The sequence below is a fragment of the Perognathus longimembris genome, chromosome 17, assembly GCF_023159225.1.
Source record: "Perognathus longimembris pacificus isolate PPM17 chromosome 17, ASM2315922v1, whole genome shotgun sequence".
NCBI classification, from domain to species: Eukaryota; Metazoa; Chordata; class Mammalia; order Rodentia; family Heteromyidae; genus Perognathus; species Perognathus longimembris.
The window spans coordinates 56117161-56184061 of NC_063177.1; the positions used below are offsets into that span (position 1 = coordinate 56117161).

Below are 66901 nucleotides of genomic sequence, written 5' to 3' on the forward strand. Positions count from 1 at the left end.
CGGAGCTCATTCAAGACTTAGCTGGTAGCAGCATCTCTCTGGCCTTCAGGCAGGAGATCCAGGATGTCCTAGCTCTTTTTTTTTGGGGGGGGGTGGAGGGTTGTGGGGCTTGAACTCAGGGCCTGGGTGCTGTCCCTGAGCCTCTTCGTGCTAGCGCTCTATCACCTGCCACAGTGCACCCCTTCCCGAGCGGCTAGGATTACTGGCGTGAGCCCCCAGCCCCTTGTTGCCCTCGCTCTTGGTTGGCAGTTCTGAGTTCTGTGGCCCAGAGGAGGGGGGGCAGTGGGAGGTGTGGGGTGCGACCCGGCCCGCACGGAGCCCGCAGGCCCAGGACGCGGTGGGGACGGCCCCGACCACCGGACAGCCAGCGGAAGCCGCTCTCGGCCAAGCCGGGGCAGGAGAGTCTGTGTCCTCACCCCCAAGCGGCACCACTGCCCTGTGTGGCTACCCGGGGTGGGGCCAGCCCTGGAGGGGTTCCAGGACTTTCTCCCGGAGCCCCGGAGCCCGCCACGCTGCTTGCTGGAGGCGGAGGCTCGCGGTGTGCACGCTGTACCTTGGCTTCTTGGGCATTCTGAGGTAGGGATGTTCAGGCCCCAGGCAGGGGTGGTCAAGCCTTACAAGCTACTCTTTTCTTGGCCGGGGGGGGGGTGACCATGAGAAAGTGGGCTCTTTTTTTGGAGGGGGGAGGTGTTGTACTGGGCTAAAACTCAGGGCCCAGGCATTGTTCTTTAGCTTTTTCTACCCAAGCTGGTGCTCTGCCACTTGAGCTGCAGCTCCGCTCTGCCCTTGGGCGGTTAAATGGAGATTAGAGTCTCCTGGACTTTCCTGGGAGGGGGGTTGGAGCTTCCGTCCTCAGATCTCAGCCTCCCGAGCAGCTAGGATGACAGGGTGAGCCCTCGGTGCGGGCCGGAGGGTGGCCTCTGAGAGGAGCACCAGGCCGCCCGCCCTCCACCGCGGCGAGGGGGAGAGTGCCCGTGGCGTGGCCCTCTGGCGTGGGGTCCTCCACCCAGGGCCTCTCTCCCTCCCGTTCTGGTGGTGGGAACGCGTTCCCGCCGAGCGCCCTCGTCCCGGGAGGCCCGGGGTGCGCTCCGAAGCCGGCGAGGAGCCTTGCGGGGGCCGGGCTGGCCGCCCACGGGCGCGCGCGGTGCCTGGGCCCCGGCTGCCAGAGGCCCTGATCAGACGTCAGCGCACACGGCCCGATTACTTCAATGACACGATCCGGGGTGGAAGGCAGGCCCGCGGAGGGCCCCGTCCTCCCCGTGGGCAGCGGGAGGGGAGCCACCGCGCCCGCCGCCGGGGCGGGGGTCTGCGGGCGCCGCGAGGCGGGGCCGGGGCCGCTGGGGGAGCGGACGTTCGGCGGGGTGGGCGGCCCGGCGCGGGGTGGCCCCGGGGGCGCAGGCCCGGACCCCGGGCTCAGGAAGCGGGGCCGCGCGGCCGGGGAGGCCCGCAGCTCTGCCGGGGGTGCGGGTGCGGCGGGCCGCCCGGGCCGCGCCGACGGAACTGCGGTCCCCGGAGTGGAGACTCGGGGCGGGCGGGGCGGGGGCGCGGGCGGCGACGCGGGGACCCTCAGCCCGGCGCCGGGGGTGGGGTGGGGGGCCAGGCGCCCGGGAGGCCCGGGTCGGGGGGCGCGGGGCGCGGGGCGCGGGGCGGCCGGGGCTGGGCGGGCGGACGCCGCGGGGCGCGGGGCGCGGGGCCGGGGCGCGGGGCCCCGCCGTCGGGGAGCCCGCCGGGCGCGGGGCGGCGCGGGGCGGCGGCGCGCGGGGTCCGGGCGGGGCGGCGGGGCGGCGCCGGGCGGCGGTGACGTGCGCGGGGGCCGGGCCGCGCGGCGAGCCGAGCGCTTAAAGTCGCCCCCGGCAGCCGGGAGGGCAGCGGCGGGCGCGGCGGGCGCGGCGGCAGGTAGGCGCGGCCCCGGGCTCTGAGCGGCTGGGGCCGGGGCTGCGGGGACCCCCCGCCCCCTCTCCCCCGGGCGCTCCGGGACGGGGGTCCCCGCGCTCGGGCACCCGGTCCTCGCGGAGGCGCGGGGCACCTGGCGCCGAGAGCCAGCGCTCTCCCCCCGTCCACGCGGGCGTCGGGGGCCGGGGGCGCGGGGCCGGGGGCGCCGGGAGGCCCGAGGGCGCGGGCGCGCGGCGGCCTGCGGGGGGGGGAGCCCGCCCAGGTGGAGGGCGCATGTGCGCCCGGCTGCCCTCCACCCAGCCCTGGAGCCCGCACCGCTCCGGGCCGGGCACACCACGGTGGGGCGCCCCGGCGAGCCCAGCCCCCCCCAGCTCTCCCCTGGGGACTTTCTTAGGCAGAGCGAGCTGGTGAAGCCCCCCCCCCCTTGCGGGGCGCTCGGGGGCCCCGGGACCCGGCGCGGGGAGAGGGGCGAGGGGCGGCCTGGGCCCGGGGACCTCTTTGTCCCAGACCCAGAGGGCGGCGTGGTGACCGGTCGGGCTCCGGGGTCGGAGGGCCCCACCGGGCCGGACGGCTGCGCCAACGAGCCCGGCTCCGGGGGTCCCTCCCGAGCCACGGCCGGGGGGCCGGTGTTCGTGGGGTGCGGGTTTCCCAGGGTCCCCAGCTTCACCGCACGGCGCCGCAGCGGGGCTCTGGGGGGTGCGGGTCTCCAGCAGGGCCGGGCGGCCCCACCGGCCTCTGAGGCAGGGCGGGGGGGGGGGCGGCGAGGTCCCCGAGCCCGGGGTCCGGCGCCGCGCGGAGGGGGTGCGGAGGGGCCGCCCCGAGGACTCGGGCTGTGGACAGAGGGGCGCAGAGGGCTCGGGGTGTGCGCCGAGGGTGAGCACAGGGGGGCCCCGCGGGCTCGGGGTGTGCGCCGAGGGTGAGCACAGGGGGGCCCCGCGGGCTCGGGGTGTGCGCCGAGGGTGAGCACAGGGGGGCCCCGAGGGCTCGGGGTGTGCGCCGAGGGTGAGCACAGGGGCGCCCCGAGGGCTCGGGGTGTGCGCCGAGGGTGAGCACAGGGGCGCCCCGAGGGCTCGGGGTGTGCGCCGAGGGGTGGTCGCCAGCCCTTGCCCCGGTCACGGGCCCCGCGCGGCCCGGGCTGGGCCGCCTGCTCAGTGGGGCGCAGAAGGCTGCCGTCCGGGAGGCGGAGGAGCGGTCGGTGCGGGGCCCGGGGTGGCCCTGCCCCTGGGAGGAGGCTGAGAGGAGCCGCGGGCGGGCGGGCACACGGAGCCCGGGGCGGCCCTTTCCGGGCGGCGGCACGGAATGAGCGGGGACCCGGGCTGGGGCGCCGGTGGCTCGCGAGCCGGGGCGGGGCGCGGGCGGGGACGGGCGGCCCCTGGGTCCGCGGCCACTTCGGCAGCCTGGGCCTCCCCGCCTCGGCCTCCGTCTGCGCGATGGGCGCGCGGCGGCGCCGGGAGCCCCAGGCCCCGCGCAGCCCGGGGCCCCGGGTCCCCGGGTCCCCGCCGAGGGCGGCGCGGCGCGGGCGCCTATTCCAGGCAATACGGCGCGGCTCCTCCCTCGGCGCGGTCACGTCCCCCACGTTCCCGGGCCTCGGGGGCGGAGCCTCTCCCGCCCGGCCCCGCCCTCCGGCCCCGCCCCGGCCCCGCCCCCTCCCCGCCAGGCTCCGGCCCCGCCCCCTCCCCGCCAGGCCCCGCCCCCTCCCCGCCAGGCCCCGCCCTCCGGCCCCGCCCCCTCCCCGCCAGGCCCCGGCCCTCCGGCCCCGCCCCCTCCCCGCCAGGCCCCGGCCCGCCCCCTCCCCACCAGGCCCCGCCCCTCCGGCCCCGCCCCGCCCCTCCCCGCCAGGCCCGGCCCCGCCGGCGGGCCCCTCCCCGCCTACCTGGCGGAAGAACGGCCCTGGGGTCCGCGGCCCCCCTCGGACGCCCTCGGGGCTCCGAGCCCCAGCCTCCCGCCCGCGCCCCACGCTGCTCCGTACCGGCTGCCTCCCGGCCCAGAGGGGGCGCTGAGCGGGGCCTCCAGGGCTCCAGAGCCGCCCTCCCAGCTTGGCTTCCCGGTGGGGCCCGGGGGGCGGCGCGGGGCGGGCGGGGCGGGGCGGGGCGGCGCGGGGCGGGCGGCGCGGAGGGGCGGGGCGGCGCGGGGCGGCGCGGAGGGGCGGGGCGGGGCGGGCGGGGCGGGGCGGGCGGCGCGGAGGGGCGGGGGCGGGGCGGGGCGGGCGGGGCGGGGCGGCGTGTCCGGCCCTCCCCCCCCGGGAAGGCGGGGCCGCACCGTGGGTGGCCCGGCACGCCCAGGCCTCGTGCGGGTTGGTGGCCCAGGCCGCGTGCCGGTGGGTGGCGAGGAGGTGCCGGCCCGGGCTGGTCCAGAGCCGGCCCTCAGTTGCCCCCGGGACACGCGCCCAGCCCGCCTGTGTGCCCCCTCGCGCCCCGGCCGCCCCAGCGTGTTTCCTTGGTCCTCGGAGGTCCGAAATGTGGTTGGCATGGATGCAGTTGCCTGCCCCCTGCCCGGCTCCTCTCCGTACCCACGGGCTCTGCCCCACTGGCCCGGGTCACCTGGGCCAGCCACAGCCATCTAGGGTCTGGGCCTTGGGGGGGCTGACAGGCCCAGTGGGAGGGCCTGGTTGCGTGAATGCCCGGCTAGCCTCCAGACCCCGATCTGAGGCCGAGGGGAGAGGCCGAGGGTCCGCAGCCCGACTGGGGAGAGCGCCTCCAAGGAGGGGCCGTTCTGAGCCCCCGCCCCTGGTAACTCCCAGAGGTGTGACCAAGGACTCTGGGGGCTGGAGCTGCTCCCAGGGCGCCCTCCCCCCCAGCTCCCAGATCAGCTTTCTGTGCCCCAGAGGCTGGGTTATTTCTGGTCTGGTTCACATGGGGGGGTAAATGTCACCGAAAGGCCAGCCTGCTGCGTGTGCCCACGGATAGGCTGTTGGAGGAGGGCCCAGTGGGTCCAGACAAGGCTGCCAGGGCTTCTCCTGGGAGCACAGCCTGCACCCAGCCTGTCCGCTCCGCGTGCGGGGCCTCCTCCTCAGGCCAACCAGGAAAATCCCCAGCCCTTTACTCTGGCTTAGAGAGCCAACCAGAGCCTTGCAGAGAACCCTCACTCGGAGGGCCCGGCCTGTGCCGCCGCAGTCCAGGGCTGGGGCTGGGGTGCCTCTGTCCCCTGGGCAAACGCTGGGATGGCTCATGAGGTGGGGGGGGGGCGAGCGGGCCTGGGTGTGCAGACGCGCTTTCCCCCTTAGTGCTTCTACACTCTGCCCTCCCTGACCTCAGCTGCTTTATCTTAAAGCACAGCTGGCCTGTGTCTGTAAAGACAATCCAGCTGTGCAGGAACCCAGCTCACCCCTATCCCCCAGCACCCTGGATCCTGGTTTGGGGGCCCCACACTTACAATTTATATTGAAATGCATTCCTAAAATGTACATTTAGTCAACTTCTTTTCCCGGACACAGGGGCTCAGCCTATTATAACCACAGCTACTTGGGAGGTAGGGTTTGGGAAGATTGTGGTTCAAATCCAGCCTAGGCAACACGTTGGAGGGGCTGGGCATGTGGCCTAGCGGTAGAGCGGTCGCCTAGCATGCATGAAGCCCTGGGTTCGATTCCTCAGCTCCACACACACTGAAAAAGCCAGAAGTGGAGCTGTGGCTCAAGGGGTAGAGTGCTAGCCTTGGGCAAAAAGCAGCTCAGGGACAGTGCCCAGGCCCTGAGTTCAAGCCCCAGGACTGGCCAAAACAAAAACAAAAAGTTTGAGAGATCTCCACGCCAATCCATAGCTGGGTGAGGCAGTGCGTGCTACCATCCCAGCCACAGAAGCGGAGCGGGGAGAATCACAGCCCACGCTTTCCCGGGCAAAGTAGAGTCTATTAAAACATAATTAAAGCAGAAAGGGCTGGGGCATGGCTGGAGTGGTAGGTACCTACCTAGCGAGCACAAGACCTTGAGTTCAAGCCCCAGTACCACACACATGCACGCACGCACAGATATGATCGTGGGGTCTGTTAAGCTCCATTCTACCGTGGGTAGGAGTCTTCCCGAGGAGTGTCTTGCCCATGGCTGGATTCTCCCTTCTTTGGCCCTGTCTTAGGTGTGTATGTGGGGGTGCCTCAGATTTGGCCAAGACCGTGGTCGGGAAGGGTCACCTTGAAGGTGGGCGGGCACTCGGGGAGCCCTGCAGAGTCCCCGAGGCTCTGCACGTCGGGGGCAGGGCTGGCCTCTGCCGCCCGCCCGCCGTCAGGGCTGTGGTAGCGGGAAGCCGCGCAGGGCGGGGGCCGGGGCTGAAGGAGTCCCTGCCCGCCCTCGCAGGGTGAGCTGCCAAGTGGGAAGGGCCGGCCCCAGCTCCCCTGGAGCTGCCCGCGGTGGGGGCCTGGGTGTCCACACCAGAGACACCGGCCAGCCTTACCACCAGGGCCTGCTTGTCTCCCCAGGGTGCTGGCAGAGGTGGAGCAGGCGGGACTGAGGCTGCAGGTCGGAGACCGACCCGACGCTCTGCTGCAGCTGTCTCCTTGGTGAGGGGCGGGGGGGGGGGGGCTGCTAGGCAGGCCTGGGGATGGGGGGGGGCGCTGCTTCTGGGGGGCGGGGGTCTGGCCCAGTTTGCTCTGCTTCCCATGAGCGGAAGGAATTAACAGAAAGGGAAGTCAGCCCCAGGCAGGTGGGGGGGGGGGTGGCGGGCAGCCTCTGCTTGTCTGGACGGCTAGGGACAGGGAGGAGGAGTTCTCCCTTAGCTCCCTGCCTTGGGAAGCCCGTTAGGGCCACCACGAGCAGCCCCTACCCGGGGGGACGAGAGGCCACCCACCCCTCTACCCACCACCCCAACGCTGCAGTCTTCGGCCCTCCCCGATTCCTGCACAGCCGGTGGACCTAGGGTGGACAGGAGCTGGCCCCCCCTCCCCCGGGGCGGGGCGGCGAGGGCACGCGAGGCTGGCCCACCCCGGCTGGGTAGAGAGAGGTCTGAGCCAGCCAGGCGCTCCGGCACGGCTGAGGGGCTGGAATTGCAGAATCGCTCCTCGGTAGCGCCTCTTCTTGTCAGGAGCGGATCTGAGCCCTGGACAAGTCCTAAAGGCCCTTTCCCGCCAGTGGGGGGGGGGGGGGGGAGGCAGGAGGCAGGGCGGGGGAGGCCAGCCAGGGGCCCGGGGGTCGGCCCCACACCCGGGGGAAGGAGAGCAGAAGGTCCTGGGCCGGCGCCAGCAGGCCGCCCTTGGCCGAGCCGTGGCGGCCGCAGGGGCTAGCCTGGGCTTCCCGGGGGCCTCGCCCGTCCGTCTGCGCCGTTCCCCCCCCCCCCGGGCGGCAGGGGGGAGGTCGACCCCGCACCGCTCTCTCTTCCAGGTGAGGCGAGCAGCCTTCCCGGCCATGGGCGGCGCCGTGGTGGACGAGGGCCCCTCGGGCGTCAAGGCCCCGGACGGGGGCTGGGGCTGGGCCGTGCTCTTCGGCTGCTTTGTCATCACGGGCTTCTCGTACGCCTTCCCCAAGGCGGTCAGCGTCTTCTTCAAGGAGCTCATGCACGAGTTTGGCATCGGCTACAGCGACACGGCCTGGATCTCGTCCATCCTGCTGGCCATGCTCTACGGCACAGGTGGGGCCGGCGGGGGGCTCTCCGGGGCTCCCCTGAGGGCGGGGCCGGGGCCGGCCGGTGGGTGGTGGCGGTACCCAGTCCCAGGAGGCAGAGCTCCCACGCGGGCCGAGACCCCGGGGTCCCCGCGGCCCGCGGGTGTGGGGAGGGGGCCCCGGCCGCGGCCCGGCCCCCCCTCACCGGCGCCTCCCGCAGGCCCGCTCTGCAGCGTGTGCGTGAACCGCTTCGGGTGCCGGCCCGTCATGCTGGTGGGGGGCCTCTTCGCCGCCCTGGGCATGGTGGCCGCCTCCTTCTGCAGAAGCATCCTGCAGGTCTACCTCACCACGGGCGTCGTCACCGGTGAGCGGGGGCCCGGGGGGCGGGGGGGCCCGGGGGGCGGGGGCCGGGCGGGCACCCCCGCGGGCGGGGTCACAGGCCGCTCTCCCTCCCGCAGGCTTGGGCCTGGCCCTCAACTTCCAGCCCTCCCTCATCATGCTCAACCGCTACTTCAGCGAGCGGCGGCCCCTGGCCAACGGGCTGGCGGCGGCGGGCAGCCCCGTGTTCCTGTGCGCCCTGTCGCCCCTGGGGCAGGTGCTGCAGGACCGCTACGGCTGGCGGGGCGGCTTCCTCATCCTGGGGGGCCTGCTGCTCAACTGCTGCGCGTGCGCGGCGCTCATGAGGCCGCTGGTGGCCGCGGCCCCGCCGGGCGGGGGCCCCCCGCGCCAGGCGCGGCGGCTGCTGGACCTGAGGGTCTTCCGGGACCGCGGCTTCGTCGTCTACGCGCTGGCGGCCTCCATCATGGTGCTGGGGCTCTTCGTGCCGCCCGTGTTTGTGGTGAGCTACGCCAAGGACCTGGGCGTGCCGGACACCAAGGCCGCCTTCCTGCTCACCATCCTGGGCTTCATCGACATCTTCGCCCGGCCCACGGCTGGCTTCATCACGGGCCTCCAGAAGGTGCGGCCCTACTCCGTGTACCTCTTCAGCTTCGCCATGTTCTTCAACGGCTTCACCGACCTGACGGGCTCCACGGCCGGCGACTACGGGGGCCTGGTGGTCTTCTGCATCTTCTTCGGCATCTCCTACGGCATGGTGGGCGCCCTGCAGTTTGAGGTGCTCATGGCCATCGTGGGCACCGAGAAGTTCTCCAGCGCCATCGGGCTCGTGCTGCTGCTGGAAGCCATGGCGGTGCTCATCGGGCCCCCGTCTGGCGGTGAGTGGGGGGGGGGAGCGTGGACAGCGGTGTCGGGAGGGGCACAAGCGCTACAGCCCTGTGTCGGGGCCGCAGTTCCTTAGAGTGGGCGCAGGGGCAGCTCATGAGGGGCAGAGCCACTGCTGTTGTTTCCAGTCCTTTTGTGTGTGTGTGGGGGGGGGGGGGGGGGCTGAGGGATTGAACCCTGGGCTTCCTGCGTGCTAGGCAGGCACTAACCCACATTCCCAGCTACCCTACCCCCCTTTTTAAGGCAAAGAAACCCTGTGAGATGAGTAATAGGGTAATGACTTGGCGGGAGGGGTGGCCCAGGGCGCCCCTTTCTTCTGGATGTCTCGGGGAGGGAGCCCGGCCCTGTCTGGGCTCCGTCACCAGCGGCAGCTGCGGGGGGCGGGGGGGGGGTGATGGCGGTGGCGGAGCACGCCCTGTGACTCTGCAGATGCCCAAAGCCACATCTATTTTTAGCCTCTGCAGAGAGAGGAAGCGGGGGGTGACGGGTGTCCCGGTGTCGTTGCAGGGAAGCTGCTGGACGCGACGCGCGTCTACAAGTACGTGTTCATCCTGGCGGGCGCCGAGGTGCTCGCCTCCTCCCTGGTGCTGCTGCTGGGCAACTTGTGCATGGGGAAGCGGCGTGAGGCCGCGCAGCCCGCCGCCGCCGCCGCCGAGAAGCCCCACAAGCCCCCCGTGGACGGGAGGGTGGACTCGCAGGAGGTGGAGCACTTCCTGAAGGCAGAGCCCGAGAAAAACGGGGAGGCGGTCCACACCCCAGAAACCAGCGTGTGAGGGGCCGGGCCGGGCCGGCGGGGCGCAGGGACGAGGTACAGAGACTGGCAACGCTCATATTTATTTCACCAACAGGACCAGCTGAGGCGGGGCCATCGGCTTGGCTCTGGCTGCCTGGTCAGCGGGTCAGAGTTTGGCGGGGGGAGGTGGCAGGGTGGGCACCGTGTCATTCCAAAGTGGATCTGCGGTGAAGCCAAGCCCCACGGTTACTAGCTGCCCGCGCCGGGGTTTCCCAGCCCGCCAGCCTCGTGCAGCCTGTGCCCCCGCCCCCACCCCTGCGGCCAAGGACCTAGAAACCCACGCTTTGGAGACAACACGACTTTAATCAGAGGGTGTGTCCGGGACAGGCTGGAGGGGGCACTGCCCAGGGCCTGACTCCACCACGCCCACCCTCCTGCTCCTGCCCCCGCCGGGGGGAGGAGCCTCAGGAGTGCATCCCGGGAGCTGCCTGCCTGCTGCGCTGGTCCCACTCCATTAACAAACAACCTGGTTACTAGAGCGGCTCTGGTCCTCGTCCATTCCCCCCCCCCCCGCCCGCCCCCACGCCGCGTGTCATAAAACCCTCCCTCCTGCTGACTCGAGGGCTCAGCAGCGAACCCGCTCACCAGGAGTGCCGAGGGGGGCGGGGGGCCCCGGGCGGCCGTGCTGGGCCTCCAGCTGGCCGGGACCGGCCAAGCCTGAGGGGACTGGGCTGAGTGCGACAGTTGGTTGTCTGTGGGCTTAAGACACAGACTTTCCTGCCTTCCCTTTATTCACCCCGGGGTTGGCCGGCAAGCGCGCGCTCTGGGGTCACACCTGCCGCGCGCTCCCCGTGCTGTGCTCGGGCGCGCCCCGGGCACCTCACACCCACCTGCCCTGGTGGCCCATGGTGGCCTGCGTGGCTGGGAGCCGGGTCAGAGGCCGCTGGGGCCGCCTCAGTAGGTGGTGCGTCGTGGGCGCTGGGGACGGCAGCGGGCACCTTGGCGGGCCGGGTGCAGCCGGAGCGATGCCACGTCCCTGCTCCTCTGCAAGGAAAAGGAGGCGAGAGCTCACGTCTCAGGCCGTCTCCCGCACGCGGGCCGCCCTGACCCTGCCACGTTCTTCGGGAGGCCGGGCGAGCCGTGGCTCTGGGAGTTCCCCCCCCGTCCGTCTCCCCGGCCGGTGGGCAATGCCGGCAGCCGTGGCCACGCAGCCTCACGGTGACACCCAAGGGTCACGCATGTCCCAGCAGACTGCCCTGGCACCCACCCGACACCAAGTGGGAGCAGCAGGGGCCCCCACGGGGCCTGCGCCCCGCCCACGGCCAGGCGTGGCAGGACGTGGCCCGCTGTCCTCACTTCCTGGAGGAACGGCAGCAGGTGCCCCGCCGGGCCCTGCTCCCCCGCCCTATCCTCCACTGGGCCTGGCTCGCCTGGAAATGGTGGTCCCCGGAGACGAGGCTTTGGGAGGCAAGACTGAACTGGATTCTTCACAGGGGGGCGGGGGGACCCCAACAGAACCTCGGGTGGGAGGGAGTCTCAACCTACGCTTTGGGTTGAAGACTTATCCCAACGGAAAGGTTCCTGACAGGGCGCGGGGAGGTGGAGGGGCTGCTGCTGGGGTCCGTGTTGGACGGACACGATTTCCAAGCCAGGAACCTGGCTGCCGCCCCACCCCCACCTGGAGCTTCCCCCCTCCATCCCTCATGCTTGACCGCCTCCGGGGGCCCGCCCGTGTACAGCAGGTTCTCGAGGGTCCACTTAGGTTTCACCTCCAGCACGTGCCCTAGCAGGCAGAGGGGGCTCCCACTGGGAAGGCTGGAGGGGCTGAAGGGCTGAGAGGGCGGGCACTGGTGTCTCACGCTCCTAACGAGTCCTAGTGACTCGGGAGGCTGACAACAGAGGGCTGCTGTTCAAAGGCCGCCCGGGGAAGGAGGGCACCAAGTGGAGTTGTGGGCTCCAGCCCTGAGCAAATAAACCTCAGGGACGACACCTACGTTCTCAGCTCAAGCCCCAGGCTGGGAAGATGGGGTCTGGGTTGGTCGGGAGCCGGCACTCGTGCACATGGCCAGGTCAGACCCTTCCTCTGTCAGGAGGTGGGCCGGCAGCCTGGGCCCCACCCTGCCCCGGGCCTCCCAGGGGCTTTGCCACAAGATCCCCCAGGGGACTCGGCCCCCACCTGGTGCCCGCCTCACAGAACCCCAACACCCGTGGTGAAAAAGAAAGGATGCCAACCTCCAAGTGAGCTCAACACTGAGAACTAGCTGATGAAATAAAAACCACACAGAAGGGGCAGGGGGGAAAGGTAGAAGTCATTATGAATTTATTATGTACACAATTGTTAAAGTACACAAATACAGTGGTAGTACAAACGCACAGCTCAGACTGGTCACCAAGACACAGGTTGATACACATTCTAACTACGTTTCCTGCAAGTGATGATGGGGATTAAATATTAGGCAAGAACCGTCACAGCCACGTCCTCAACAACTGGGGATGGGTCCACTGCCAGCACCATCTGCGGGTCCGGCCTGCGGGCCAGGCTGGCTGCAGTGGCGAGGACGCCTGCGCGTCATCTGCGATGGCCGCTGCGGGCGGCTCACCCCCGAGAGGAAGCCCCACCCCGGCCAAGGGTTTGCAACAAGAAGTGTTACAATGTCTCCAACCCTGAGCCCCCCCTGCATTTCCAGACCTGCACCCCCCAGTGTCCAGAGCAGTCATTCAGGATTAGGAAGCACCCCCCGGGCGCAGCGTCAGCCCGGGGAGCCAGGGGAGGTGGGAGGGGAGACACGGAAGCCTGGAAAGGCCCCCTCCCCAGAGCCCAGTTCACAGCGGAACTCTGCACAGGATGCCAGAAGGAAGGGAGACCATCCATGCCAGTCAGTGCTGCTCCCCACGTGGGCAGAGTGGAAGGGGGGGAAGAGCCTGAGCACTCTCACCGGTGGCAGGGCTGCCCAGCCCCCAGCTCGCCCCACCCGGGTGTCCAGCTGTAGACGTGTGTCACACCACTGGATTGGGGGTGGCGTGTGGAGGGGAGTCGGCTGCCGCGTGGCACTTCAAGGTGGATTCCCTTCAAATGCTGGTCTCTCTGGACAAACCACGGCGCCCAGGACAGCCTGCTCCTTGGCTTCGAGAGGTGACAACAGACCAGTGCAATCTGGCAGTGCTTTCAAAGGCATGGGAGGCAACAAACATCAACATAACCAGACACAGACCCCGACAGAACCCCCACGTTCTGGCTCGCCATCCTTCCTCAGAAGCCCAAACCACACACTCCACTTGGAACCTTGGACCTCCCCAGTGTCTTGCTGGGCCTCGCCGGCCTGTCAGGGTGAGCTCTCCAGAGTTCTCGACTCGTCTCGCCTCTGCTGGAAAGGCCGCCTGGCGTCTGCTGGGGACCTGCCCGCCGCACCCTCACTCAACCTGCTCTGGCCACGGCAGGGATTTCAGTGTACAGTGGGGAAGGGCAGTAAGCAAGATGCCGAAAGTGGGCGGATGGAGACCCACAAGACACACACACGCACATGACTTTTGATGAGAATTTCCTCTCCAAAGTAGACAGCACAACACTAGAAAACAAAAACAACACGGCCCGACAGACGGGGGGCCTCTTCCGCCGCCTCCGCCTCTCACAGAAGCTCCAAGCCAGCGCCGCTCTGAGCGTTCTTCAGGGTCAACCTTTCTTTTTCTTTTAAGACCGCGAACACAGACAAGAAGGAAACAATAAAAAGACAGATTTCTTTACACAGATTTAAGCCAGTAATTTTTAGCAAAATGATACAAAACTGTCTTAACCAAGTAGAAGACGGGGAGCTGCGGTGGGATCGGCAGGGAGCGCAGGTCGCCCCCACTGGGGGGAGCCGAGAGGCTCTTGACAGGAGTCGGGTTCTCTGCAATGGTCTCCCATACTCTGCTCTTCTTCCCAGACCCGTGAAAACTGAGCTCACGTGGGGGCGTGGGGGCGGCCCCTGGCGATGGCAGCTCGTGGAGCCTGTCCGTCTAGTTTGTGTTTTGATTCCCCATGGGCGTCGCTGGGTGAGTGGCCTGGAGAGCTCCCGGCGTGAACGTTTCGGGTCTAGACCGGGGGGCGTGTCACTAGTAAAGCCATTGGTAACAGAGTAGATCAGCCATGCATTGTCTGCCCTTCACAGCAAAAAGGAGAGTTCTCATCGGTGCACGACAGACTGAAGACCACTGGAAGCCACCCGACCGGGAATCTGTCGGAGCCAAAGCACAGGACAAGGTCAGCATGAGGCCAGAGGAGCGGGCCAGCCAGGTGCTTGGGCACAAATACCACAGGATGGCGCGTGGGGGAGGGGACAGGCCAGCGACGGCCCTGGCCGCGCCCAGCACCTCTACGGCCAGGACGCTATGCTGAGCAGACCCAGTGGCGGGAAGCTGGGGAAAGGTGGATGAGGCATGCAAGCAAGGAGACGGCAGAGCGACAGCTTGGCCTCCCCTCCCGGGAAGAACTCGGTGCTCCCTCCACAAAGCCACGCCTCCTCAGGGAAGACACGAAAAGCAGTTCTCCTCAATGCATTTCCAAGAGCACACCAAGTTAGGACGGCAGCAGGTCTCCCAGCGGCCACGCCTCCCCCTCCCACCAAGCTCAAGCTCCCTCTGGGGCGGAAGGAGCCACCGAGGGCCATGTGGCTGACGAGAAAGGAGCCTGGCGTGGACGCCAGCCATGCGCCGACAGCGGGGGCTAATACAGACGACAGCTGCGTGGACGAGATGGGCAAGGACCAAGTTGGGAAGAAACACAAAATGAGGACAGAGGTGAATGAAAGAGAGGAAGAGGGATGACTAAGAAAGCCAGATGGGCAGAGATCACCAGGAGCCTGAACGCAGCAAGAGCTCAAGAGCCCCAACACCAAGCGTGGCATCACTCAGCCGAGCATGGCAGACACACACCCCAGCACGACTGCCCAGACGAGGCGGCTCCACCAGAGCAGCCGGGAGCCAGGCCCAAGGGCAGCACTGGCAAGCAGACTGTGGTCACAGGGAGGCCAGAGGCATGGCGGGATGTTTCCTTGTCCAGAGACTTAAGGATGGCTCAACCCCCTCCAACTGAGCAGCCGATCCCAGCCGCTCCAGAACCCATACATCGAGAAGAACCGAGAAAGCAGAAAAGGCCTCTCTACACCTCCAACGCCTGGCATGCAAGCCCAGCCCACCTGCTGCAAGCCCCGTGGCCGGTGGGGAGTGGTCGCTCCCCCCACCCAGAGCCTGCTGCCTGCCGAGCCCCACCACGACCACACTCACCCAGTGCTGCCTTCCAACGGAGACGAGCAGCTACTTGCCGTGGTGTTCGAAAGGAATGCTATTCTGAGATGGGGAAAAGACAGCTGTTGGTAAGCGCGCCACTGGGCCCAGCCTGGGAGGCCCTGGCCCCCTGACCGCTCACATCTGGCCCGTGTCCAGGCTTGCCTTCGGCAGGTCCGTAGACACGGACGGGGCCGCAGTGGGGAGCCCAGGGAAGCGCGTCTCCACACGGTTCTCAAGACCGGCCTCAGACAAGTGGTTACGCCTGGGCCACCAGAACCAGGAAGGCAGAGCTTGGACTTGCCTCATCGCTCTTGCACTAAGAAAAGCCAGTGCCCACTGGATGGCAGGGCCGGGTAGGCCCTGCAAACTGGGTCACGACACCATGCAATTGGAGGGATGACCTCCTCACTAAGGGGAGCACAAGGCGCACACCTTCGTTCGGGGAGAGCCATCTAAACAAGTAACTGGTACCCATGCACACAAGCTAGATGCCCACCATCTTCCTTCTCCACCAAGGAAAAAGTCCCCGAACAGACTCGGTGGCCAGACATGTTCAGCTGATGGAGAGGAACCAATTCACACACAGACAGGACAGGCTGTGGGCACAGTGGAATCCCTGGAGGACTGGGCTGCTAACCTGAGCGCCTTTCAGGGAAGGGCCAGGTGGAAGCTGCTGTCTGCACGCAATGGCAGGAAAGAGGTGAGGTCCAGCAGGCAGGGTGTCCAGCGACCTGGATGACGCCGGGGTGTCACCACAGCAAGGGAGCGCAGCCTTGCTGCACCGGCTCCCAGAGGAGCAGCAGCCAAGAGGGGGTGTGGCCTCAGAACAAGGCTGTACCCAGGGCCAGGGCCTCTGCACTCGGAACAGACCCACCAACCCTAGACTCTCCAGGGCCATTACAAAACTGAAAGGTGACCTCCCTGGCCCTTCCACTTCCAAACTACCAGGGCAGAGGCCTGACTGGGGGGTCTAGAAAGAGCAGACAGAAAGAAGAGCTCATTCATCCTCTTTAGACTCAAAATGGCTGCTGGGGTTAGAGGCGAACGTCACTGAGTGGGGACAAGGCCGCGGGGCTCCTTTGATGCCCGGCCCTGGACAGTGTGGCCACACCAGGGACAACCCGAGTAGGAGCAGTCTTCAGAGGAAAAAGCTGAGGTGCGCTTCCTGGAAGGAAAACACCCAGAGCCCCCCCGAATATGCAAGCGCACATCACAGTTCTTCATGCAGAAATGCGAAGTCAAGCCAGCGTGGACAAGTGGCGTTCCAAGCTCACCACGTGAACGGAAGAGTGCTTTTCTTTACCATTTCTGAGGCCAAGACAGCCACACCCGGTGCTGGCCAGGGCCAGGCCATGCAGATGAGTAAAGGACACCTGGGCCACTCCAGGACCCCAAACTTCCAAAAGGTCTTGTTATTTATACATGCACACACACTTGTCCCCTTTTCTTTGTGCCAGTACAGGGCTTGAACTCTCATTTTTATTTATTTTTTTGCTCACAGCTGGCACTCTACCACTTGAACCATACCTCCACTTTCAGCTTTCTGCTGGCGAATTGGAGGTAAGAGTCCCTGGGTCTGTGTGCCTAAGTGGTTTGGAAACTCAGCCACCTGAGTAACTAGGGTTACAGGTGTGAGCCCCTGGTGACTTGGCTGGCAGTCCCTTTCTTAAGTCTTTGACTACCAAAGAACTGGCAAAGGACGTTCAAGCGCGCACAGGAGGGCCCCTCCCAGGACGTGCTGATGGACCGGCTGACGTGGACGACAGGCTGCTTGGGAAGAAGCCTGTTCAATAACACACAGGGAACAGGGGTGGGACATAATCTCAGCCACAGGGGGAGGTCCCTCAAAGTCCCTGGTTCATGGAAGGAAGTTGTCATGCAGAAAAACCCACCCAGAAATGATGAACACTCCAGTTACTCAGCAGTCCTGACTGCCTCTCCCCAGAGTGGTCCATCAGCGACCCCAATGAACCCCTACTTTGCTCACCCCTCGTGCTCAGCAGCATCCTATACCAGGCCCCACCCTCTGAGCCACCCAACCAAGGACCAGGGCTGGGATTCCGGCTCATTTGGCAGCACCCCCCACCCCCCAAGCACGCTGGTGAGAAATGACCCCCCACCCCTTGACCCCTAACACGAGCCAGAGGACTTGGAAACATGGTCTGTTGGAAGAAGCACATTAGGGAATGTGCACAGGGACAGCACTAAGGATGTTCCGGGTCTTGGCTCCAGTGGACCATCCTTTCTTCCTTGACCACTTCCCTCATCAGCACAGAAAAGACCAATGAAAGGATGTCTTGCACGCACCGCTAGGAGACCACACAGTGACCTGAGGGAGGCCTGGGCCCTGACAGGCCTCCTCCTCCACAGCCCCACCTTCCCAGGCACTGGGCTAGGGTGACCCTGGCCACTAGAGGCCGGGCCCCAGCGGGTGTGGGGTCTGCCAGGGAGGGCAGTGGTGGGGTGGGAATCTCCTGGATCAAGCAGCAGGGAGGAAAGGCCTCACAGAGCACACAGGTCCCATCAGCCCTGGCTGGGAGACCTGCCCATTGGCTCAGCCTGGCTCTCAGGTACCATTCAAGAAGCAAGGTAAGGTAGAAATCTTCAGAGACCGGGGAACAGGGACACAGACCCTTCACCCTTCACAAAGCACACCCCACCCAGCTCTGAGCCTGGCACCCATACAGGCTAACGCACCCCACACCTGGGCCTGGCTTTCTTGGGCTCTGAGAGTGCCACACACATACCTGTGAGGTGGACATGCGAGAGGTATCTTGCCGGCCCGTGAGATCGGATGAGGAGACGTTGACCGGGGCCCCACGATGCAGCCGCATGCTCACTTTTCGCTCTCGTTCCATGCCAGAGACAGGCCGAGGAGAGGTGTTGGCTGGAGCAGAGGGAGAAAAGCCAGGGTTCGTAAGGACTCCTGTCTGCCTGGGCATCTCAGTAGCCAGTGGGTGCCGCGGAGGCCACACCTACGTTCAGCTCAGGATCACAGGCAAGTGCTTCCGAGCCACCCTGTGAAGCGCCCCACCCGACGGGCTCTCTCCAGGACAGCAGCCACGTCTGCGAGCCCACGCAGGGCTGGCAAGGAGGGGCCCCCGAGAGAGTGCTTGCTCATCATGGGTGAGGAACGCCCTCCCTGGGTCCAATCCTAGCAACGCACACACATGCACGTGCACACGCACACACATCCAGGAATATCTTACACCATGAAAACAATGCGTAGGAAAAGAAGCAGCAAATTATCAAAACAGTTTTCAGGGAACTCAATCCTTAACAGGGTAAGTTCCATGAAAGGGACATTTCCGAGGGGCCACTGTGAGCTTCTGCCCCAGGCCCATGTACTCTCGGGAGCAACAACTGACTAAAATGGGGGACGCATCCTCAACTACCAAGTGTGCTGGCCTAGGATCCCCGCGGGCTGCACACTGGAGAGGATGGAGAGCCCGTCTCTGCTCCCAGGGCACACGGTATGCTCACCTGTGTGTGAGGTAGGGGTGAGGGGCGTAGGGGGAGCCACTTCCTGGGTTCCCCGCAGGCGGCCAGAAGCTGTGGAAGGGAGGCCACGGGTAGCTGGGTTCCGCGAGTGTCTCAGTCGCTCCTCCCGGTCCCGGCGCTCCCGCTCAGCGTCATCCGCAGCCCGGCTGGCACCCTGAGGAGGAATAAAAAGGACGAGAACAGAACACAACAGAAGGGAACCAGGCTATGGTAACGGATCTTGGCTGACACCACCATGGAGCACTTGGGGCCGACCACCCTGGCACAGCTACTCAGGGCAGCAGAGCAAGTTAGCAGCTGCGACCTCTCTTTCATAAAGGAGTGGGTGCCATCTGGAGCTCTTCAAATGTTTCGCCGGGAAGCACTCAGGTGCGGGTGGTACACCAGGTCGTGAGGTCCAACCTGAGTCCAGACCCAGCCCCCGGGGCGTCTCACACTGTGCGGAGGCCAGCCGTGCTCTGCACACCGAGGCCCAGGCTAGGCTGGTGCAACTACTACTAGGTACTACTAGGTAGGTGCAACTACTTTACTCTAATTACCAAGGCTATGAGTTGGGGCTCTGCTAGCGAGCGTTCGTGGTCAAATCCTACTGCCAGCCTGGGCTGCTGGACTCCTGTCCACTTCCCACAGGCACTCTGGAGCTGCTGTTAAGCCACATGGTAGAGCCGAGAGGTTGCAGTCAGCAGAGCCAGTAATACAAATTAGCCCTTTCGAGATCAAGTCTTCATGGCCTATTAGGAGGGTCAACCAAGCTCAGAACCACGCTAGGGAGAGAAGCTGCACGGTCCTCAGAAGCAGCACCCGGGCAAATTCCCCTGCAGGCTTTCTCCCACGGTTGGGCTGGGCCAGGCCAGGCCAGGCGCACAAGGAGCAGCACCAGATTCGGGCAGGATAGTTCATCCCCTCCTCACTGGGCTGGGCAAAGATGCCTGGCAGAGCTTTTGGCTTGGAATCCAAGGAAATCGCTCTGTTCTTCAACCAGTTGATTGTATCACCCACAGATTCCAATTTCTATTTCAAACTACAAAGAAAAAAACCTCATTTTTGGAGACAGGTTGCCAATATGTAGCCTAGGCGGGCTGTAACTGAACTCAACCAGCCTTCAGGAGTGCTGAAATTACAGGAGTAAGCCATTAAGCCCGACTCAAAAGACAACTTTTTTTGGCCACTCCTGGGGCTTGAACTCAGGGCCTGAGCACTGTCCCTGGCTTCTTTTTGCTCAAGGCTCGCACTCTGCCACTTGAGCCACAGCGCCACTTCTGGCCGTTTTCTGTGTATGTGGTGCTGAGGAATGGAACCCAGGGCTTCAAGCATGCGAGGCGAGCTTAAAAGACAAATTTTAAGTGAAAACAACACTGCGTTCCACAGAAGCTGGATCTCCATGCCTCGAGTGCGCGTCGCCGGCTGCCGCAGGGACGGCGGCCGCAAGTTCTGAGGCCCCCGTCTCCACACCCAAGCACGCTCACACTCACCGCCGGTGAACACACCAGGGTAAACTGAGCAAGACAAAGGTACAACTAGACTAGTAATGCAGCCAAACTCAACACCAGCTTTCCTGAAGGGTATTCTGAACCCAGGTGGAGCTGAGAGCAGGGAGGGTGGGTCCAGGGAACCGCCAACAAAAAATGGCGGGTAGCTCACCAGCCACGAGCAAACAAGCCCAGCAAGAGTAGAAGAAGAGTAGTACAAAGGCAATTGTAACAAAGACCTTGTAAGCTGGATGTGTGGTAGCACACGCCTGTTAAGTATTGGCAGGATCAGTGGGAGGGCTGCCTGTGCCCCAGAATCCAAGAAAAGCCTGCCTCAAAAAATAAACTCCTTCAGAAGTACCTCCAGGCAGTGGCACTCACTGGACACCACGTGAAAAATGAACTCTACAACTTGCAGATGGGGACTGGAGGGAAAAGCGGGGAGAGAGCGAGGGAGGGGTGACACTGTCCATAAGTACATGTATTCTATACCTGAATTATGTAACTGTAACCCCTCTGTATATCATCTTTATAATAATAATGATAAATACAAATTAAAGAACAGTAGCTCTCATCTTCTGAATTAAGGATTGAGGGGTTGGAGGTGTGACTCAAGTGGCAGAGCACCAGCCAATGAGCGTAAGTGTCAGATACCAAGTTTGAGTCCTGTTTAGGGCAAACAAAACAAAACAAAACAAGATTACAGAAAGAGGCGGCCTGACATTTCAACTAAGGAAACCCAGCAATCCACACATGGTGGCCCCGAGTAAGCTATTGCTTTGGGCCTACGTAGTGCCTCCCTGTGTGTGTCTGTAGGCATCTTGCTCCTCAGTACTCAAATTAACAGCTCAACAAATGCACCTTGGGCCTCACATATGAAAGGTCATGTGCCAGCTACCAGAGGACATTCGCCATTCCAAGTTCTGAAACAGAGCAAGTCGGCAGTGGCACTTACAAATTTGAGCATGTTCCAGTCGAACACATAGTCGTAGGAGAAGCCCTGGCGGTGGAACAGGTTCCTGAAGAGCTGTCTCAGGTAGGAATAGTCGGGCTTGTCATCGAAGCGCAGTGAACGGCAGAAATTCAGGTACGTGGCAAATTCAGCTGTAAAATAAGAAACTCAAAGCTAGCTAGCCATTATTAGCTACGACGCAGACTGGTGTCTATGAATATCCTTGTTTACCCCTTGTAGCAGCAGAGCGAGGCCATAGAAGTATAAATCTGAAATACAGTTAGATACAAATAACCTTAAGGATCCTGGCATCGGGAGGGGATCACTTAGTGGTAGAAGGCTCACTTTATTCTTCCACCATGCACGAAGCCCGGGGCTACACAGCCCATATGCCCAGAAGAATAAGCAAAATAAAAACGACAACACCACATCAACACCACAGGGCACAATCTAGTTATACTCCTAACCATGTGGGATAGCTCCCAAGGCTCAGTTGGTCCTGCCTTGTTCTTGTCTCTCTACAGCAACTTCTAGAAGGACTCAGGAACACAACAGAAGCCAACTGTTGCCATATACAAAAATGCCTTACTCTGGCCAACCCTTCCTCTAGAAGACAAGGCAGGCAGGCATCTTCCTACAGTGGCCATCTAGCAAGGCAGCCAGCACTGCTGAAGAGCAGGCATGTGGCGAGATGACAGAGAACGGGCAGAGGAGAGAGGACGGGCAGAGCACTCACAGGAGAGAGGACAGACAGAGCACTCACAGGAGAGAGGACGGGCAGAGCACTCACAGGAGAGAGGACGGGCAGAGCACTCACAGGAGAGAGGACGGGCAGAGCACTCACAGGAGAGAGGACGGACAGACTCACAGGAGAGAGGACGGGCAGAGCACTCACAGGAGAGAGGACGGACAGACTCACAGGAGAGAGGACAGACAGACTCACAGGAGAGAGGACGGGCAGAGCACTCACAGGAGAGAGGACGGACAGACTCACAGGAGAGAGGACAGACAGACTCACAGGAGAGAGGACGGGCAGACTCACAGGAGAGAGGACGGGCAGACTCACAGGAGAGAGGACGGGCAGACAGGAGAGAGGACAGACAGACTCACAGGAGAGAGGACGGGCAGAGCACTCACAGGAGAGAGGACGGACAGAGCACTCACAGGAGAGAGGACGGGCAGAGCACTCACAGGAGAGAGGACAGACAGACTCACAGAAGAGAGGACGGGCAGAGCACTCACAGGAGAGAGGACGGGCAGAGCACTCACAGGAGAGAGGACGGACAGACAGGAGAGAGGACAGACAGACTCACAGGAGAGAGGACAGACAGACTCACAGGAGAGAGGACGGACAGACTCACAGGAGAGAGGACAGACAGACTCACAGGAGAGAGGACGGACAGAGCACTCACAGGAGAGAGGACGGGCAGAGCACTCACAGGAGAGAGGACGGGCAGAGCACTCACAGGAGAGAGGACGGACAGACAGGAGAGAGGACAGACAGACTCACAGGAGAGAGGACGGGCAGAGCACTCACAGGAGAGAGGACGGACAGAGCACTCACAGGAGAGAGGACGGGCAGAGCACTCACAGGAGAGAGGACGGGCAGCACTCACAGGAGAGAGGACAGACAGACTCACAGGAGAGAGGACGGGCAGAGCAGTCACAGGAGAGAGGACAGACAGACTCACAGGAGAGAGGACAGACAGACTCACAGGAGAGAGGACAGACAGCACTCACAGGAGAGAGGACAGACAGACTCACAGGAGAGAGGATGGGCAGAGCACTCACAGGAGAGAGGACGGACAGACTCACAGGAGAGAGGACGGGCAGAGCACTCACAGGAGAGAGGACGGACAGACTCACAGGAGAGAGGACAGACAGACTCACAGGAGAGAGGACAGACAGCACTCACAGGAGAGAGGACCGGCAGAGCACTCACAGGAGAGAGGACGGACAGACTCACAGGAGAGAGGACGGGCAGAGCACTCACAGGAGAGAGGACGGACAGACTCACAGGAGAGAGGACGGACAGACTCACAGGAGAGAGGACGGGCAGAGCACTCACAGGAGAGAGGACGGGCAGAGCACTCACAGGAGAGAGGACGGACAGACAGGAGAGAGGACAGACAGACTCACAGGAGAGAGGACGGGCAGAGCACTCACAGGAGAGAGGACGGACAGACTCACAGGAGAGAGGACAGACAGACTCACAGGAGAGAGGACAGACAGCACTCACAGGAGAGAGGACGGACAGACTCACAGGAGAGAGGACAGACAGACTCACAGGAGAGAGGACGGGCAGAGCACTCACAGGAGAGAGGACGGACAGACTCACAGGAGAGAGGACGGACAGACAGGAGAGAGGACGGACAGACTCACAGGAGAGAGGACGGACAGACTCACAGGAGAGAGGACGGGCAGAGCACTCACAGGAGAGAGGACGGACAGACTCACAGGAGAGAGGACGGACAGACTCACAGGAGAGAGGACGGGCAGAGCACTCACAGGAGAGAGGATGGACAGACTCACAGGAGAGAGGACGGGCAGAACACTCACAGGAGAGAGGACGGACAGACTCACAGGAGAGAGGACAGACAGACTCACAGGAGAGAGGACGGACAGCACTCACAGGAGAGAGGACGGGCAGAGCACTCACAGGAGAGAGGACAGACAGAGCACTCACAGGAGAGAGGACGGACAGACTCACAGGAGAGAGGATGGGCAGAGCACTCACAGGAGAGAGGACGGACAGACAGGAGAGAGGACGGACAGACTCACAGGAGAGAGGACAGACAGAGCACTCACAGGAGAGAGGACGGGCAGAGCACTCACAGGAGAGAGGACGGACAGACTCACAGGAGAGAGGACAGACTCACAGGAGAGAGGACAGACAGACTCACAGGAGAGAGGACGGACAGAGCACTCACAGGAGAGAGGACGGACAGAGCACTCACAGGAGAGAGGACGGGCAGAGCACTCACAGGAGAGAGGACGGGCAGAGCACTCACAGGAGAGAGGACGGGCAGCACTCACAGGAGAGAGGACGGGCAGAGCACTCACAGGAGAGAGGACGGACAGACAGGAGAGAGGACGGGCAGAGCACTCACAGGAGAGAGGACGGGCAGAGCACTCACAGGAGAGAGGACGGGCAGACTCACAGGAGAGAGGACGGACAGACTCACAGGAGAGAGGACAGACAGACTCACAGGAGAGAGGACGGGCAGACTCACAGGAGAGAGGACAGACTCACAGGAGAGTGGACAGACAGACTCACAGGAGAGAGGACAGACAGACTCACAGGAGAGAGGACGGACAGAGCACTCACAGGAGAGAGGACGGGCAGAGCACTCACAGGAGAGAGGACGGACAGACAGGAGAGAGGACGGGCAGAGCACTCACAGGAGAGAGGACGGGCAGAGCACTCACAGGAGAGAGGACGGGCAGACTCACAGGAGAGAGGACGGACAGACTCACAGGAGAGAGGACAGACAGACTCACAGGAGAGAGGACGGGCAGCACTCACAGGAGAGAGGACGGGCAGCACTCACAGGAGAGAGGACAGACAGACTCACAGGAGAGAGGACGGGCAGAGCACTCACAGGAGAGAGGACGGGCAGAGCACTCACAGGAGAGAGGACGGGCAGAGCACTCACAGGAGAGAGGACAGACAGACTCACAGGAGAGAGGACAGACAGAGCACTCACAGGAGAGAGGACGGGCAGACTCACAGGAGAGAGGACGGGCAGAGCACTCACAGGAGAGAGGACGGACAGACTCACAGGAGAGAGGACGGACAGCACTCACAGGAGAGAGGACGGGCAGAGCACTCACAGGAGAGAGGACGGGCAGACTCACAGGAGAGAGGACGGACAGACTCACAGGAGAGAGGACGGGCAGAGCACTCACAGGAGAGAGGACGGGCAGAGCACTCACACGGATAGCCTTTGCAAAGCACTTCAATGGGGGTGGACATCTTCTTCTCGCTGATCCTCTCGTACTTCTGCCTCTTGGTGGCAGCCTTCAGCCCCTGCCAGGGGAGAGAGCCCAGGTTGAAGTACATCAGCACGTACCCCAGAGACTCCAAGTCGTCTCTTCGAGATTGTTCTGGAAAGAAAAGGGAACTACATGAAAGGTGGCACATGTTTATAAAATCAGAAGACCTAGCAAGCATGACAATGGAAATAAACTTTTAAAGTAAATTCCCACCAGCAATGTCAATGTCTCAGACAACTGTTAAGAAAAGCCAGCCCTAGCTGACAGGTGTGGTGGCTCATGCCTGTCATCCCTCCACTACTCGGGAGGCTGAGATCTGAGGATTATGGTTTAAAGCCAGCCAAGTCCATGAGACTCTTCTCTCCAATTAAACACCAAATGCTGTTAGTGGAGCTGTGGCTTTTGCTGTTAGCTTTGAGCACAAAAGCTCAGGGACAGCACTCAAACCCTAACTAAGTCTAGGCCACAGGACTGCCACCCCAACCACCCCCACCCCACCAAAAAAAAAAAAAAGTGAGCCCTGTCCCTTCTGCCATACTAATATAAATATATATGGCTCCAGCCCTCGCTGAACTCAGGTCTGTTAACCAACAGCCTCCAGACAGATGGGGGTCTAAGCACTAGGCCCACTTGTGACCCCCTAGGCCATAGCAGGCCGGCTCACCGATTCCGAGGTGCGTGTTGATGGAGGCGTAGCGTGCCGTTCCCGTGAGGTTCTTATTCTCTCGGTAGGGGATGTGCTGGTGGGTGCGGGCATCCCGGTACTTCTTGGCCAGCCCAAAGTCAATGATGTAGACTAGGTTGCCTTTCTTCCCCAGCCCCATGAGGAAATTGTCTGGCTTCACATCTCGGTGGATGAAGTTCTTGGAGTGAATATACTCAATACGACTAATCTACAAGCAGAGAAGCATTTGGTAAGAGACTCAGTCCCAGAGCAGTGCCTTGGGAAGGCAGCTTTGGGGCAGCAAAGATTATGCTGGTATGTTCTGGTCGTCAGCCAGAACAGAACAGCAGCCACAGAACTATCCAGAAGTCATCTGGCCTATTACTTTCAGTGACCCTGCTTTCTCATCCAAGCCTGAAAATTTCCTCTCGCTGCCGTGGGGGTGGACTGATGGCAGCCTGAGTGACAGCCTATTACTGGACAGAGGCTACATGACCTGGACACCGCCTGGGCCACAAACAAGAGCTTCCTCAGAAACCATGTAAGAGTTGCTAGCTATCAAATGCATGCTCTCCTATAGTCAGGAAGCTCCTTCCATGGGAAGGTCCTCAAGATGCGGAGGGCAGGCCTCCAAACCAGCACCTGTGTCACCAAGGTGATACCCATTTCCTTTATTTTGTCTGCATGACTGGATATAGTAACAGAAACAGGGTAATTATCCTGTTGGGCCAACAAACCTGGGCCCTGCTGTCTGCCACTTCAGGAAAAGGGCTGCTTACCATTTGGTCGGCGAGCAGCAGAACAGTTTTGAGACTAAACTTCCTGGAGCAGAAGTTGAAGAGGTCTTCCAGGCTTGGTCCCAACAGCTCCATCACCATGACATTGTAGTCCCCCTCGGCCCCACACCACCTGATGGTGGGGATGCCCACTGGATGAGAAACAAACAGCGTTTCAGCCCAAACACTCAGAGTGACCCAGGTACGCAAGGGCATGGGTAAGCTTTGAGACCCTAGTGATGCTTGTCCCCAGGGGCCCACAGTTGGGATGTAGGCTACCTATATTAACAAATGACAAGGTTCACAATAGGCAGTAGCAGGAAGTGAGACTGGAGTTGAGTTGATTTCCAGGGAGACTGTACAAAACATAAGCATGTGTGATAAAACAGTCCAGGTAGTCAGGACCAGCAGGCCAGTCACAAGTCACAGTTGTACTGGTGAGAGACCGAAATGTAAGACCGAGAAAGAAGGCCACTACAGCTTGGGTAGTAAACAATTTTTCCTTACTCACTCTGTTGTTGATAAAGGAAAAGAAAAGCAATGAAAACAACTTGAGGACTTACATAGCAACACAAACTTTACACAGACCAAATGGATGTGAGAATGAAGACAGGATAAATCTAATAAAGAATCCAGAGCCCCAAGTAAGGGAAGGGATCTAAAGATTCCTTACAACCCGAAGCTAAGTCCACAGTGATACTATAAAGATACCCAGGGAAGCTGGGAGCAGGTCATCATGAAGACTGATGGAAAAACAGGCACAGACAGCCTTGCTGCTGGAAGGAAGTGAGCTTCTCAAACCCTCCCCAGATGCTGCCCACTTTCTCCTTTGCCTGCTGGTGTATGTGATCTGAGCTCTCAGCACACATACACTCTACCCACCGCTCTGCCACGAGCCTAAGGTCTCTCAGTCCTTACAAGACACAGTTAATTGTGTTGTTAACAAGGAAATCCTTTCACTTAAAAAACTGCTTCACTACCTAAAGATAGAATTTTTACATGTGAACATGTGACAGATTTTTAAGCTACACTGCCCAATGTCACTGAAACCCAGAACCCAACAGAAGACCCCCCCAAATTCCAGACAGTAGCATCTATATCCTATCTGCCTGACCTTGCCAGTGCTCGCCAGGTACCTACTGTTTTATCATCTTTGCTTGTAGAAAGCAAGCCTATGTGCTGCTTAACACCGCTTCAAAACCCCTCTATCGGGCTGGGGATATGGCCTAGTGGCAAGAGTGCTTGCCTCCTATACATGAAGCCCTGGGTTCAATTCCCCAGCACCACATAGACAGGAAACGGCCAGAAGTGGCACTGTGGCTCAAGTGGCAGAGTGCTAGCCTTGAGCAAAAAGAAGCCAGGGACAGTGCTCAGGCCCTGAGTCCAAGGCCCAGGACTGGCCAAAAAAAACCCCCTCTATCCTCTACTGAAAAGTGTACTCGCTACCTGGCATGTTTGCATATATGCCCAATGTGAAAAACTCTTACTTATTGATTACTGCAGATCTGACATCTGCAGATTGTAAGATACAAACTATTAGACTACCCAAGTCTTGTGTTTTTGTGTTTTTTTTTTTTGCCAGTCCTGGGCCTTGGACTCAGGGCCTGAGCACTGTGCCTGGCTTCTTTTTGCTCAAGGCTAGCACTCTGCCACTTGAGCCACAGTGCCACTTCTGGCCTTTTCTGTCTATGTGGTGCTAGGGAATTGAACCCAGGGCTTCATGTATACGAGTCAAGCACTCTTGCCACTAGGCCATATTCCTGGCCCCCAAGTCTTACCAGATAACATCAAGGTGCTTTCCAAGATGAATGAGTCAACTGACATTGTTAGTATGGACAAGAAAGACCCTCCTTGTTGTCTGGACACCAGGTTGCACTCCTAAGCAGGTAAGGATTTCAGATGTGAATTATAGTGCCTGGTAAGATGCTTCATTTTTTTAAACCAAGATTAAGCATCAGTTTTTTCTCCAACGTGTGTGTGTGTGTGTGTGTGTGTGTGTGTGTGTGTGTGTGTGTGTGTGTGTTGTTTTTGCAGGTCCTTGGTTTGAACTCTGGGCCTGGGTGCTATCTCTGAGCTCCTTTTTGTTTTGTTTTTTTTTGGCCAGTCCTGGGCCTTGGACTCAGGGCCTGAGCACTGTCCCAGGCTTCCTTTTGCTCAAGGCTAGCACTCTGCCACTTGAGCCACAGCGCCACTTCTGGCCGTTTTCTGTATATGTGGTGCTGGGGAATCGAACCCAGGGCCTCATGTATACAAGGCAAGCTCTCTTGCCACTAGGCCATATCCCCAGCCCCTCTGAGCTCCTTTTAAAAGCTCAAGGTTCTACCAGTTGAGCCACAGTGCCACTTCTGGCTTTTTCTGAGACTGATTCGAGATAAGAGTTTCACAAACTTTCCAGAGATCCTCAGATCTCACCTCCAGAGTACAGATTACAGGCATGAGCCACCAGTGCCCAGCTGAAAAATATTTTTTAAAGGCCCAAATCTAAGAAGCTTAAAACTATATTATGGAGGTTAAAAATTATGTCTGGGCTGGAAATGAGGCTTAGCAGTAGCGTGCTTGCCTAGCATGCATGAAGGAAGCCCTGAGTTTTACTCCTTAGCACCACATAAACAGAAAAGGCTGGAAGTGGTGCTATGGCGCAAGTGGTAGAGTGCTAGCCTTGAGCAAAAATAAGCCAGGGACAGTACTCAGGCCCTGAGTTCAAGCCACAGGACTGGAAAAAAAAATGTCTGAGACAAACACCACAGGAAATAGAATTAGTAAGAAAAAATTAAATTTGAAAGCACAGAGTAGAATCCACAGGAGGGTCTCCAGGAGGTGTGTCCAAGGTTATCAACGGATCAGGAGGGAACAGAAGGAAAGCAGAAAAGGGACAGAGGGGAACCAGCACACTGCCAGGAGGAGCACTGGATCAACCCTGCTCATGACTGTCTCCACACACAAGCAGCACTGTCCATTCACCATCCCCCTTCCCTCTCCAACACCATCATTCCCTTCTGTGATCACTTATTTAGAAGTCGTAACATCTTTAAAAGGGTGCCCGTGCACTCTCTTTCCTCTCACGTCCTAGGTTCACCTGGGAAGGGAGACTTGAAAATCACACATGGTGCAGGACATCATTACTTGTAAGCTCTGTGTCCAGGGCGACACAGTTCCAATCACCAGTGCTACAATACTTGTACTATCTGCAGAACAATGCCCCTCTTCTTGGAACTCTAGTTCTGTAGAAGCTTCTGGACTTTCACTGAAATTTCACTGCGCATTAATTACGAGCAACAATGGGAGACATGTACCTGAAACACTCCTTTCCACAATACAGGATACCTCCACCTAAAAGTCTTCCTTAATGTTTGCTCTACAATAAAGCCCCTTAGCTTTCTGCATATTACCAACATTACATTTATGCCTACATTTTTTTTCTTCTTTTGCCACTCCTGGGGCTTTGACTCAGGGCCTGAGCCACCATTTTACCTCTTGAGCCACAGCACCACTTCCAGCCTTTTCTGTGTATGTGGTGCTGAGCAATCGAACCCAGGGCTTTGTGCATGCGAGGCCAGCACTCGGTACTAAGTCGTGTTCCCGGGCCCCCACTTCTGTTTTTCGAGTGGTTAACTGGGGATAAAACTCCCGGGGACTTTTCTGCCCAGGCTGGCTTCTCAGCCTCCTGAGTAGCTAGGATTACGGGTGTGAGCCACCGGTGCTTGGCTTAGTCCTACATATTTTCTGCATTTCCTTTGCTTCTGGTAGGTGATAGATATCTTTTTGAGGTTTGAACTCAGGACCTTGTGCTTACCTAGGTTACTTTCCAAACAGGGTTTCACATTTATTCCTAGACCAACCAAATTGCAATCTTCCTACTATGCTTCCCTCATAGCTGACAGGTATGTATGCCAAGTCTGTTTTTATTGGATGAGACAGTCTCTTGGGAGCTTTCTGGCTCTAAGCCACCATAAGACATTCCCAATGCCTTGCCTTTTCCTTTTCTTTCCCCCGGTACCAAGCCTTATGCTCACTCAGCTTGCATACTTGCAGCTGGCACTCTACCATTTGAGTCAAGTCTCTAGCTTTTTACCGGTTAATTGGAGAAGAGTCTGACTTTTTTTGTCTGGGCTGGCCTTTGAACTGCAAACTTCCCAGTGTCAGATACCCGAGTAGCTAAGATTACAGGCGTGAGCCACAGGCACCCAACTAACTATACATGGTACTATAGGCATGAGACACCAGCACCAACTGTAAAACGTATTACCGGCATGAGCCAATGGTACCCAGACTCCTATTGGTACCATGACCTGCTTTCTTTTTAGGTAGGGTAGAGCTCTTTAGCCAGGTTGGCCTTAGAATGTGATTCTCCTACCTCTGCCTCCCAAACAGCTGGATTATGTGCATGTACCATCACAGCTAGCTCCTTGGTGCAACAATATCTCTCAATAGCCTTGCCAGGACCAGTCTTGCACCATGACCTTCCAATCACTGTCTCCTAAGCAGGTGGGATTAGAGGTGTACACCACCACACTTGGTCCCTAAACCCCATCTATTTAGAAGACATACGCAACTCACTCTTAACGAATGATGCATTTGACTGAGGGTAGCACACTCCTCTTCAGTGCTAAGTGTTACCCTGTACAGTGCTGGGGACTGAACAAAATATACTTTTAAGGGACCTAAGACACCAAAATACAAGCCTGGAATGAAAAACTGGGGCACAATGTCAGGTACTGGCAAACAATTTCCACTGTGATTGTCAAGTTCAATCCAAAGATGGGCAGCTGGCATCGATTCAAATTTCTAAGTTCATTAACTTTTTCAGCAGTTCAGTTTTAAAACAAGCCTGACAATGCTCCAGACAATGTTGTAATTAGGGCTATGTATGTAGCTCAATGGTAGAGCACTTGGTGAAGTCCTCAGTTTGATTCCCAGCACTACAAAACCAAACCACCCACTGAGCTTCATGGAAAACAGGAGTAGGTAAGGCCAGTGGAGACAAACTAGGGACCAGGAAGGTCCATGGGCTCTCCAGGGGAACGAGGGGGGCTCCCCAGGGGGTGAGGGGTTATGAGCATGTACTCAAGCACTTAAGATACTTTGCACATCATGAATGTTCTCTGACAATGTAAGGTAGCTCATAATACAAACATCATGATCTGTGTGTTGTGACACAAGCCTGCAATCCCAGCAGTCAGGAAATGAGTCAGGAGGACGTAGAGCATGAAGCCACCCTGAACATAGAGAACCTTATCTCAAAGTAACCAAAACAGCTGGGTGCTGGTGGCTCACGCCTAGAATCCTAGCTACCCAGGAGGCTAAGATTTGAGGATTGCAGTTCGAAGCCAGCCAGGAGAGTTAAGTCTGTAAGACTTTCATCTCCACTAGTTAGCAAAAAAGCTGTAAGTAGAGCTGTGGCCCAAGTGGTGGAAGGCCAGCCTTGAGTGGGAAAGCTAAGGGACAAACAGTGCCCAGGCTCTATATCCAAGCCCCAGTACAAGTACAAAAACAACCCAATGAACAAAACAGGTTCCTTCCCAGGCTTGAGACTGTGTTGTCAAAAGAACTCTATTGGGCTGGGAATATGGCCTAGTGGCAGGAGTGCTTGCCTCGTATCCATGAGGCCCTGGGTTCAATTCCCCAGCACCACATATACAGAAAATGGCCAGAAGTGGCGCTGTGGCTCAAGTGGCAGAGTGCTAGCCTTGAGCAAAAAAGAAGCCAAGGACAGTGCTCAGGTCCTGAGTCCAAGGCCCCAGGACTGGCAAAAAAAAAGAAAAAAAGAAAAAAAAAGAATTCTATTGGCGAGACCCATTCTTCAATGCTACCATGTCTTCATGGTTTTAAATTTCCTAGTGAAATTCACTTCTGCTCCTTTTGTCAACTTTTTAAAGTCCAGAACATTCTAAAACAAAGATTCTAAGATTAAAGGATGGAAGCTGTTTCTACATCTGGCCCTCCAACTGACTTCAGAGCTCAAAGCCTTGGGGGTGAATGCACTCATGATACAGAGGCTGAGGTAAAGTCTCTGCACTTCCCAAGAGAAAACTAGGGCCCACAATGTTCAAAGCCTCCCCTCCCAAAGCTGGAAGGAAAACATGACCCGAAACATTGGGCTTCAACGACTACTTTCTAGCCAAGGAAGGTAGTAGTATTTAAGCAAGTCTTTTGCCCAACAAGGCCTTCAATACTTAAGTCTCTGAACACAAAGATCTGGTCAAGGCAGTGAGCAGACACATGCCTTTCCTTAAATGAACCAGCAATTTTGATTTGTGACACTTTCTCCCTTATTACACAAAACCTAGGCTTTTAGCTGGCTGCCCGTGGCTCACGCCTGTAATCCTAGCTACTCAGAAGGCTGAGATCCGAGGATCCCAGTTTGAAGACAGTCTAGGCAGACAGATCTGAGACTTTTTTTGGGCCAATCATGGGGCTTGAACTCTGGGCCTGGGCACTGTTCCTGAGCGCTTCAGTTCAAGCCTACCCACTTGGGCCACAGCAGCATTTCCAGTTTTCTGATGATTAACTGGAGATAGAAGTGTCATAGACTTTGCTGGCTGGGCTGGCTTTGGACCGTGATCCTCAGATCTCAGCCTCCCCAGTAGCTAGGATCACAGGCATAAGCCGCTGGCACTCAGCCTTAAAGACTCTTATACCCAATTAACCAGCAAAAAGCCAGAATTAGAGGTATGGCTCAAGTGGTAGAGTGCAAAGTGCCAAGCAAGATCATGAAGCCCTAATTACCAGCATAAAACCAAATCAAACCAAACCAAACCAAACCAAACCCAGGCTTTCTTTTTCAACAGGACATACCTCCTCCTTGCATCATTTTATAGATTTTGCTCTCAATGTGGAGCTGAGGATGTTTGGTTTTGACACATTCAAGCTTGATGGCAACTTCTTCTCCTGCAGCAATGTCCGTACCTTGGCAAAGAAAGAAAATCATGGACATTAACCATGTGGGGTCCATTTAATGCAGAATAAACACTACTTGGTATCCTTGATGCCTGCCCTTGTGCCAGGCACGCGGTCCCCACCAGTGATATCCATCCCTTACAAGCACCCATCTTCATTTTCTGACATGGACCAAAGGGCAGATGCTCTTTACTTTTTGTTATGTGATGGTACTCTGCCAGGTCATAGACATCTATGGGGAGAGCTGTGCTCAAGAAAGCCTTTTTAGGGCTGGGGATATAGCCTAGTGGCAAGAGTGCCTGCCTTGGATACACAAGGCCCTAGGTTCGATTCCCCAGCACCACATATACAGAAAACGGCCAGAAGCGGCGCTGTGGCTCAAGTGGCAGAGTGCTAGCCTTGAGCGGGAAGAAGCCAGGGACAGTGCTCAGGCCCTGAGTCCAAGGCCCAGGACTGGCCAAAAAAAAAAAAAAAGAAAGCCTTTTTAGGGCTGTGAACACAGCCTAGTGGCAAGAGTGCTCGCTTGCCTTGTATACCTGAAGCCCTGGGTTCGATTCCTCAGCACCACACACATAGACAAGGCCAGAAGTGGCGCTGTGGCTCACGTGGCAGAGTGCTAGCCTTGAGCAAAAGAAGCCAGGGACAGTGCTCAGGCCCTGAGTCCAAGATCCAGGACTGGCAAAATAAATAAATAAATAAATAAGCCTTTTTAGGCACCCACTGCCAACTACTTCCAGTCACAGAGGCACAGGCTCCACCCTTTCTGGCCTGAACCTTCCTATCAGTCCTGTCTGTTGGTCACTGTACTCCCCACCCAATGCGCACTGTGGCCCCGTTCCAGGCCGTTTCTCTGTGCTGCCTTGATAGGCATTTGGGAGTGTCTGAGTTGCCCTTTGGGAATTGGGCCTTCCCCACACCAGAGCCTCAGCCCAAGTCAGGTGGGACATCCTCTCTCTCTCTCTCTCTCTCTCTCTCTCTCTCTCTCTCTCTCTCTCTCTCTCAAGTTGGGTCATCTGAAGAAAGCTGAGTCCCTATACAGTGCAGAGTCATCCCTAAACCTCTGTGGGCCTGGCAAAGATGCTCAACCAGGCCAAGAGATTCCTTTCTCCCTCTATGGGGACATCACACCAAAAGAATTTCGAGGGCTGGGGATATAGCCTAGTGGCAAGAGTGCCTGCCTCGGATACACGAGGCCCTAGGTTCGATTCCCCAGCACCACATATACAGAAAACGGCCAGAAGTGGCGCTGTGGCTCAAGTGGCAGAGTGCTAGCCTTGAGCGGGAAGAAGCCAGGGACAGTGCTCAGGCCCTGAGTCCAAGGCCCAGGACTGGCAAAAAAAAAAAAAAAGAATTTCGAAAGGACCCATATTACTACAACATGACACACCGCACGCACACACAGCACCCTACGACACACAGGGTCATCACCCCACGACACACACACAGCACCCTACGACACACAGGGTCATCACCACAGGACAAACACCGCACACGCACACACATAGCACCCCACGACACACACACAGCACCCTACGACACACAGGGTCATCACCACAGGACACACTGCATGTGCAAAACAACAGCATACAATGCACACACAGCACCATATGACACTGTGCACACACTTTTTGTCAGTTTGTGACTAACGCCATGAGAGCTAGCCTACAGGTTGGGGCAAACATTAGGTCTCATTTAGAAATGTCACATCCATGCTTTAGCCCAATAAGTAAGGACCTGTGCTGGGCACAGGAGAGGGGAGCAGAGCACCCAGGCTATCCCCTAGTGACTGTGTTACTCTTGCCAACCAGGATGGAGTGGGGATCTGCCATGTACTTCAGAAAACCGAGGAAACAGATGTGCTAACAGCCACTCAATATGGAGTCACAGGTAAAAGCGGGAGCTGGGCCAACAAGCTTCAGGACAACCTAGAACCACAGAAGGTATTTTGGTCTGCTTGGACAGCTACTCCTAAACAAGCCTGGGCCCCAAAGCCATTGCCAATGCTGTAGGTCCATAAGAATGACTGCATCTCATCACTGCCTGGGACCATCTAGACATAAGAACATCACTTACCATTCAGCAAAGACTATTTGGGGCAGTGAAAAGACAGGTAATACATCTTATTCTGCTTGTCTAAAGCCAGGACAATCTATCCAATTACAGGAGAAATGACTTCATCTAAAATGTACTTGCAAATGAAAAATGACCTCCGAGTTCCTTTAAGGACCTGGACTCTGCACTGAAGTCGCCAGAGGAGGACGGGTGACTCATCTCACTAGTTACATCAGCCCCTCCCGATACCATGAGCAGCACATCCTCTGGAGCAAGCACCACCACCCCTGCCTGACAGCCTGGGGCCAGCCAGCCCGCGGAACCAGGACCTTCAGGAAAGCAGACAGCTCAAGCCCCACTTCTCTGTGGCAAGCTCACGCCTGACGATCACTCCTGCAATAATGAGTTGGGGACAATGACCTCTGGCACTGTACACATTATGAATCAATCCCATCTCTTCATGGACCAGGAAACAAAGATGTAGGAGTGGGTAGGAAGGCCCCAGAGAGGGCTGACCCCGGGACAGAGGCAGCTGCACACAGCCTCTGTCAACATAGGAAGGCCGCGCGCACACACACACACACGCACACACACACACATCAGGGTTCCCTTGAGGAACTCCCATCACCTGCTCAGGGGAGAGACCACGCAGCAAAGCCTCAAGCTCTGTGCCTTCTGCGGGTCTGCAGCCCAGCAGCAACCACCTTTCCCTTTCCAGTTGGTGGTACCAACAGTACAGTCCTCACACTGCCACCAGAGGGCAAAGACAGGACGACACGGATAGCAATCTCGATAGCAACTTAGCACTGATAACAGTACTTTTCTTTTTTCAATTCTACTTTATGAAAGTTAGCTATTCAGGAGGCTGAGATCTAAAGATCCAGGTTTGAAACTATCCTGGGCAGGAAAGCCCCCAAAGAGGCAGCCAGGAGTACAGCTGGGGCTCAAGTGCAGAGCTCCAGCCTCAAGTAAAGAAAGCTTGTGAACAGTGCTCAGGTCCCAAATTGTTTAAGCCCCAGGATCGGCACCAAAATCAGTTTGCAGCAGCTATCAAACTATAAAACATGTTTTCCCGTCACAGGCAGCTCCAAGAATACTATTAGAAAGAATTGCTTATTTAAAGGATACCTTGAGCAATCAGTTCCAGATTCAGAACAAGCTGAAGTTTATTCAGGTTGTCGGTTTACAATAAGGACATTTATTACCTGAACAACCTCATTGGTTTTTTGTGTTTGTTTTTTTTTTTTTTTGCCAGTCCTGGGGCTTGAACTCAGGGCCTGGGCACTGTCTCTGAACTTCCTTTGCTCAAGGCTAGCACTCTACCACTTGAGCCACAGCCCCACTTCCAGCCTTTTCTGTGTATGTGGTACTGAAGACTCGAACCCAGGGCTTCATGTAAGCTAGGCCAACACTCTACCACTACGCCACATGCCCAGCCCCTTATTACTTTTTGTACAGTCAATAATCCTAGTCCTGAAGGATATTCTTAGGAGAGAACACAGAGGTGCAATGCCCATGTGCATCTGATAGTATGAAATACTATTTGTTAAAATGAACTCCAGGAGATGGAAACAAAGTTTTTTCTTTGTTGCTGTTTTCTGTCATGCTTGTTCATTTATCTGTTTCTGGGAGGGAAGGGGGGGGCACAGAAATGGAGGGACAAAGGGTGATCAAATGCAGCAGTGGTACTCATTAGATACTATGTTAAAAACGACTATGTAACTTTGTGGGTTAGACTAGAGGGAAAAACATGCCAGACAGTGAGGGAAGGGGTGACACTGTCCAAAAAGAAATGCTTGGCTGGGCCCTGGTGGCTCACATCTGTAATCCTAGCTACTCAGGAGGCTGAGATCTAAGGATCTTGATTCAAAGCCAGCCTGGGCAAGAAAGTCTGTGCTGTGGCTCTAGCCTTGAGCTGAGGAGCTCAGGGACAGCACCCAGGCCCAGAGTTCAAGCCCACGACAGACAAATTAAAATGACACATTCTTTACTTAACTTATGTAACTATAACCCCTGTGTAAATCACCTTTATAATAACCATTTTAAAAAATAGGCAAGACTACAACAATCCTGGTCCAGTGAAGACAAGACTCAGTAGGTACAGACAGCCAAAGGGAGGTGCTAGTTCTAGAAAAGGAAAATTATGTCCCTCACGTTAATCAGGTAAAAAAGCAGCTGGTGAAGTATACGGCCCTGACCCAGTGTGCCCTGTGTTGCACTCAGAATGACCAGCACAGATGCTAGTAATTCCCATTACTGTCCTGTCAACAAGGAAACAGGGAGTGGTCCTGGAACAGAAGGGCAAAGGCCATCTCCCAGGGCAAGACTGCAGAGAACTAACTGCTGAGCACCTGGCCTCCCACTAGACATGCTCCAGCACAACACATTTCTAGTGTAAAGGTGGGTGCGGTGGCATTCAGAAGCCTCCTGTATGCAGATGCCAGGCATGCCACCTCAAGAGACATCAGGGTAAAAAGGAACCAGAGAGGGAGGACAGAGCAAAGTGTAATTCCAAAGGATGCTTAAGCACATCATGAAGTCTGGTTGCATCATCCACCCAGGCACAAGGTGGGCCAGTCAGGTTCAGAGACTGGAGTAAAGCACAAGCATCAACAGTGGGCAAGAAACTTTCATTCTGCCTGTCTGGCCTTTAGATCCTACCATCTAGGAGACAAATGACAAGAACAGAGCCCTAGCCCATGCTCCTGTCCTGCTGCTCCTGCCTCTTTCCCATTTACACTGGCCTTACCAGGTCACTACAGACAACTGGGCCTCCAGTCTAGCCTTCCCTCTCCTACAGAAGTCTTCCTTTAGATGCCCTGTGCCACTGGGTTGGAAATGCATGGCCCACATCAGGGATATCAGCTGTTTTAATGTTACCAAGTTTCTAAGGGCATGGTGCCAGCAAAAGTGAAGGGATCTCTGGTTTCCACAGCCTCAAACAAACAAACAAAACCCCACACACTACCTTTCACCTTGACAGCAATAAGCGAATACTGGGGAGGACCCAGGACCCAGAGGTTGCCTCAAACCAGCAAGCACGCCACCCTGCAGAGGTGTTCTCTTGACAGGTGTGGCTGTGGGGCCCTCGTGGCCTACCCTGAAAGAGCTTCCCACATTAGGCTGGCTTAGATGAAGACTGAGACTGGTGAAAACTTGGGTGTTTTAAAATCAGCTCCATGATGCTGTTACTCTCTGAAGGGACACGCTTTTGGGTTAAACGTGAATGCTGGCCGGCAAGACCTCTGCAGCGGACCAATCTCCTGCACGGGTCACCAAGACCCAAAACAAGGCACTGGAAGAGCGAATATCAAGGCAGCCACTGGAACGGTCTCAATTACACTCATACACACCATGTGGCCTTGGAGATGAGGACACGACTCCTGAATTCATGTCTCACTGGCCAGCTGCATGGTGGACAATTATGGGGAGGATAAGCCAACACCCTACCAGCCCGACACCTGTGTGTAGGCCTTCAGACCAGCCCTCTGCCTCTATGGGCTTCTCCCCCAGGACTTGCCTTTCTAGCCCATCTTACTAAGCAATATTTCATGTTTCAGTTCCTCAGTAGGGTGAGTTGAAAGCACAATAATGTGGGCCAAGAGACAATGTGATGGAAAGATGAGCGGTATTCACCCCAGCAAGCAAGCAGAGTCACAGGGCACTCAACCCCAGAACCTTAGCAGTCCACTTCAGAACACACAGGAGTCAGGTACAACGACTTCTCTGGAGAAGGCTAGCCCACCTGACCAAGTGCCCACTGAGCCCAGGGAGGCCCAAGGGATGCATCAGTGGGTGTGCGGTGCGCTCTTGCCAGGCCTGAATCCTCCAAGAGAAGCATTTACACCTGAGTGTTGTGACAGCCACACCACGGTTGGGAGTGCTGGATCCAGACTTCAGAAAGCACAGTGTTTGAGCAAGGACTCAGAGAACAAAGTTTCAAAATACCTACTTTTATTTTTATTTTTGCCAGTACTGGGGCTTGAACTCAGGGCCTGGGTGCTGTCCCTGAGTCTTTGTGCTCGAGGCTAGAGCTTTACCACCTGAGACACTGCTCCACTTCTGACTTTTTCTGAGTAGTTTATTGGTGGTAAGAGTCTTGTGGACTTTGCTGTGCGGGCTGGCTTCAAGCTGTGATCCTCAGATCTCAGCCTCCTGAGTAGCTAGGATTATAGGCGTGAGCCACCAGTGCCGGGCTTCAAAATGCCCATTCTTCTGATGCCTGTGAAAGGGCGGTTAATGGATCAACGTTCCAGTATAGCGTTCTAGATCCTAAGGTTAAAACTTTTGCCAAAATCTATTGTTCCATAAATAAGCCAAGAAGCTTCCATTTGCCCAGCACTTCTGACTCCCAAAACACTGCAGAGAAGGCATCTGGCTAACTACCTGGTCATAAATATTTAAACAGCAAAACCCCAAGGTCTCTAAAGCACATCTTACTTAGCAGGCCTCTCTAGCAGAAAGAGTACAGGTTCAAAGGCATCCATGTGGCTGAGTTACCCCCATGTAAGCAGGTAGCAAAAGTAAAAGAGGAACTGCCCAAGGGCTAATTCACCCTAACGTGGTCAGGCCCGAGGTTCTGGAAGGGTGGGAGTGTGGAGTCTGGTAGGCCAGCCAAAAACACTGACGACTCTCTGGGGACAGGTGTGCCAGCCAAACAAATGCAGAAGCCAGCTGCCTAAATGAGGCAATGGTCTTCCTGCAGCTGGCAGGCTGCAAGAGCTCAAGTTCATGGTGTGTGGAATAACTTGAGCAAAATTCTACTAAGAGACACACCAAAATTAATTTTACTTAAAAAAAAATCTCTTAACTAGAAGACGTAAGTCATCTTTTAATCACATGTGTGCAGGTGTGCACATCTCTTCTTTGTGAATCTGACATAATCCAAGAAACATTTATTTTTTCAAGTTTACTTTGAGAATTATAATAGTCAAAAGTTATGACAAGCTAGGTGCTAGAGGCTCACCCCTGTAAACCTAAGTACGAAGGAGGCTGAAATCTGAGGATCACAGTTTAAAGCCAGCCTCCACAACCAAGTCTATGGAGACTCTATCTAGTGGACAAAGCCCAGGCCTTTGAGCCCCAGGACCCGCACAGAAATAAGTCATGACAACTTTTCACCACTTGCCTGGCCTCCAATTTCCCCAACATCAATACTTACTATGCATTCACCTAAACTTAATTCTTGTTTACTTCCAGGTACCAAATGTTCACCTGAATGTTCAACATGTACTCAATGACCACTCCAAGCTTCAAGGGGCTCCGGACAGGCCAAGGCCGGGCACGGTCCTAGGCCCAAGGGAATGTTTTCAGTCTCTCTGCTTCGGACGAGGGGGGCAGCCAGGGGGGCATCAGTTCACAGAGCACTCCCCGGGGCGGCCGTGCGTCTCCCCGTCTGAGGGGACACTCCCCACCTCCACGCTACGTCCAGCTGGCGGTTTTGACATCTTCCCCCACGTGCACCCGGAGCAGGGGCAGCCTGCCGGGGCCGGGGGGCAGCGAGCGCCGAACCCCCGCCCGGAGCCGGGCCTTTGTTTACGGCGGTGACCTTAGAGGGAGCCCCCGCCCCGCCCGGCCCGGCCCGGCCCGCTCCGGGCCCCACCCCCGCCCCTCCCCACCTCCCCCCCCCGCCGCCCCGCCCGGGCCCCGCCGCCGACCCCCCCCCCCCGCCGCCGCCGAGCCCCGCCGCCCCCCGCCCGGGCCGCGCCGCGCCGCCAGCCCGGCCGTTGGTCCGCGGCCCCGGGCGGCGAGGGCGCCGGCGGCGTCCCGGCAGCTCCCGCGCAGGCCCCGGCCGGCCGGCGACCCCGCCCGCGGGGCCCGGCCCGGCCCGGCCCGGCCCGCTCCGAACGCTCGGACGGGCCTCACCGAGATAGATGTCTCCGAAGGAGCCGCTGCCGATCTTGCGGCCCAGCCGGTACCGATTCCCGACCCTCAGCTCCATGGCGGCGGTGCGGCTCGCTCCTGCCCGCCCGGCCGCTTCCTGGGTCTGCGCTCCGGGAGGCGGCGCCGCCGCTGCTGCCGCTACTGCGGGTCCGGTCCGGCTCCGCCCCCCTCACGGCCCCGCTTTCACCATCGCTTTCCGGCCGCCCCGCCGCTCCCAGCGCCTCAATACGGGGCGGATGGGACAGTCCGAGCGCCGCCGCCGCTGCTCCGGCCCCCGCCGGCCCCGCTCGCCCTCTCCCCGCCGCGGATGGACTCGGATCTTCCGGGCCTAAATCCCCCTTCAGCTGCCTAAAGGAGCCGCCGCCATCGCGCTATGACGTCACTTCCCCTAGCAACCCCCGGCAGGGCGGGGCCGCGCAATCGGGGGCGGGGCCCGGCGCGCGCCTGCGCGGGGCCCCGCCGCCCTGCCGGCCCGCCGAGCGCGGGCCCGCGGCCTGGGCCTCTCCCTTCTCCGCCTCGATTCCCAGCCGTCGCGCCGGGGCCTCGCGTTCCACCCCGGCCGAGTCGAGGAGGGCAGCTGTTCCGCTCCAACGAGGGAGAGGCCCCGGGAGGTGCCCCGGCCCGAAAACACGAGTCCAGATGGGAATCGAGGGTGCAAGTATGTGCTGTTTCCTTGCAGGAGCGGCTGGTCCCGGGCTTTGACGCTGCTGCGGGGAGACTGCCCCGTGGAGAACTGCCCCCCTGTGCAGGCCTGTCCCCTCCTGCCCCCCTGTGGAGGGAGAGGCCTGTGCGCCTGTGGAGAAAGAACTGCCCCCCTGTGCAGGCCTGTGCTCCTGTGGAGAAAGAACTGCCCCCCTGTGCAGGCCTGTGCTCCTGTGGAGAAAGAACTGCCCCCCTGTGCAGGCCTGTGCTCCTGTGGAGAAAGAACTGCCCCCCTGTGCAGGCCTGTGCTCCTGTGGAGAAAGAACTGCCCCCCTGTGGAGACCTGTGCTCCTGTGGAGAAAGAACTGCCCCCCTGTGCAGGCCTGTGCTCCTGTGGAGAAAGAACTGCCCCCCTGTGGAGGCCTGTGCTCCTGTGGAGAAAGAACTGCCCCCCTGTGGAGACCTGTGCTCCTGTGGAGAAAGAACTGCCCCCCTGTGGAGGCCTGTGCTCCTGTGGAGAACTGTCTTCCTGAAGAGAACTGTCCCTTGTGGAGAACTGTCCCTTGTGGAGAACTGTCTTCCTGGAGAGAACTGTGTCCTGTGGAGAACTGTCCCCTCTGGAGAACTGTTCTTCTGTGGAGAACTGTCCCCTGTGGAGAACTGTCCTTCTGTGGAGAACTGTCCTTCTGTGGAGAACTGTCCTTCTGTGGAGAACTGTCCCCTGTGGAGAACTGTCCTTCTGTGGAGAACTGTCCTTCTGTGGAGAACTGTCCCCTGTGGAAAACTGTCCTTCTGTGGAGAACTGTCCCCTGTGGAGAACTGTCTCCTTTGGAGAACTGTATTCCTGGGCATAACTGTCCCCTGTGGAGAACTGTCTCCTGTGGAGATCTGTCCCTTGCGGAGAACTGTGTCCTGTGGAGACCTGTCTCCTGTGGAGAACTGTGTCCTGTGGAGACCTGTCTCCTGTGGAGAACTGTATTCCTGTGCATAACTGTCCCCTGTGGAGAACTGTCCTTCTGTGGAGAACTTCCCCTGTGGAGAATTGTGTCCTGTGGAGACCTGTCTTCTGTGGAGAATTGTGCCCTGTGGGACCTGTCCCTTGTGAAGAACTGTGTCCTGTGGAGAACTGTCCCTTGCGGAGAACTGTGTCCTGTGGAGACCTGTCTTCTGTGGAGAACTGTGTCCTGTGGAGACCTGTCTCCTGTGGAGAACTGTGTCCTGTGGAGACCTGTCTTCTGTGGAGAATTGTGCCCTGTGGGACCTGTCCCTTGTGAAGAACTGTGTCCTGTGGAGAACCGTCCCCCTGTGGAGAATTGTCTCCTTGTGGGGAACTGTCTTCCTGTGAAGAACTGTTCCCTTTGCAGAACTGTCTTTGAGGAGAACTGTGCCCTGTAGAGAACTTGTTCCCCAGGGAAACCTGTCCTCCTGTGGAGAACTACCCCCCCCCCCCCCAATGGCTGAGGTTGGCTGGACATTTGAAGTAGAAGTGACAGAAGGTGACACCTGCTTCTCTTCTGTACCATCAGCCAGGAGACTCAGTCTACTTCTTTATCTTACGGTTGTTGGATCTGAACATTCTTCCTGGTAAAAAACAAACAAGGATTCTGAGGTTCTGGCTGGCCGCTCCACAGAAGCCCCCATATAGGAGGTGCACACAAACCAAGAGGGTTTCTCTAAGCCTGTCCCTACCTGCTAAAAACAGAACTATGGGACAGTCTAATGTATACTGTTGACATTTAAAATAGATAGGGCTCAGTGTACAGGACACAGCACCTAGATGCCCCGAGGACCATCTCTTGGAGTTAAGACAAGCAAGGCAGACAGTGCCCTACCAGAATTCAAGAGGTTAGATTGTCTCCCCTCTGTCTTCCGCCTCTCTCATCCCTCCTCCTCCGTGCTGCAGTCACTATTCCTAGGTAGCTGGCAGGCTGGTTGGGGAGGTGGGCATCATCTCCTGAATTCTACACAGCAGCAACTCCAGACAGGAGGTACCAGAAGGCAAAAAGAGATGGATGGTTATCTACTAGTGAGGAACCACCCGGGTCTCAGCCTTACAGGAATCTGAGGGGGATTCTGCCAGGCCTTAGTCACAGAATTTATTCATGACTTTGTTAATGAACAGCATGGCCAGAGAAAACCATACATACATCATGGGCTGGGAATGTGGCTTAGCAGTAGAGTGCTCACCTTGCATGATTCCTCTGCACTACATAAACAGGAAAAAAAAAGCTGGAAGTGATACTAGAATGCTAGCCTTGAGCAAAAAAAAAAAAGAAGCCAGGGCGGTGCTCAGGCCCCGAGTCCAAGCCCTAGGACTGGCAACAGCAACAACAAAGAAAAAGCAAAAGAAAACCATACATCAAACTGGAAACAGGATGTGGTGCCCAGACCCTTACGAGCTGGACCGGCCTCCCCCTTTTGCAGCCTTGTGCTGATCTCAGGCTGCTTGGAGCCCATGTCTCTCTTTGAGGGCCTTAAATCCCTGTCCTAAAAAGGGGCCGAGCACACTGGGCCACCACAGGCCCAGGGCTCCGCCTGTCTCACCTGCGTATGCTTTTGATCATTCGGAATAGTCAGCTGTCGTAGCTCCAGTCGGCACCCTCGCAGGCCCAGGCAGAAGCCGAGGTGGTTCAGCGGGGCTGCCGCGTCCAGCGGGGCTGCCGCGTCCAGCGGGGCTGCCGCGTCCAGCGGGGCTGCCGCGTCCAGCGGGGCTGCCGCGTCCAGCGGGGCTGCCGCGTCCAGCGGGGCTGCCGTGTCCAGCGGGGCTGCCGCGTCCAGCGGGGCTGCCGCGTCCCAGGGCTGCCGCGTCCAGCGGGGCTGCCGCGTCCAGCGGGGCTGCCGCGTCCAGCGGGGCTGCCGCGTCCCAGGGCTGCCGTGTCCAGCGGGGCTGCCGCGTCCCAGGGCTGCCGTGTCCAGCGGGGCTGCCGCGTCCCAGGGCTGCCGTGTCCAGCGGGGCTGCCGCGTCCAGCGGGGCTGTTGTGTCCCAGGGCTGCCGTGTCCAGCGGGGCTGCCGCGTCCAGCGGGGCTGTTGTGTCCCAGGGCTGCCGTGTCCAGCGGGGCTGCCGTGTCCAGCGGGGCTGCCGTGTCCAGCGGGGCTGCCGCGTCCCGGGGCTGCCGCATCCCGGGGCTGCCGCGTCCAGCGGGGCTGCCGCGTCCAGCGGGGCTGTTGTGTCCCAGGGCTGCCGTGTCCAGCGGGGCTGCCGCGTCCAGCGGGGCTGTTGTGTCCCGGGGCTGCCGTGTCCAGCGGGGCTGCCGTGTCCAGCGGGGCTGCCGCGTCCAGCGGGGCTGCCGCGTCCCAGGGCTGCCGTGTCCAGCGGGGCTGCCGCGTCCCAGGGCTGCCGTGTCCAGCGGGGCTGCCGCGTCCCAGGGCTGCCGCGTCCAGCGGGGCTGCCGCGTCCCGGGGCTGCCGCGTCCAGCGGGGCTGCCGCGTCCCAGGGCTGCCGCGTCCCAGGGCTGCCGCGTCCAGCGGGGCTGCCGCGTCTGTTGTGTCCAGCGGGGCTGCCGCGTCCAGCGGGGCTGCCGCGTCCAGCGGGGCTGCCGCGTCCAGCGGGGCTGCCGTGTCCAGCGGGGCTGCCGCGTCCAGCGGGGCTGTTGTGTCCCGGGGCTGCCGTGTCCAGCGGGGCTGCCGTGTCCAGCGGGGCTGCCGTGTCCAGCGGGGCTGCCGCGTCCAGCGGGGCTGCCGTGTCCAGCGGGGCTGCCGCGTCCCGGGGCTGCCGAGCTTAGGGCCGCTCAGCCGAGGCCTCTGCTGGGCGTCTCCCGTGGGGCTTCCTGTCTGTGGCGTCTGGGGCCCCTGGCTGGGAGGCTGCTCTCCACCCGCGGCCTCTGCAGCGAGGGGCTGCGCCCTGCTGCGCCCACACGCCACCTTCTGCCTCTCCTCTGCCATTGTCTTGTGTGACCTCAACCGAGGGCCAAACACCCCCCACCCCACCCCCCCCGCCGGCCGTTCTCCCCGGCCCCGGGACAATGCCCGCCCAAGGCCTGGGCCGCCCTCCCGAGCACTGCTGGCCACGGCCTCAGCCTCGAGGCTCACGCCCACCCCGGGGTCGCCCTCGTCTGCCCCTGGCACGTGGTGGGCGGGAACCTGGGGCCCCCTGTGGAGACCCGTGCTCCTGTGGAGGAAGATCTGCCCCCCTGTGCAGGCCTGGGCCCGGGCACCTCACTCGGTCCTCAGAGCTGCCGCTTACGGGAGCCTGTGAACAGACTCGGGGTGGCCTCTTGAGCTCGACCTCTGACCTCTGACTTGAGGCAGCTCCAGGTGAGCCTGGCCAGGGCACAGGGCTGGCGAGGGGCGGCCTGGGGCTGCCTCTCGGGGTCCACTGTGCAGTCCTGGGGTCTCCTTAGCCACTTCGGCTCCCGCTGCCATTGCCTCCCGCCAAGCTTCCCGACTCTCCGGCCAGGCCCGAGCGCCACCCCCGCGAGCCCTTCCCAGCAAGGCCCCGGTGGGGGGCCGGGCTCCCCCAGCACCCCAGGTGTCCCTGGCGGGACCTGCCGGGGGCTGTGCTCCCCTGACAGGGATGCCCGTGAGTCCCTGGCTGGAAGTGAGGCTGTCCCCATGCGCCTTCCCCTCTCGGGCTGCACCTGCCATTCCTGGCCCCTCCCCGTTCCCGGCCCTGGAGGTCTTGCCCCTCTTTGGGGGGCACAGAGCCAATGGAGAGGCCCAGCTTGGAGTCCTGATGCGCCTGGGCACCGGCCAGGCCAGCGGGAGAGGGCACGCCCGGTGCCCAGGCGCCGGGCGCTCGCTCAGACGCCCCCATCCCGCCTGCTCATCCGCAGGCCGTGTGGTGGCCGAGGGGCGGCGCTTCCGTCCGTCCCCCCGTGAGCGCCCCGCGAGCTGGCAGCAAGGAGAACTTCCCAGCACCTCCACCCGAGGTCTGCGCACCAGGCAGGCTTCGGGGCGTAACGGTTCCTGTGGGGCTGGAGGCCAGGGCTCCCCAAGGCCGCCTCCAGGCGGTCCAGCCGAGTGGCCGGCTCAGAATGCTCCCTCAGGAAGGGACGCCCCCACGCCGGTCCAGGGCGTAGAGCACCTGCCTGGGCAGGATGGGTAGCCGGGCAGGGCCGGGGAAGGGACAGCCGTCGTGATTGTGGGGAATAACTGCTGGGAACGGGGTGGGGTTGGCAAGGCAGCTGGCTCCCGACCAGCTCTGCTCCAACTAAGTTCCAGAAATGTGATGCAGTTCGGAGAAAACCAAAGCAGCAGGGGTGGGGGCAAGGAAAGAAGTCACTGGAGAGGAGAGGGCGGGAGGGGAGCGGGGATCAACAGAACCCAAGGCCCGGCGCCCTGCAGGAATGAAGGTGGTGGGCGAGGACACGTAGGAGCACTAACGCCGCCATAACATTGGAAACCTGAATGAGGTAAAGTCCCAAGAAACTGAAATGGCAGACACAGGAGCAAAGGTGGGCACCCCTCAGAACAGACTGACTGACGTGTGGCAGCCGGAGGCTTCTCTTCCCACAGCGGGAGGGGCCCCTCGCCCTGGAGCTCCCCCGGCTGCTCCCACACACCAGCAGATTCTTGCCTTGGACAAGATGTTCCAGCAAGTGAAGAGGGAGGGAGGCGTCCAGCCGCTTCATGAAGCCAGAGCTCCATGCCAAACCAGAACAAGCAAGAGGCCTGTTTCACAAGGAATGTAGAAAGAAAAGGTGAAATACAATGCCGGAAACTGGACTTAGTTGTGTCTGAGAAATGGACCTGGGGTTCAGGTTTATATCAGCACAATTCACTCAAATAGAGTAATAGAAAAATGCCTGTGATTAACCAGTAGGCACAGAAAAGCCTTTGATTGGACATAATAGATTTTGTATATATGACTAAAGTGTAGTTGAGTAGACATGAGAATTTTCCCTTCAAACCCCACCACCATGCTTGTAGTGGGGAGACACATGAAGAGGAGCTGAGAAAGGCCACATGCAGGACAAGAAGCCCAGGGTGCCCCTCGTGAATGCAGGCCAGTTGGGCAGTCATGAACACCCTGTCCCTACGGAAACCTGAGCACGGACGGTTATAGCATCGTCAGTCATCATTGCACCAAACTCAAAGCACGCAGGGTGTCCTCGGGCCGGCGGATGACACCGTGAATGTGGCAACATCCTTGAGAAAACAGAAGGGAAGAGTCCTCCCGCTCACCGCTTCAGGGGTGTCAGTCTGTGGTCCCTTTGTTGTGCTGGACCTGAGGGAGGCCGGCGTGGTGGCAGGGGCGTGGCCACCCCAGCGGCCCGCCGCACAGTAGACAGGGCGGAGGGCAAGACCCGCCCCTTCCGCCTCCGTCTGGCCTCCCAGGGTTCACCACCTCGCACTGGTGCCTCGGACAAGGACTCCATTGAGGGATGGACGGCTGGATTAGGCCAGGGGCCTCGGGGTCCAGGCACTCAGCCCAGGCCCACTGGCAGCCACGTCTCCAGACCCGGAACTTAGGGGGGCACTTCACGCTCAGATCATCCCAACAAGCAAAGCAGTGATGGAAAGGGGTGAAGGCACGGGTGAATCACAAATACACCCCTCAGTGAAAGCAGCCAGTCCAGAGACTGCGTGCTCTGAGTCCCCGGTACAGCGCTCTGGAGACGCTGGGGGTTCAGGCCGGGGGGAGGGGGAGCACGCAGGGAGCACTGGGGACTTTCAGGGCGGCAGAGCCACTGCGCACCGTCCTCTAAGAGTGGACACGCAAAATGACACCACCCTCACCCACAGGCCACAGAGGAGAAAGAGGGCACCTTAACGGGCGGGACCGCAATCATTTGGGAGGTGGGAAGTCCCAGGATGGAGTTGAGACTGTGACGCGAGGACTCCTTACACACCTACGAGGCAGCCTCTCCGAGCTGGAATGAGAACTTTGAAAGTGGATGGGGCCTGCGTGAGCACCGACAGAGGGCACTGCGGGTGACACTGCCTCGGCCCGTCGATGGAGCACTGGGCATAAACGCTGCCGCTGCCGGTAAGATAGAGCCGGTCTCACCGTGTTCCATTTCATCCTTCTGGAACCACGCCCCACACTGGCACTGAGCAGGCGGCAATAGAGCAGGACCGGAGACACTGGCAAGAGAGCTTGCCTCCCATACATGAAGCCCTAGGTTCGATTCCCCAGCACCACATATATAGAAAATGGCCAGAAGTGGCGCTGTGGCTCAAGTGGCAGAGTGCTAGCCTTGAGCAAAAAGAAGCCAGGGACAGTGCTCAGGCCCTGAGTCCAAGGCCCAGGACTGGCAAAAAAAAAAAAAAAGGATTGAGGAACACATGCATCGACATACATGCTATTTATGAACAATGCACGGGTTAGCATGTCAGCTAAGAAGCAGTGACCCTCTGGTAACAATGAGCACCCTTTCCTCCCAGATTTTGGTTTCTAACACTGTTGGTTCTCCAATAAAAGGACCTGTAGCTACTTGGAGAGATGTCCAATTCTGGGATAAGGCCAGGACATGCTCCTTGGGCACCCCCCCCACCCCCGAAGACGGCATCTCCAGACCCCAGTATGAATGTACTTGAGATCATCTGGCTAAGTGAGGTTTAGCACAAGGCCCTGCTCCCATGATGGGGTGGGGGGGGGTGGGAGGGAGGAACTACCACTCGCACTTAGCTGCTCTCAGCAGAGATCAAGACAGAGGAGGTTTGCAGCCACCAGGCAAAAAAAGTTCCACTAGCAGCTGGATGTGGTCATACCTGTCATTCCCGGCTACGAGGGAAGAGTGGAGAGGAAGATCCCACGTCAGGCCAGCCCACCTGGAAACGTGAGACCCTACAAGTGAGAAGAGCCGGGCGCCCGTGGCCCACGGCTGTAACCCTCGCTGCTCAGGAGGCTCGGAGCCAGCTCGAGCAGAAGTCTGTGAATCTCTATCTCCAATAAACTACAAAAAAAAAAAAAAAAAAAAAAAAAGGCCAGAAGTGGTGTTGTGGTGCAAATGGTAAGAGCACTAGCCTTCAGCAAAAAAAGAAAAAGTTCAGGGACAGCCCTCAGGCCCTGAGTTCAAGCCCCAGGACTGGCACACAGACACACACACAGACACACACACACACACACACACACACACACACAGTAACTAAAGAAAAGTGAATAAAGGTGTCCAGCAGCTCAGGTGCCTCGCGTTCCCGTGTCTTGTGTCTCCTGTCTCCTCCGGTGACCGAGGTATCGCACCTCAGCTCTCCACTGGAGCGGATCCGAGTGCTGGTATTGCTTTTTGGCTCTTTCTTTCCTCTCCAGCTCTCATGGCTCAGTTTTCTAACAGTGTCAAGTGTAATCAAGGGGCTGCAGGTCTTTGTGACAAGAGTCCACCTGCAATCCCTGGCTTTCCAATAAAGACTCCCAGTTTGGCCTCTCTCAGACAGAGACAGAGAGACTGAGAGACAGAGACAGAGGGACAGAGACAGAGACAGAGAGACTGAGAGACACAGAGAGACAGAGACAGAGAGACAGAGACAGAGAGACTGAGAGACACAGAGAGACAGAGACAGAGAGACTGAGAGACACAGAGAGACAGAGACAGACAGAGACTGAGAGAGACAGAGACAGAGAGACTGAGAGACACAGAGAGACAGAGACAGAGACAGAGACAGAGAGACTGAGAGAGACAGAGACAGAGAGACAGAGACAGACAGAGACTGAGAGAGACAGAGACAGAGAGACTGAGAGACACAGAGACAGAGACAGAGAGACAGAGACAGAGAGACTGAGAGACACAGAGACAGAGACAGAGAGAGAGACAGAGACAGAGAGACACAGAGAGACAGAGACAGACAGAGACAGAGAGACTAAGAGACACAGAGAGACAGAGACAGACAGAGACTGAGAGACAGAGACAGAGAGAGACTGAGAGACAGAGACAGAGACTGAGAGACACAGAGACACAGAGGCAGAGACAGAGAGACTGAGAGACACAGAGAGACAGAGACAGACAGAGACAGAGAGACTGAGAGACACAGAGAGACAGAGACAGACAGACACAGAGAGACTGAGAGACACAGAGAGACAGAGACAGACAGAGACTGAGAGACAGAGACTGAGACTGAGAGACAGAGACAGAGACAGAGAGACAGACACAGAGAGAGACAGAGAGGCGCACACACACACACACACACACACACACGGGGGGGGGGGGGAATGAATAGAGGATGTTGCAAGCGCAAGGCCCCAAGTCTGAACCCCAGCACTACCAAGAAAGGAGCACAAGGAAGGACGGAGGGAAGGAGGGAGGCACGGCTGGTGTCAGGAGGCGGCGGACCAGCTGACAAGGCTGAGGCTTTCTAACGAGGGTCAGCTGAGCTCACAGGGAGGCGGAGGCACCAGCTACCAAGTCTCCTCCGAAGAGCTTTCCAGAGAAATGAAGCCACCACCGCTATGGGGAACCACTGCTCAGACAAAGTCTGCATTGCTATGAAATTTCCAGAGAGGGTTAAAAGCAGCAGCAACAAAGGTTGCAATGTCACCCAACTGGAAACATCGTTACCTGTATAGCACTAAGGAGAAGTACAGAACAGGGAAACTCAGAGAACAACCTATGAGCCCGGCAGCTGCCCTTGGCTTTGCCCCTCAACCTGGCCCTTCATGGTTCCCTGAGGAGCCGTGCAGAGCCTGGGAAGGGTCAGGTCAGGTGGGGCCCCCCCAGTGCCGCAGGGCCGGGGTCAGGTCAGGTGGGGCCCCCCCCAGTGCCGCAGGGCCGGGGTCAGGTCAGGTGGGGCCCCCCAGTGCCGCAGGGCCGGGGTCAGGTCAGGTGGGCCCCCCCAGTGCCGCAGGGCCGGGGTCAGGTCAGGTGGGCCCCCCCAGTGCCGCAGGGCCGGGGTCAGGTCAGGTCAGGTGGGGCCCCCCAGTGCCCGCAGGACCGGGGTCAGGTCAGGTGGGGGCCCCCCCAGGGCCCGCAGGGCCGGGGTCGGGTGGGGGCCCCCCAGGGCCCACAGGGCCAGGGTCAGGTCATGTAAGATGGGGCCCCCAGGGCCCGCAGGGCCGAGGTCAGGTCAGGTGGTGCCCCCCCAGTGCCCGCAGGCCCGGGGTCAGGTCAGGTCAGGTGGGGGCCCCCCAGTGCCCGCAGGGCTGGGGTCAGGTCAGGTGGGGGCCCCCCAGTGCCCGCAGGCCCGGGGTCAGGTCAGGTGGGGCCCCCCCAGTGCCGCAGGGCCGGGGTCAGGTCAGGTGGGGGCCCCCCAGTGCCGCAGGGCCGGGGTCAGGTCAGGTGGGCCCCCCCAGTGCCGCAGGGCCGGGGTCAGGTCAGGTGGGGGTCCCCCAGTGCCGCAGGGCCGGGGTCAGGTCAGGTGGGGGCCCCCAGTGCCCGCAGGCCCGGGGTCAGGTCAGGTCAGGTGGGGGCCCCCCAGTGCCCGCAGGGCCGGGGTCAGGTCAGGTGGGGGCCCCCCAGTGCCCTCAGGGCTGGGGTCAGGTCAGGTGGGGCCCCCCCAGGGCCCGCAGGGCCGAGGCCCCCCCAGCTCTGGTGCAGTGGAACACGCGGCACTGGGAAATCGCCTCAGCGCCGTGGCTAAGGCTGTGCCCAGGCCGGGGAGGGCAGGACTGGCCCGGAGGACCCATGCACCGAGGGGGGCAGGCTGCCGGGCGGGAGTGAGGGTTGAAGCTTCCCTGGGGCCGCCCCGTGGGTCGAGCCCTCTCCTTCCTGGCTCCCAGGAGTTCACCACGGTCAGCCAGGGGGTACAGGGCTCTGCGGGAGGACAGAGAGGCCGACTGGGCCGGACAGGACAGGAGGAGCCGGAGACCCCCAAGGTGGGCGCAGGGAGGGGGTGGCGCTGTGGGGCAGAGCACTGGGGAGAGAGGAGGGGGCATCGGGCGGCCCAGGGGGCAGCATGATGTGGGGAAGGGCAGCCGCGAGGTCTGGAGCGGCCCTGGGCCTTGGAGCTGGCCCCGGGGTACGGGGGAGCTCCACCCCCCAAGACGGTGCCCGGGCCTGGAGGGACGGCGTGACGAGGCTCTCCTGCCACCCTGTAGCCGGCTCAGCCAGCTGCAGGACGGGGGGACTCCAGCCTGGGGCCGCGGGGGCCCAGGGCAGGGAGGACGTCAGTAGCTGCCAGGCATGGCAGGCACGGACCCTCGAGCCCTGGCTTTCAGGGCCGAGTCCCCAGAAGGGCCAGCACGGATCCCAGGGGCTGATGACAGTTTTGTGGGCCTGCCAGTTGCTGTTTGGGAGCCTGAGCGGTTGAGCACCGGGGGCCGGGCGGCCTTGGCTGGGGTGGGGAGGAGCCCAGGCGGCGGGGCCCCTGCGGGAACAGAGGGTCCTTCCGGCCTCACCGCGGGGAAGCAAAGCCGCAGCCAGAGCCCCCGCCGCAGACAGCCTGTCACCCCGGCAGCTCCCGGGGTCGGGGGGGGAGGGGGAGGGGCGCAGGGGGGAGGGGCCGCTGGGCTTTGTTACAGCCCCAACCCCTTGGCCAACCGTTTGGGCAGCACAGGGCTGCCACCCGGCATCTAGGAGCGCCCACAAGCCCGCTTCCCGTGAGCAGGCCCCAGGGGGGTCCGCTCCCCTCCACCCGGGGGGTCCGCGCCGCAGCTCTCAGGCCTGTGCCTGGGGCAGAGGAGATGCCCGGTCAGAAACTACAAGTCACCTGACTCGAGTCTTAGGTTGGGACAAGACCTCATTTCTGTTCCACCTTCGGGACCCTGCACTGCCTTCCCGGCACACCCGTGGCTCGGGCCTGGCTGGCTGCTCCTCCCCTTTGCCGGGTGTCTCTGTCTCTGGGGGGACTCAGAACTGGCTCGCCGGAAACAGGACACACGGGGCTTGTGGGCGAGCCCCAGGCCTGCCCGGGCTGGGGACCCGCCCCGCACCCCGCACCCCGCACCCCGCACCCCTGGGGGCCTCAGGCAGGGCCCATGCGGGCTTCTCCCCGCACCCCCACCCATCCCGAGGGCGTGCCGGGGCCTGGCCAGGCTGCTTCCCCGCTCAGCCCCACGCCGCTCTCACGGCTTGTGTAGTTTATGGGGGTGGTGGGGTCCCCTGCGTCCAGCTTGCCGCCTCCTGTCTCCGCTAAGCTTCTGCGGCATCCGCTGAGCTGGGCGCCGGCGGGAGGAAGCCCCGGCGCAGCTCAGTTTCCTGCAGTGTCTTCATGGCGGGGGGGGGGGGGCTGCGACCAACACCGCAGTCTAGCAGGCCAGCGAAGGGACGCCGTGCTGGGCTTCACAATGTCCCCTGGGTCCTGCCAGGGAGGGGACATGATTTGGGAGCAGGGTCTTGGCAAATAGGATGTGATGAGGTCACTGGATGAGCACAGCCCCCCTTGGCGGGCATCCTGTTCACAGAGAGCGGTTTTGACCTTCAGCCCCTGCGGCAGGAGAGGCCACCTGGAGGAGGGGCCTGGCAGGGGCAGCCTCGAGGCGGATCACACCCCCCCCACCCCCCCCCCCCACCCCCCCCCCGTCGCCTCCACACGGAGCCCCTGACGTGACAGCCCGCCACAGCCCTAACCACACGACTGGGGTGTTTCCTCTATGTTGATGAGAATTCTGGTTTTGTTGCCAGTCCTGGGCGTTGGACTCGGGGCCTGAGCACTGTCCCTGGCTTCTCTTAGCTCAAGGCTAGCACTCTGCCACTTGAGCCACAGGGCCACTTCTGGCCTTGTCTATGTGTGTGGTGCTGAGGCATCGAACCCAGGGCTTCATGCATGCACGGCAATCACTCTATCGCTAGGCCATATTCCCAGCCCTGTTGATGAGAATTCTGAAAAGCAGACTTCCAGAATCTGCTTACGAACGTTGATAGCTGTTCGTGGCTCCCTGCCATAGGTGTTTTGTATCTTGGTTTTCAGATTCTATGTGCTTGCACCGGGTATATCTGGTTCTGTTTTATCAGAAAGCTGGTTTCATCACTCTAGTTTCTGGCTACATCTGGCTCTTAGATTTCTACCCTTTCATTTCCAACTCACTGGGGTCTCCCGAGGACAATACATCGATGAATCTTGGTTAACTGGCAAATCTAGTCCCTTTACGTTTACTGTAGTGGGTGGCACTCAGTGCTACCACGATTGCAATTGTAGATTACTGTGAGGACTTGTCCTTATGGCCAACCAAACACCATTTTGTTGTCTTGCTTCATGTCTCTATTTAGCATGGCATTTACTTGTTTCCTCCTTTCCAGCTCCACTGAAGAGGTGTTTCCTCTGGTTTAAAAAATGATGTGTTTCTGGTTTGGGTCTTACTGCAGTTGCCCGAGAGTCCCACGCTGGCACCTTTGCACAGGATAATTTCCTGTCTTCATCTTCATCCGCTTTCTGACACAAGAAATGTCCCATCAGGTTCTAACTTCCCTTGGTGTCTACTGGCCGCTCCCCGTTGTGTTGGCACAACCTAGAATTTCAGTTCTAGGTTTTCATGTAGATTGTGTGTTTGTTCCCTTTAGTTAAGGTTTTTATCCTTCTCATTGTAGAGGTCCTTTACCTCATTTACTAAGTTCGTATTATATAACCTTAAGTTACACACACACACACACACACACACACACACACACACACTTGAAGACATTGTGAATGAAATGGTTCTTCTGACTTCTCTCCCAGCATGCTCATTGTGGGTATATAGAAAAGTTACACTGTGTGTGTGTGTGTGCGTGTGGTGTGTTGATTTTATGTTCTGCCATGTTGCTGAAATGATTGATCATGTCTAGGAATTCTCTGGTATGCCTTTTAGTCTTTTGAGATCATTTTATCTGCAAACAGGGATGATTTGGCTTTCTCTCCTTCGTAAGTCCTTTTTGGTTCTTCTCCTTGCCGTCTTGCTCTGGTGAGGAACGCCAGCGTCACGCTGAACCAGAGTGCAGGGTGGACGCGCTGTCTTTGACGGAGGGCCTCGGTGAACGCGCGTCCGGCGAGCGTGGCACGCGGGACGCCGGCACGCCCCCACCGTGTCGTCACGGAGCAGGGGAGGCGCCGAGGCCCCGGGGGGTCACGTCACGTCACGAGGGGGCCCCGTCACAGCAGGGCTCCCGGCTGAGCGCTTGCTCTTCTCCCGAGAGGCTCAGCTGTGCGCCCGCCGGGTCCCCGGTCCCCGCGCGCGTCTCACCAGATGACAAGGACGCTGACGGCCTCACGGTCTGTCTGCTGATCTCCCCCAGCTCTGCTCCCCCAGCTCTGCCCCCCCCCCGGGGCCTGGGGCTGCAATGGGCCCGGGACGGGCACCTACCCCGGGGGAAGGGCCGTGCCGCGTGGTAGCTTTGGGACTTAGGGGGAGGTGGCATGCTTGAAGGCGGCACGCAGGGCATGCTTGTCCCTCCGGGCCCCCACGTCCATGGTCCTTGCCCGCCCCGTGTCGCTGTGGGGCTGTCTGTGCCGGGGCTGGCCGCGAGCGAGTCGGGAGTTGCCTAGGTCACAGCGCTGGCCCACGGGCCTCAGGACTCGCGGCTCTCCAGGTCTTGGCCAGGGGCACTGGAGCTTCAGATGCCCGGAGCCGGGGGGCCGGGGCGGAGAGAGCCAGGGGCTGGTGGACACCATGGAGCTGCAGGAGGCCCCAACGAGAGCCCTGAGCCTGTGGGGTGCTGGGCTGTGGGGGGCGCTGGGCTGTGGGGTGCTGGGCTGTGGGGTGCTGGGCTGTGGGGGGCCCTGAGCCTGTGGGGTGCTGGGCTGTGGGGGGCCCTGAGCCTGTGGGGTGTGGGTCGGTGTGGGGGGCCCTGAGCCTGTGGGGTGCTGGGCTGTGGGGGCCCTGAGCCTGTGGGGTGCTGGGCTGTGGGGGGCCCTGAGCCTGTGGGGTGCTGGGCTGTGGGGTGCTGGGCTGTGGAGGCCCTGAGCCTGTGGGGTGCTGGGCTGTGGGGTGCTGGGCTGTGGGGGCCCTGAGCCTGTGGGGTGCTGGGCTGTGGGGTGCTGGGCTGTGGGGTGCTGGGCTGTGGGGGGCCCTGAGCCTGTGGGGTGCTGGGCTGTGGGGGCCCTGAGCCTGTGGGGTGCTGGGCTGTGGGGTGCTGGGCTGTGGGGGCCCTGAGCCTGTGGGGTGCTGGGCTGTGGGGGCCCTGAGCCTGTGGGGTGCTGGGCTATGGGGTGCTGGGCTGTGGGGGGCCCTGAGCCTGTGGGGTGCTGCGCTGTGGGGGGCCCTGAGCCTGTGGGGTGCGGGTCGGTGTGGGGGGACAGAGGGGCTCGGGTCGGTCCCCAGGGCGACGGCGCGGTGTGTGCATGCTGTGGATGTGGAGGCTGCACCCAGCGTGTGCGGAGAACACTTGCTGCCGTGCTGGGCCTGTGACTCCACGGTTCACCCCGGTGCACGCGGGGTAGACAGGCGCCGGGGCAGCCTCGGGCACCGCCGGCTGTGGGGCTCCCCGGGTCCCCGGGCTCCCCCCCCCCCCCCGTTACCTGCCTGCCACCTGCCGGCTGCGGTGGTGACGGACGCGGCTGCTCCCCTCTGGAGAGCAAGGTCTTTTTCAGGAGGCCTCGGCCTCGGGACACCTGAGAGCCTGGAGGCCCTGGGTACTGTCTGTCTGTCTGTCCTCAGGGGCTGGAGGCTGAGGCCTCCCTCCTCCTCTCCCTCTCTCTCTCTCTATCCCTCTCTCTCCCTCCCTCCCTCCCTCTCTCCCTCTCTCTCTCTCTATCCCTCCCTTCCTCCCTCTCTCCCTCTCTCTCTCTCCCTCTCTCTCTCCCTCTCTCTCCCTCTCTATCAGCTTGTGGGGCTTGAACATGGGGCCTAGGCCCTGAGTTTTTTGCTCATGGCTAGCACAGGACCACTTTGAGCCACAGCGCCACTTCCAGGTTTCTGGTGGTTAACTGGAAATAAGCATCTCATGGACTTCCCTACCTGGGCTGGCTTTGAACCTTGAGCCTCAGATCGCAGCCTCCTGAGTAGCTAGGAAGACAGGTGCAAGCCACCGGTGCCCGGCTCCTTCCCTTCTCTTTAGCCTCCTCTGAGGTCGCAGTCACACAGCTGGGAGAGCCCTGGGGTGCCTGGGGAGGGACCAGGCAGGCCGAACCCCTCCCCTCTGCTACTAGAAAACAAATGCCCATGCCAGGAAAGAAAAGAGACGCTTTATTTCTGGGAGGCCGGGTGGGGGAGGGACCTCCTGCGGGCCCCCCGCCAGGCTGCGCCAGGACCGTGGGACCCCACTACACCCCTGCGCCCACCCAGCAGAAGACCCTCCCGCCCGTGGCTGTCCCTGAGGCCGCCTGACCGTGGCACCGTGTGGGGCCAGGCCGCCGGCTAGGAAGGCTTCCTGGAGGAGGGGCCTGTCCACCAGGAGGCCCCAGGAGCCCTGGAGAGCAGCCCACGCCCGGCCCGGCCCGGCCCCAGCGGGAGGAGGGGGAGCACGGGGGAGCCTGGCGGGGCGCAGCAGAACGTGGCCAAGCTGGGCGGAGCCCGGGGCCCGGGGCCTCAGCGGCGCTGGCTGTCGCCGCGGCTGAAGGACATGTCCTCGTACACCACACATGGGGGGGCGGTGGCCCCGGAGAGCTTCCTGACCTACAAGGAAGCCTGTCGTCACCCGAGCAGTGGCTGGCCCAGTGCCCCGGGCCCCCACCGACACCTGCCTCGGAGCTCCCCCTTTCTTCAAACACGCGCACACACGCCCGCGGGTGTGCCCCCCACACGTGCGCGCACACATACAGGCACGCACACTCGTGTCCGCTGTATGTACCTCAGAGTCTGGTCGGCCGGCCCCACGCTGGGCTCTGCCCTCCCTGGCTGCCCCGCACCCCTGCTCCGCCCCCCCCCCCCCGCGTCTGCTCAGTCTGCCCCCCGAGGGCCCCCACCGTGGGGCGAGGATGGGGCGAGCGCTGGGGTTTCCCGCGTGGCCTGCGCCCGGCAGGGGGCTGACTCCCACTGACCTGCGCCCTGGTCCGCAGGCACAGCGTCCCCAGGCCCAGGCCCGAGAGGAGGCCGGCCACGGCCAGCCCCGCGGCGGCCGCCCACGTCGGCCGGGCCTCCCGGCACGCGCACGCTCCCTGGGACGGCTTTCCTGGGAAGGGGCACAGCAAGGCCTTTGGCGGGCGCGGGGTGGCGGGGGCGGCGGGGGGCCCCTGGAGGGGGTGGGCCGCGCAGGACGGGGGGAGGAGCCCTGCCCGGCCACCGTCCCGCACCTGTCACGGTGACCATGGTGCCCCGGCTCCGGACGCTTCTCTCCGAGACGGCCTTGCAGGCGTAGACCCCGGAGTCGTTCGGCGCCAGGCGGCTCACGGAGATGCTCAGGTTGTTCTGGGTCCCCGAGAAGTGGATGCGGCCGCGGAACCTCCGGTCCACGGTGGGTGCTCTCCCGTCCTCGTAGTAGATGACATTGGCCGGCCCGGGCCAGGTCCGCTCCAGGTAGAGCCCGTCCAGGGCCCCGCGGGTCAGGCACGCGATGTGGACGGAGGCCCCCTCTGGGGCTGCCGCGTAGAGGGGAGACTGCTGGACCTCTGTGGGGGCCACCGCGTCACCACCGCGGCGGGGACCCCAGACCCTCAGCCCGTGGGGTGCTCCTGGGGGCCCCGGGGCACTTTGGGGTGCCGGCCCCTGAGGGGGGTGCTCAGGATCTGAGGGGTGCGTGGGACCACAGGGCTGGCCCCGGGGCCAGGTGCAGCCGCGGCCTCCCCCGCAGCTCCCCCCCCACCGGGGGCACAGCTTCCCCCCTCCCCCTCCCCCTCTCATCCAGCCCTCCAGCGGAGCCATGGGCCTCCCTCTCCCCCCTCCCCCCTGCACTCCCCCCCCCCCCCCCACGAGCCAGCACTGTGGCTCTGCGGAGGGGACGCCACCGTCCGCCCAGCCCCGTCCACCTGGCCCGGGGCCCGCAGGGCCGGGAGCCCTTTCTTCCCACAGGGCGGAAACCACGCAGCGAGCACTGTGGTTTCTTTGCGGGGGACGGGGCTGCCCCGGGCCTCCTCCCGCGCCGCCCAGGCTCTCCACGCCGGGAGAAACCAGACACAACCACAGCGCGGAGCCGGCGTGGAGGAGTCTCCGGGGGTAGTGAGGCACGGAGCGGCCGGGCCGGCTCTGGGTCCCAGGCTGGACGCCTGTGGGCTGGGCTGGCCCCGGAGGGCTGACAGGAAGGGGCTCCGGTCCCCTCTGCCCCAGGCGGGCCCGGAAGCACTTACCCTGAGCGCCCGCCACCGTGAGCAGCAGGGCTGGCAGTGTGATGAGCCAGGTCATGCTGTGCCTCCGGGGCTCCTGCCCCGCTCCTGCCCCTGCTCCTGCCCCGCTCCTACCCCCGCTCCTGCCCCCGCTCCTGCCCCCGCTCCTGCCCCCGCTCCTGCCCCCGCTCCTGCCCCGCTCCTGCCCCTGCTCCTGCCCCGCTCCTGCCCCCGCTCCTGCCCCCGCTCCTGCCCCCGCTCCTGCCCCCGCTCCTGCCCCGCTCCTACCCCCGCTCCTGCCCCCGCTCCTGCCCCCGCTCCTGCCCCCGCTCCTGCCCCGTTCCTGCCCCCGCTCCTGCCCCCGCTCCTGCCCCCGCTCCTGCCCCGCTCCTGCCCCGCTCCTGCCCCCGCTCCTGCCCCTGCTCCAGACCCAGCCAGTGCCCAGCCAGCGCCCAGCTCCCCAGACTCCCTGCCCCTGCACTGGGCGGGCGGCGCCTAAAGAGGCGCGGGGAGGATGGGGCTGGGGAGGGCGTCCCGGAGGCGGTGCCCGGCAGGAGGGGGCGTGGCTGACAGGAGGCGCGGCACCCTGCCTCGACCCCCGCCCCCCCCCGCCTGTGGTGTCCTCCGGTGGTCCTCGGTTCTGTGCCCTGGCCCGGTGTTCTCCGGTGGTCCTCGGTTCTGTGCCCTGGCCCGGTGTTCTCCGGTGGTCCTCGGTTCTGTGCCCCCCTGGCCCGGTGTCCTCCGGTGGTCCTCGGTTCTGTGCCCCTCCCGCCGGTGTCCTCCGGTGGTCCTCGGTTCTGTGCCCCTCCCGCCGGTGTCCTCCGGTGGTCCTCGGTTCTGTGCCCCTCCCGCCGGTGTCCTCCGGTGGTCCTCGGTTCTGTGCCCCCCTGGCCCGGTGTCCTCCGGTGGTCCTCGGTTCTGTGCCCTGGCCCGGTGTCCTCCGGTGGTCCTCGGTTCTGTGCCCCCCTGGCCCGGTGTCCTCCGGTGGTCCTCGGTTCTGTGCCCTGGCCTCCGGCCCCTCAGTTCTCCACCCTGGGGGATCCGGCCTCCAGGGCCGACTCCCGACGCTGAGGCAAACGTTCTGCGAGCTCACACGCTGGGTGGCCTGGGGTGTGAAGCCGGCTGTGTGCATGCCCTGCTGTGGCAGGTGTGCTGGGGGGTGTGTGCTGGGGGTGTGTGCGTGCGTCTGTGTGCTGGGGGTGTGTGCTGGGGGGGTGTGCGTGCGTGTGTGCATGTGTGTGACGACCTGTGCTCATGGCCACACCAGGTGTGTTCAGGGTGTAGGTGACAGGCGCATGTGCCACACTGGGTGTGCTCAGGTGTATGTGTGTGTTCAGGGTGTAGGTGACAGGCCCATGTGCCACACTGGGTGTGCTCAGGTGTGTTCAGGGTGTGACAGGCGCATGTGCCACACTGGGTGTGCTCGGGTGTGTTCAGGGTGTAGGTGACAGGCGCATGTGCCACACTGGGTGTGCTCGGGTGTGTTCAGGGTGTAGGTGACAGGCCCATGTGCCACACTGGGTGTGCTCAGGTGTGTTCAGGGTGTGACAGGCGCATGTGCCACACTGGGTGTGCTCGGGTGTGTTCAGGGTGTAGGTGACAGGCGCATGTGCCACACTGGGTGTGCTCAGGTATATGTGTGTGTTCAGGGTGTAGGTGACAGGCCCATGTGCCACACTGGGTGTGCTCAGGTGTGTTCAGGGTGTGACAGGCGCATGTGCCACACTGGGTGTGCTCGGGTGTGTTCAGGGTGTAGGTGACGGGCGCATGTGCCACACTGGGTGTGCTCGGGTGTGTTCAGGGTGTAGGTGACGGGCGCATGTGCCACACTGGGTGTGCTCGGGGGTGCGTGGGGGACAGCGTCCGCCCACGGTGTGCACGTGGCCCCTGAGCACCAGCACTGAAGGCAGGGCAGGGCTGCAGTGGCCTGGGGCCCCCCGCCCCCCCAGGGTCCCCCCTGAGCTCCCAGAGCACTGTGTGTGCTGGCGCTGGGGCGTTCCCGCGGGGCGGCTGCGCGGCGGGGTGCGGGGGACGTGGCTCTGAGCACGTGACCCTTGCACACCCCGGGCGGGGCCTCAGCCGAGTCCCGCCCCTTCGCCCGCCTTCCAGCAGCTCCGCTCGACGACGCTGTGGCTGAAGGCCGCCGCCGCCCGGGGACCCCGCCACCGCCCGGGGAACCCGCCTGCCACCCGGGGACCCCCGCCCAGACCCCGCCCAGACCCCGCCCAGGGCCCCCGCCCAGACCCCGCCCAGACCCCGCCCAGACCCCGCCCAGACCCCGCCCGGGGACCCCGCCCAGACCCCGCCCAGACCCCGCCCAGACCCCGCCCAGAGCCCCCGCCCAGACCCCGCCCAGACCCCGCCCAGGGCCCCCCGCCCAGACCCCGCCCAGACCCCGCCCAGACCCCGCCCAGACCCCGCCCAGAGCCCCCGCCCAGACCCCGCCCAGACCCCGCCCAGACCCCGCCCAGAGCCCCCGCCCAGACCCCACCCAGACCCCGCCCAGACCCCGCCCAGACCCCGCCCAGGGCCCCTGCCGCCCGGGGACCCCGCCCAGACCCCGCCCAGACCCCACCCAGAGCCCCCGCCCAGACCCCACCCAGACCCCGCCCAGACCCCGCCCAGAGCCCCCGCCCAGACCCCGCCCAGACCCCGCCCAGGGCCCCTCCCGCCCGGGGACCCCGCCCAGACCCCGCCCAGACCCCGCCCAGGGCCCCGCCCAGGGCCCCGCCCAGGGCCCCGCCCAGGGCCCCTCCCACCCGGGGACCCCACCCAGGGCCCCCGCCTGCCGCCCGGGGACCCCGCCCAGACCCCGCCCAGACCCCGCCCAGGGCCGCCGCGGCCCGGGCTCCAGGCAGCAGCTCGGCGCTGGCCTCCGAGGCTCCCAGGGGGCTCCCACCTTCTTCATCTTCAAGACCCAACTTTGCTTTCAGAGCCCCCCGCCCCCCAAATAGATTCCTTTAAGGCCTTTTCCTAAAGCAAGTGTATTTCTCTGCTGAGTTGATTTTTTGGGTCGGTCCTGGGTCTTGAACTCAGGGCCTGAGCACTGCCCCTGAGCTGTGTTCCCTCAGAGCTGGTGCCCCACCGCGCTGGGCGACAGCGTCGCTTCTGGCTTTCCGGGGGTTCATTGGAGAGAGGAGTCACGGACGTTCCTGCCCCGGCTGGCTTCCCACACTGATCCCCAGCTCTCAGCCATTCGGTGTGGGTACCGGGCGTCCAGGGAGGCCTGGCGAGGAGGCCCCGCTGGCGGGCGCGTGTGCGTGCGTGCGCGTGTGCAAGCCGCACAGCCCTGCCGGAGGGCGGAGCGCGAGTGGGCAGGCCGGGGGGATTCCGTCACGGTGAAGACTTGGCCTTGTCACGGCCTGATCACATCCACACCGCACAGCTGGGATTGTCGTCCGGCGTGAGGGCTTTCGGGGGGCACGCGTTTTCACGGCGCCCCCGAGCTCGCCCCAGGGAAGGACGCCCAGGGAAGGACGCCCAGCGCCGTCCCCAGTGCAGCGAGCACGGCTGAAGCCCTTCCCCGCGCCAGGCAGCCCGTCAGGGCCCCACGGGCATCCGGAGCCCAGACGGCGATGGTGAGCTGTGGAGGGCACCCGCACGGCCACGTTCTCCCTCCCCTCCCTCCCCCTCCCCTCCCCTCCCCTCCCCTCCCCTCCCCGCTGCCCAGGTCCTCCCCAGCCCCTCTGGGAACCTCAGTAAGGTCCTGGGGTGCACTGGGGACGGCCTGCCCCCCCCCCGCCCTAACCCGGCGCAGGCCGCGTACCTGCTGGAAGCTCTAGGAAGGGCAGGGCCTGTACCAGGAGAGCAGGCCCAGCGCCGCGGCCACCAGCGTGAAGATGAGGACGGTGGCCAGGACCCCTCCTCGGGACCGGGGCCCGCGCGATGCCCTCGTGCTCCTGAGCTGGGGGACCCGGGGGGTCGGGTCTGGCGCCGAGAGGTGGGGTGTGGGTCTGCGTCCCCGGGACCGCCCGCAGCAGCAGGCCCCAGGGAGGAGCGGGGGTGGGGAGGAGGGGGTGGGGGGAGGAGGGAGCCCCGATCGTGCCCCCTGGGGACAGTGGTTCGCTCACCCTCCGAGGCCGCGGCTTGTCCCGGGCCTGTCGCCAGCTCCTGATCTTGGGGCTCTGCTGGGGAGATGCCTGGAGGTCGGGCTGCGCCCCCAGCCTCAGCATGAGGAAGGGGCTCCCTGGACCCCAGGCCAGGTGAGCATGGGGGGGACCCTGTCTGGGAGGGGTTGCAGGGGGGCTGCAGGGGGTTGCAGGGGACTGCTCTGGGGGCGAGTGGGGGGGTGGGGGGGTGGGGGGGTGGGCATGGCTTGTGAGGGGCAGAGGGCGTCCAGCGGAGAATGCAAGAGGTTCCTCTCCCTCCTCCCTCCCTCCACTCTCTCTCCTTTCCCCTCCCTCCTCCTTCCTCCCCCTCCCTCCTCTCCCCTCCCCCTCCCTCCTCCCTCCTCTCCCTCCTCCCTCCCTCCACTCTCTCTCCTTTCCCCTCCCTCCTCCTTCCTCCCCCTCCCTCCTCTCCCCTCCCCCTCCCTCCTCCCTCCCTCCACTCTCTCTCCTTTCCCCTCTCCCTCCTCCCTCCCCCCCTCCTCCCTCCACTCTCTATCCTCCCCCCTCCCTTCTCTCTCTCTCTCTCCTCCCCCTCCCTCCTCCCTCCTCTCCCCTCCCTCCCTCCACTCTCTCTCCTTTCCCCTCTCCCTCCTCCTTCCTCCCCCTCCCTCCTCTCCCCTCCCCCCTCCTCCTCCCTCCTCTCCCCTCCCTCCCTCCACTCTCTCTCCTTTCCCCTCCCTCCTCCTTCCTCCCCCTCCCTCCTCCCTCCTCCCTCCTCTCCTCTCCCTCCTCCCTCCCTCCACTCTCTCTCCTTTCCCCTCTCCCTCCTCCCTCCCCCCCTCCTCCCTCCACTCTCTATCCTCCCCCCTCCCTTCTCTCTCCTCTCTCCTCCCCCTCCCTCCTCCCTCCTCTCCCCTCCCTCCCTCCACTCTCTCTCCTTTCCCCTCTCCCTCCTCCTTCCTCCCCCTCCCTCCTCTCCCCTCCCCCTCCCTCCTCCCTCCTCTCCCCTCCCTCCCTCCACTCTCTCTCCTTTCCCCTCCCTCCTCCTTCCTCCCCCTCCCTCCTCCTCCTCCCTCCTCTCCTCTCCCTCCTCCCTCCCTCCACTCTCTCTCCTTTCCCCTCTCCCTCCTCTCTCCCCCTTCTGTCCCCTGCTCCTCCCTCCTTCCTTACCTTATGTGAATTGTTGGGGTAGACCTGTCATATCCTCCTGGCATCCGTGAAGCGCCCGGAGTGCAGCCCCGCCCCCCCCTCCCCTTGCTGACCCCCTCGCCCTCGCCCTGGCTCACCCAACACATTCAGGGAGACGCTCCTGTGGTTCAGCTGCTGTCCGCGCAGACACCAGGAGTACAGCCCCGCGTGGCTGTCCCGCGCGGAGCCGATCACCAGCTGGGCCTGGCCCCCCTGGACCAGGAGCTGCCACCCGTCCTGAGAGAAGCGGCCGGGGGTGTCCTCGCTGAAGACGGTCCTGCTCACGCCGGGGGTGCGCAGGCGGACGGTGACGTGTGTGAAGGGGTTGGAGATGTTGCAGGTCATCACGGCGCGCTGGCCCCGGGACACGGACACCACGCCCTCGGTGCAGGCGGGGTCGTCCCAGCCTGGGGGGGGGGTCACATGGACAGAATGGGACCCCAGGACCCTGGCCCGAGGCTCACTGGGGCCTGGCCAGGGGCAAGGTGCTGTCCTCCCTGGACCTGTCCCTTGTGTAGAGACTGGACAGTAGTGTGGATAATGCAGGGAGGGGGGCCTGGGCACTGGGGTTCTGTGGGGGGGCAGGGTGGGTGGCCTGGGCCCTGGGGATGGGGGTCTTGTGGGGGGGCAGGGCGGGGGGCCTGCGCCCTGGGGTAGTACTCTCCATGGCCACACCTGCATCTCTACTAGGAATCTGACCCCGAGTCCCCGCTGTGTCCTGTGCTGTGTCCTGAGCACTGGCACCCAGGAAGGTTTTAAAATGCTTTCTTTGTCCTTAAAAAAGGAACCCCATGTGCAGGGCAACAGTGTGAACACCCTGAAAGCATAGGTATCGGCCATCCCAGAAGAGAAGCTGCCACCTGGATAAGGTGCAGATGCCATGTCGCTCCCTCTCACGTGGGAACTATGGCCTCACTAATGAACCTCCTTATGAACCTTCTTCTCCTGCCTGTGATGATCTCCACACGGTCCTCTGGGATGGCCGATACCTAGGCTTTCATTTGTGCCGAACCTGGGATAGGTTCCCCGGTGGATTTGCTCCCCCCATTTCTGGGGGGTCCAAGCTGCCTCCGGGACTTATTCTGCTGTCCTAAGCCCACCCAGACGACCACCGAGGTAACTTCTGACTGAGCGCTCTACTTCCATCCACCACGACAATCTACAAATTTGCCCTCAGACCCAGGGTAAGTGATCATCTAAACGAGGGCTCGGATCCGATTTTCCGATTTACCGCAGGGCCACAGGGCCACAGGGCCGTGGCTTCTGGGCCACACCAAAAATCTTGGCTCCAAGTTTCAAGCCCACTCAATGACCGTAGCATAGGGCCACAGGGCCGCGGCCACAGGGCCACACTCCACGCTTGGTCCGAGACACAGTGATTGGGGTGACGATTCCATCGCCGATTGTCTCTCACATTTCAGCTGACCAGAGTAATACCGAGGACGCTTGGTATTAACGCCTCAGCTCCGCTAATCACTTACCACGGGAGGGGCACAATCATCCACCACAACAGATTTGAAACTCCAACCAGGGTGAGTGACCATTAGCTGGGAGCTTGGGTTTTCTCTAGTTCAGCTCCGCTGGTCACTCATCAAGTGGGAACAGTCTAAAGCTGCTCACAATCTTACAAATTTGGACTTACATAACTTCTGAGCGCTTGGGCCGATGGAGTTCTCTCTCTCTCTCTCTCTCTCTCTCTCTCTCTCTCTCTCTCAGCCTGCCTGCCTGCCTGTGATGAGCTGGTGCTAGCTTCCACAGGTACCAATATTTGTTTAACATCTGCTTTGATTGATGTTTGTTAAGCTTGGAGATTCGGTTAAGTTCTGCTTGTTGTTGGCTAAATCCTGTTTTCTCTAGCCTTGACCACGTGGACAATAAAAGTAATTTTAGCAAGCGCCATCTTGGTTCCATCAAAGTTCCAACAACTCTTGGAGGTGGAGCCCACCCATCCCCCAGGTAATGGGCATGCAAACTTCCTCGCATTCCTCGAGGCAGGGCAGGGACTTGGGGAGACTCAAGCTCCTGGTAACCTCCTTGCAATTCAAATGCTAAACTGGTTTCTCAAAATGTGGCTTCTTCATTTCCTCACCAAATAATCTGTAAAAATTTTTGTTTCCTAGGAAAAGTTTTTTTTTTTTCTAACGACCACGTGGTTCTAAAATATGGGCAAATAATATCATTTTGCCACCAGAAAACTTACATGGCCAATTAAAAAAAATTCTAAGCATGCCTCAAAGCTTGTGCACAAGTGTCTGTCTGTCTGTTGGTAAAAC

At 60.9% G+C, this 66901-nt stretch overlaps 5 protein-coding genes across 8 annotated transcripts in view; 1 reads left to right on the top strand and 4 right to left on the bottom strand.

Moving 5' to 3' along the window:
• Positions 1 to 1838: 1838 nt before the first annotated feature.
• Positions 1839 to 4452, bottom strand: LOC125366330 (basic proline-rich protein-like). The gene is made up of 3 exons (XM_048366918.1): positions 4403 to 4452; positions 2209 to 3416; positions 1839 to 2131 (listed from the first exon to the last, which is right to left on the bottom strand). The coding sequence occupies exons 1-3, from the start codon at positions 4450 to 4452 to the stop codon at positions 1839 to 1841; spliced, it is 1551 nt and encodes a 516-aa protein (XP_048222875.1).
• A 1813-nt stretch (positions 4453 to 6265) lies between these two features.
• Positions 6266 to 9907, top strand: Slc16a3 (solute carrier family 16 member 3). Of its 2 annotated transcripts, none has more exons than XM_048365149.1 (5): positions 6266 to 6381; positions 7199 to 7445; positions 7638 to 7781; positions 7876 to 8631; positions 9146 to 9907. In XM_048365149.1, exons 2-5 carry the CDS (start codon positions 7223 to 7225, stop codon positions 9409 to 9411), a joined length of 1389 nt encoding a protein of 462 aa, XP_048221106.1. In that variant the 5' UTR covers positions 6266 to 6381; positions 7199 to 7222; the 3' UTR covers positions 9412 to 9907. The 2 variants fall into 2 exon arrangements, with proteins under 2 accessions (XP_048221106.1, XP_048221107.1); XM_048365150.1 differs by lacking the exon at positions 6266 to 6381 and adding an exon at positions 6850 to 6882.
• Positions 9908 to 10070: 163 nt separating this feature from the next.
• Positions 10071 to 41210, bottom strand: Csnk1d (casein kinase 1 delta). 2 transcript variants are annotated; one of them, XM_048365153.1, is made up of 10 exons: positions 40809 to 41210; positions 32790 to 32900; positions 25998 to 26146; positions 25219 to 25447; positions 24495 to 24665; positions 20562 to 20710; positions 18120 to 18291; positions 17384 to 17523; positions 14634 to 14696; positions 11669 to 13585 (listed from the first exon to the last, which is right to left on the bottom strand). In XM_048365153.1, exons 1-9 carry the CDS (start codon positions 40882 to 40884, stop codon positions 14664 to 14666), a joined length of 1230 nt encoding a protein of 409 aa, XP_048221110.1. In that variant the 5' UTR covers positions 40885 to 41210; the 3' UTR covers positions 11669 to 13585; positions 14634 to 14663. The 2 variants fall into 2 exon arrangements, with proteins under 2 accessions (XP_048221108.1, XP_048221110.1); XM_048365151.1 differs by lacking the exons at positions 11669 to 13585; positions 14634 to 14696 and adding an exon at positions 10071 to 10415 and having other exon boundaries at positions 40809 to 41179.
• Positions 41211 to 57721: 16511 nt separating this feature from the next.
• On the bottom strand, positions 57722 to 59494 carry Cd7 (CD7 molecule). Its single transcript, XM_048366927.1, has 4 exons — positions 59416 to 59494; positions 58426 to 58740; positions 58099 to 58304; positions 57722 to 57808 (listed from the first exon to the last, which is right to left on the bottom strand). The coding sequence occupies exons 1-4, from the start codon at positions 59468 to 59470 to the stop codon at positions 57722 to 57724; spliced, it is 663 nt and encodes a 220-aa protein (XP_048222884.1). The 5' UTR covers positions 59471 to 59494.
• A 3671-nt stretch (positions 59495 to 63165) lies between these two features.
• The window catches only part of LOC125366143 (secreted and transmembrane protein 1-like), a 12230-nt gene continuing 8494 nt past the window's right edge, over positions 63166 to 66901 (bottom strand). For both annotated transcript variants that reach the window (XM_048366616.1, XM_048366615.1), the window contains exons 3-5: positions 64727 to 65035; positions 63462 to 63515; positions 63166 to 63318 (exon numbers count right to left, since the gene is read on the bottom strand). In XM_048366616.1, coding sequence (XP_048222573.1) covers positions 63170 to 63318; positions 63462 to 63515; positions 64727 to 65035 — 512 coding nt within the window. In that variant the 3' untranslated portion in view covers positions 63166 to 63169. The remainder of the gene's footprint in view (positions 63319 to 63461; positions 63516 to 64726; positions 65036 to 66901) is intronic.

Excerpts from the sequence above, each read along its gene's own strand:
- Csnk1d (XM_048365151.1), bottom strand. The coding sequence starts at position 40,884 with ATGGAGCTGAGGGTCGGGAATCGGTACCGGCTGGGCCGCAAGATCGGC. Across the intron at positions 25,448-25,997 it reads TGCTGCTCGCCGACCAAATG|ATTAGTCGTATTGAGTATAT; the intron begins GTAAGCAGCCCT and ends CTCTGCTTGTAG. Across the intron at positions 20,711-24,494 it reads GCTTTGCAAAGGCTATCCGT|CTGAATTTGCCACGTACCTG; the intron begins GTGAGTGCTCTG and ends CTTATTTTACAG.
- Cd7 (XM_048366927.1), bottom strand. The coding sequence starts at position 59,470 with ATGACCTGGCTCATCACACTGCCAGCCCTGCTGCTCACGGTGGCGGGC. Across the intron at positions 58,305-58,425 it reads CACCATGGTCACCGTGACAG|GAAAGCCGTCCCAGGGAGCG; the intron begins GTGCGGGACGGT and ends GCCCCTTCCCAG. Across the intron at positions 57,809-58,098 it reads CGCCCCATCCTCGCCCCACG|GTCAGGAAGCTCTCCGGGGC; the intron begins GTGGGGGCCCTC and ends GCTTCCTTGTAG.
- LOC125366330 (XM_048366918.1), bottom strand. The coding sequence starts at position 4,452 with ATGGCTGTGGCTGGCCCAGGTGACCCGGGCCAGTGGGGCAGAGCCCGT. Across the intron at positions 3,417-4,402 it reads CAGTGGGGCAGAGCCCGTGG|GCGCCCGCGCCGCGCCGCCC; the intron begins GTACGGAGAGGA and ends TGCCTGGAATAG. Across the intron at positions 2,132-2,208 it reads GGTGTGCCCGGCCCGGAGCG|GCCGCCGCGCGCCCGCGCCC; the intron begins GTGCGGGCTCCA and ends CCCCCCCCGCAG.
- Slc16a3 (XM_048365149.1), top strand. The coding sequence starts at position 7,223 with ATGGGCGGCGCCGTGGTGGACGAGGGCCCCTCGGGCGTCAAGGCCCCG. Across the intron at positions 7,782-7,875 it reads CACCACGGGCGTCGTCACCG|GCTTGGGCCTGGCCCTCAAC; the intron begins GTGAGCGGGGGC and ends TCCCTCCCGCAG. Across the intron at positions 8,632-9,145 it reads CATCGGGCCCCCGTCTGGCG|GGAAGCTGCTGGACGCGACG; the intron begins GTGAGTGGGGGG and ends GTGTCGTTGCAG.